The 60,948-nt window shown below is 28.7% G+C and overlaps 5 protein-coding genes and 1 long non-coding RNA gene across 6 annotated transcripts in view; 2 read left to right on the top strand and 4 right to left on the bottom strand.

The window, feature by feature from the left end:
* Positions 1-649: 649 nt before the first annotated feature.
* Positions 650-1,374, bottom strand: LOC129912970 (acanthoscurrin-1-like). Its single transcript, XM_055991257.1, has 3 exons — positions 1,280-1,374; positions 875-1,177; positions 650-803 (listed from the first exon to the last, which is right to left on the bottom strand). Exons 1-3 carry the CDS (start codon positions 1,323-1,325, stop codon positions 706-708), a joined length of 447 nt encoding a protein of 148 aa, XP_055847232.1. The 5' UTR covers positions 1,326-1,374; the 3' UTR covers positions 650-705.
* Positions 1,375-5,570: 4,196 nt separating this feature from the next.
* LOC129915198 (chaperone protein DnaJ-like) lies at positions 5,571-6,082 on the bottom strand. The gene is made up of 3 exons (XM_055994675.1): positions 5,999-6,082; positions 5,742-5,921; positions 5,571-5,668 (listed from the first exon to the last, which is right to left on the bottom strand). Exons 1-3 carry the CDS (start codon positions 6,042-6,044, stop codon positions 5,571-5,573), a joined length of 324 nt encoding a protein of 107 aa, XP_055850650.1. The 5' UTR covers positions 6,045-6,082.
* A 3,988-nt stretch (positions 6,083-10,070) lies between these two features.
* LOC129913488 (uncharacterized) lies at positions 10,071-10,725 on the bottom strand. The gene is made up of 3 exons (XM_055992196.1): positions 10,557-10,725; positions 10,282-10,455; positions 10,071-10,220 (listed from the first exon to the last, which is right to left on the bottom strand). The coding sequence occupies exons 1-3, from the start codon at positions 10,600-10,602 to the stop codon at positions 10,123-10,125; spliced, it is 318 nt and encodes a 105-aa protein (XP_055848171.1). The 5' UTR covers positions 10,603-10,725; the 3' UTR covers positions 10,071-10,122.
* Positions 10,726-12,667: 1,942 nt separating this feature from the next.
* On the bottom strand, positions 12,668-13,504 carry LOC129916398 (uncharacterized). Its single transcript, XM_055996303.1, has 3 exons — positions 13,146-13,504; positions 12,854-13,045; positions 12,668-12,788 (listed from the first exon to the last, which is right to left on the bottom strand). The coding sequence occupies exons 1-3, from the start codon at positions 13,189-13,191 to the stop codon at positions 12,691-12,693; spliced, it is 336 nt and encodes a 111-aa protein (XP_055852278.1). The 5' UTR covers positions 13,192-13,504; the 3' UTR covers positions 12,668-12,690.
* Positions 13,505-22,376: 8,872 nt separating this feature from the next.
* Positions 22,377-22,924, top strand: LOC129913285 (uncharacterized). The gene is made up of 2 exons (XR_008772028.1): positions 22,377-22,490; positions 22,622-22,924. It is a non-coding gene; the product is annotated as an uncharacterized LOC129913285 (long non-coding RNA).
* Positions 22,925-48,360: 25,436 nt separating this feature from the next.
* LOC129913916 (inositol-trisphosphate 3-kinase homolog) overlaps positions 48,361-60,948 on the top strand; it is a 19,534-nt gene continuing 6,946 nt past the window's right edge. The window contains exon 1 of the mRNA XM_055992893.1: positions 48,361-49,115. Coding sequence (XP_055848868.1) covers positions 48,903-49,115 — 213 coding nt within the window. The 5' untranslated portion in view covers positions 48,361-48,902. The remainder of the gene's footprint in view (positions 49,116-60,948) is intronic.

Genomic DNA, 60,948 nt, shown 5'->3' with positions numbered 1-60,948 from the left:
TATAGAGAATCAATTATGAAATTGATTTAGAATATTCCGAGGAATTCGAATATTGTATTCACAATTCCGAAAAAAAATATTTTCACCCTTATAAAGAGCCTTTTTTTACCACTTTTTTGAAAAATCGTAATTTTTTTATTTTTGTCCTGCGAAATTCGCACCCGTGTGCCGACAGAGGGTTAATTATCTGATGCTGATGTGCCTCAGGGCTCTGTTTTTTCTCCGACTCTATTCTAAGTATTCATTAATGACGTCTTGCCTGAAACTTCTTATCTATTAAATGGTTTTGCTTTTATTTCTAGATTTATAAATACTTCTTCAGCGGAAGCATAATGGTAAACTTATCAAAAGCAAAAACAGCTATACGTGTGGAAGGTATGAACAACTTTTTTGAAAACTATTTTAAAATTCAGGACGATGATAAACATTTGAATGAATTCATTCCTACACCGATAGCTCAGAAACCGCAGATGTAATTTATTAAGAACAAAAAATTCTGAAGATCAACCTTCTTAAAGCTTTTTTCAAGTTGTAACGTCTTTAAAAATCATCAACTTTATATTAGTTTAAAGAGATTAATGACTATCCCCAAAAGTAACCTTTTGTTTTAAGGTCAAGAAGTAATAGTCTTAATATATTTAATGCAGGATTCTTTATTTCAAAATAGTTTGTATTTTGTTATTAACATGTTTGTATTGAAAATATCTACAATAAACCGTTTGATAATACGTTTGCATTTCCTTTAGCATCAACTAATGATGAATATGAGTTTCCAACACCTTCAATGGCAATATTGTCGGTATCTAAGAAAAAATAAAATTAATTTCATTATTTATATTTTTAATCTATTTATGATTGAAGCATTGAAAATTACTTGATTGAGTAGTTCCTGATGATCCCAGAAGATCTGCCCCTGGAAGTCCACCAAGAAGACCACCTAGTCCACCTCCACCTCCACCTAGAAGACCACCTACTACTGGAAGTCCACCTCCACCTCCACCTAGAAGACCACCTACTACTGGAAGTCCACCTCCACCTCCACCAAGAAGTCCACCTACTACTGGAAGTCCACCTCCACCTCCACCAAGAAGTCCACCTACTAGTGGAACGCCTCCTAAAAGCCCACCCGTGCCCCCATATGTAGGTTTAGCAGAAGTGAATCCTATTTGCGAAAAACCTAGGAGTAGAATAGGTATGTAAGAAATAAGAAATATTTGAATTAGAAAAATATTAGTATTGAAAAATAAATTAAAAAATTAAATTCTTTTGAAGAACTCACAGCAAAAGATTGCAAAGAAAGCAGCAGTTGAAATGATAAGCTTCATTTTTCAGGTTTTAAGATAGTTCTGTTGGATACTTTCTGATGTTTTTTACAAAGCTCTTACGAGCTTATATACCAGCAAATATTAATTAAAAAAGTAAGTTAATTGTTATTTTTATGGTTGTAGAAAATCGTGAGTTTTTGTTTTGCTTTTTTTAATTAAAAAAAAAAAAGTTTATGGTTTAACTTATTATTTAATTTTAATTTTTAACACTAGGAAATAAAAATCACTCAGTAATTGTTTTGTAACTCTTCGTTTAATAAATTTCAAATTACAGAATTTTTGAAACATATAACTCCAGCTATTCAGAATTATGACCTAACCTTAACAGTATTGTCTACATATCAATCATGTCTCCAGCGTTAGTTTCAAAAGGACCGGTGCATTAGTTTTAAGGTCAAAAAGGCCACCGACATTGAAAACAAGAGTTGTGGGGAAAACGCTTTAAATTTTTGAAAGATGTTATAAAACGTTCACAAGTGGAATTTTTTTTTAACTTCATCATTATCAATCATTATAAACGGTACCTGTCAAAGAACAATATTTTTATTTTTGGCTTTCTCCAGATCATGTTCTAATAGTATGTTGGCTCAAAAATTAATATACATACGTGGACTGATTTGAATGGAAATATAAAAAAGTTTTATTTTATTGAAACATAAGATTGAAAAAAATATTCTATTTAATAGACCGGAGCTTCAGAACAAAAATAGAACAAATTCGTTCAAGAAATTTACTATAATTACAAATTAGAAGAAAAACTGAACAATAAATTAGTTTTTAATAAAAAAAAAAAAAAAACAGGAATGTTTTTGTTCTAAAATATGTTTGAAAGCATAAAAATAATGAGGCTAAAAATTGGCTCTTACGATTTTAAAATTGCATCTTAAAAAAATAAATTGCATACATGTTGTATGCATGTTGCTGTTAAGATGCTTTTTTGTACTTTAAAAAACAACGAGCTTTATGTTTTTTTTTTTTCTAATACATTAATTTACTAAATTTGTACATAAAAGTTTAAAAAATGTAGACATCATTTCGTGCATTTAATTTCATATTCAATCGAATAAAAACACAAAAGCTGCGTCGGCTGCATCAAATTGAAAAGTTTACAAACATTTTACTTCTTATTTCAAATGTGTGCAAGTAATGCGAAAAGATTATTTTTTTTTAAATAATGGCTAATAATTGTATGAGAAGTTTGAAAAATTAGATATTGAAATGGAGTTTACAAGTTATTGGGTATGAGAGAGAAGAAAAAGAACCTATGGACTGCGCGATTTTAGTTTTTCGTAGTGTTTTAAGATCTTAGAATTGCTTTTTTTTATCTATCCTATAGTAGAATACTGGTCCGAGTTAGCGAAAACAGCATTTTTCCAGCCGTTCCACAGTGTGTCGTCCCCTTATGATAAATCACTTTTTTTTTGTTAAAAATTAATATTTTTGCTATTAAAATATAATTTAGAAGTGTCAACTCATATGAAAACATATTTATCTTAGAAAATAACCCAGGTTATGTATTCAAAATAAGCTCCGAAACATGAGTACCTCGGAAATCGAAAATATTTTTAGGAATTTATGGGAGTGTATATTTCACGTTTGGTAATTGTTTGAAAAATTTTGTTAATGTTATTTTGTTCATTTGAGTGTTGTTGTAAAACGTATAACAAAAAAAAATTAAATTTATAAAATTATATATGAGTTATTAAAATTTCTTTGATAAATGGCAAAAAAAAAAAAAATTTAATTTTTAAACTTAATTTAAAAAAAAACATATAAAATCATATCGTAAATTTTTTTATATTATTTTGCCTTAGGCCTATACTTAATATTGGCAAAGTTTCGTCTGCTTCTGTTTGCGATTACCAGAGATATTCACATTTATGTGCTACGAGTCAAGTACTCAAAATAATTCATTTTTTGAGAAACATCTTCAAGGGGATCACAAAAATGAAAAAAATCGATGTTTTTAATAATTTTTAGCCATACACAAGTAACAAAAAGCTGTTTATGTAATTAAAAATATTTTAAATATTGTCTTCAACAAGAAAAAAATTATATTTTTCTGCATACTAAATTTTTAATATAATTACTTGACCCGGCCACGCTCTACTGTGTATTATAGCGTATTTACCAACCTCGCCTATATAAGAATTTACGAAAATGCAAATAAAACGTTATTTCAAAATTTGAAAGCGATTGACAAAAAACTATTCGAGATTTGCTATGAACATACGATTTTTTTGTATAGAGAAGATAAACAAAACAAGTTGACTTCAACTTAAGATTTCTCAAAGTAGAAAAAAGATATTGAAAAGATTTAAACGGGCTTTAAAAGAAAACATTTAGTTCTTTTAGAAACTGTCACAAATTTATTTAAAATAAATCACCACGTTCAAGAACATAACCTCAAAAACTGTTAAAAAACGACATTTCAGATTTTCTAACGGGAATATTTCAAAAACGTGATATGATAGAATTTTTCTGACTTCGGATTCGAGTTCAGCACACCAAAAACCTTACAAAAAGTATATTTTTGTTTATATATATAAAAAAAAATTAATTTTGCTCACAAGTGGCTTCTTCAATAAATGTTAATTTCATAAATTATACTAAAAAAAAAGTAATAGGTTGTTTAATTTGTTAATTTGTAATTTTTTTTTCTATTCCTGCCATAAAAACACAAAAAAAGATACTAAAACTCCAAAAACTTAGCTGCAAGTATTTATGATAAACTTTTGTATGGGCTCGACACACTGTAGGTACGTTCCCTTAAAAAAACGAACTCTCTTCACCTTCTTCCTACCGTCCGATTGCTCTCATTTCCCAAAATATATTCCGGCTAAAAGCTCCGTTTCGTCTCCAACTCTCTTTTTGTTTACCATTAATGAACTCTTGTCTATAAAATTTCTAATCTATTAAGGGCCATTTTATTCACTATTACTCAACTTTGAGAAAAATCTGAAGTTGTCAAGCTTGAGAGTCAACTCCAGCTCGAGGTTTTAATCAAAAGTTGAAAATTTGTTTTATTCAATAATTTTTATCTTAGCTTCCTAGTTCCAAACTCAAAGTTGCCCAACTTGTCGTTTTAAAAATATCCCTAGGTTATTTGTGAGGTGACAGTTAATAAAACAAACTGTCAATTTGCAATATTATTTTGAATAGTGTCATTTAAATTGAAGTTTCATATGTTTTTTTTTATTAATGGTTCCATATGTTTATTGGTTTATTCAAACAAATAAGATTTTGGAGGAAATCAGACCCAATTTACAATGAAAAAGTAGATTTTCCAAGATTCCTAAACAAAAATGATGTTTTTGCAGAAAAAAAAAAACAAACAAGAAATAAAGTCAATTTTTATCACACAAATCACTTTTGCATTTATTTTAAATAAAAAAAATATAAACTAAATATAATGCACAAAAATGCGATTGACATGGCTAGTAAAAAGTTTTTCTCTATGACATTTAAACAAACTTTTGAAACAGAAATAATAAAAAACGACATTTTTAAAGTAAAAACTCAAGTTTGCTCGAAAACTTTTGATAATTCCTAAAGTTGAAAAAAATTACAGTTGTTAAACTCTAGATTTGAAATTTGAAAGTTAAAAACGTCAACTTTCAGTGAAAGAAATCAATTTTTCAAGTTGAGAATAAAAATCCTCGAGTTGGGTTCAACTTCGAGTGAATAAAACCACCCTAAATTGTTTTTCTTATCAAATATTCGTTTCAAGATTTATTTATTCATACCCCTGTATTCATTCTGATCTGGACAGCATTTTCCAATGTGGAAAATTCTGTTTTTCTATATCAGTGTAGTAAAAACAGCTTTTTATCACCAATGCCATTCCAAAATTTTTAAGTCACCATCACTTAGCAAATTTTAAGTAAAAGTCTCAATGTGAGTATTTTAAAAAGAATGTTTGAATAAATTCTGAAGGGTCCAGAAACCGGAGGTGCAATCAATTAAGAACAAATTCTGGGGACTAACCTTCATAAAAGAAAGTTTTGAAATTTCTATTTTTGACAACAGTTTGACTCAAGCACCATTCGCCAAAGTTTTAACGTCTACAATTCTACATACTCATACATACATTGCTAACTTTATATCAGTTCATATGTCTATGCCCAAAGTTACCTTGCTTTTTAAGGTTAAGTGATAGTCTCAACATATTTTAATGAACGATTATTTATTTAAAAATTGTTTTTATAATATTATAAAAATATGTTTGGTTTGTATAGAAAATATCTACAGTAAACCGTTTGGTAATACGTTTAAATTTCCTTTAAGCTCAACTCCTTTGAAAACTGAGTTTGCATTACCTTTAATAGAAACATCATCTTCATCTAAGAAAGAATAAAATTAATTTTAGTACACATTTTTAAAAATTCTATTTATGGTTTAAAGAATGAAAATTACTTGTTTGAGAAGTCCCTTGCTCTGCTCCTAGAAGACCACCAGCTAATGGTAGTCCACCGCCACCACCTCCTAGTCCACCTAGAAGACCACCGAGTCCGCCACCAGTAACACCTCCAAGAAGTCCTCCGACAAGCCCATCCAATGTGGGTTCAGCTGAAGTGAATTCTATTTGCGAAAAACCTAGCAGTCCAATAAATATGTAAATAAATTGAAATTTTAGTTTTGGAAAAGAAAAAATACAGTATTCACAAACTCACAGCAAAAGATTGCAAGGAAAGCGGAAAATACTATGATTAGCTTCATTTTTCAGGTTTCAAGACTTGGATACTTTCTGATGTTTTTTAACCAAACTCTTACGTACTTATATACCAAGTAAACATTCATTAAAAAACTAAGTGGTTTTTATGGTTGTAGAAAATCGTGATTTTTTTTCTTAAAATTCTAAAAAAAAAAGTAAATGATTTGAGTTTGTATTTTCTTTTTATTTAGAGAAGTTTTTAAGTAATTATTATTTTGTAACACTTCGTTTAATAGTTTATTAATAAAAATGAAGCGAATAGAGTTTTTATGACTAGTTCTTATCTGTATCTTTTGCAGAAGTACTTTGAGTTAGAGCACAAATATATATGGACTCGATTTGAGTCTTGTGAAAACCAAGAATGCCAACAAATTTTAGGTTTAAATCAAAACCAACATAACGATGATGGAGAAGTCCGAAAAAGTGGGTTTCGTAATTCCGTACGTGCCTCTGTACGTCTGTGCTTTTGTGTGTCAATCTGTACACATTTGCACAGCTTAAACGGGTGAACGGATTTTTTCCAAATTTGGTACAGATTTTTATAGATTTTTATTTACTAACAATACAATTTTTTCAAGTTATAGCTAATTACTTGAAAACGGCTCTGATAATTTTGATTGAACTTTGCAGACGTAATATTCAAAGCAATTTCCATTAAACTGCAATTTTAGTTTTTCTCAAAAAAGTCAAATAACAAAAAAAAAGTTTTCATTGAACAAAATTTTGCCCTAAATGTCGGCTCTTCCACATCATCAACGAAATTTCTTCAAGATTTATTTAGAGCCAGCTTTTGAAAACTACAAGTAAACTTACTAAAAACTGTTTTGAACTGCAAGAGCATGTACGTGTGACCTAGTTGTGTAGGGGAGAGTGGGGCACATTTGAACACTTTTTGCTTTCGCAGCTACTTGAACGAAATACATATGTTCGTTTTCTTGATCTGTAAAGTTTACGAACATTGAACAGTAACATTGAACTACGATTTCAAATAACATTTGGTTAGTTAGACCAAATATTTATATATTCAATTTTGATGTTTAACCAACATAGGCTCTTATGTTCAAAAGTGCCCCATGTATGGGGCAGCTTTGAACATGGAAGGGGCACTTTTGAACAGTAGTATTAGTTTCGTTGTAATGAATAAATAACACTCAACTTAACTTTTTATTAGTTTTTTAATAAGAACATACACAAACTTCAAAATTGATTATTATTATATCATATTCAAGTAACCAAAAAATAATAAAAACTCAGAAAAAATAACCTTAAAATTTAAACTATAGTTATCACATTTATTAGTTCAAAAGAAAAACTAAAAACAAGAAAAATTAATTTAAAACATATCACTTAGAAAAATGGAATTCATACCATTTATGCTTCTCAGAGTAAAATAGATTTTTTTTGTGATCAACCTATATTTCAAGACATTGAATGCAAATGTTAACAAAGTGGATGTTCTTCATGTACCAGGAGCGTTTATTGGTGTAAGCAGCTTGACTTTAATTTCTATACTGCTTAAGCGTTATATAATCGAGTTCTCATCGAGATAATACCTTCTCGTAGAACTTGAAGAATTCAGTCATTTTTTTTTTTTTGTCAATCTTCAATAATAGCCGTGTTTTATTGGTAATCAGTATTTTACTGAGTAAACATTTTATGCTAGAAACATCAAAAACGGATTACTTTTATTAATTCTTTATAATCCTATGTTGTTTAAGGGTTAAAAATGTATAAGTCTATACAAAATATTTCTCTGTAAACCATAAAATAAAAAACTTTTGTTTATCCTAAGCAATCATTTGTTGTTGTTTACCGTGTAAAATTTTACTGAGCTAAGTACTGAGTTACCAATAAAACACGCATAATGTTGCACATATTTCCATTTTTTTTCTTTAATTTTGCCCACATTTTCCTTAAAATGTCTGATACAAACTGCTCGTTGCGGTTTTAAACATGTTCTAAAGTGCCCCAACACACTTGTTCAAAACTGCCCCAAACTGTGTCAACGGCATAAAATGTTGAATAAATATTTAACATTAGGTACCTAATATATTAATTCAAAAATTCACAGTGATTTATTTTAAAATTTATTAAACATTAACAAAAATTGTATTGCGTTTTGAAATCACGCACCAAATTTGTTTTAAACTCTTACAACTAAAAAACTGAAATAATGCAAAACCACTATAAAAATCACCTACCACCTATAAATCTGAAAGCCAGCTGAGATAACCAAGGAAATTCATTGACGTTTATGGATATGGTGTTGGCGGGTTCAAATATCGAATAACTTCTAAAAAAGATTGATAAAATTAAATGTTATATGCAGTGTTCAAATGTGCCCCACTCTCCCCTATTTTATTTTAATTTAATAGTTGAAAATTTTGGGATTCAATTTTTCTAATATCATAAATTATTTTTTTGCTCTAAAATCTAAATTTTGCATTAGTTTTTTTTTGGATTTTCGGTGTGGTGGGGTTATTTTTTTGTAATTTTTTGGGCTTGAAATATCTTTGAAACAGATTATATTATAATACATTAACGATAATCAGATGATCAATCTGTCTTAGATTTTGGAATTTAAAATTTTCAAACTGTGAAAAAGTGGGGTAAGAGTTTACTAAAATCGTTGTTTATTTTTTGGAAAAGTTTTTTTTTTTAGTTTTTTGAAAAAAATTTCGAAAGCTTACAAATTTTTGGAAAAATGTTAAGAACACTTTTTAAATGTTGAAAAAAAAAAATAAAAAAAAAAAAAACTTAAAAAATTGAAATATTAAACTTGGAGGTCCAAAACAACTTTTAAAAATCGGGCTAGGTCAAAAACTATTTTTTGGCTAAAACCACCATTTTTAACCCCTTGTAGCCCCATGTGACATTTCTGTAACAAACCGAAAAAGATCGCCCAAAAGCTGTAAAAAACATATTTTTATTCTTTTAAAGCTTCTTATACAATCTTTAAGAATTGCTTTATCGAAATAATGCGCCATATTTCTAATAAATAGCACCAATAGTTTTTAATTGGCAATTAATGTTGAAAGTTCGGCTTTTTTGGAAAACAAGCAAATTTATATAAAAACTACGAAATTCAGAAAAAATATTTTTCGTGCATAAACTAACAGGGTTTTATTTTAGGATTTTAGGAATGCGCTTAAAAATAAATATTAGATAGCTTTTTGTTTGAATTTTTGCATTTATATACAAAAATAAATTATTTAAACTATTTTTTTTACTGCGCAAATTTCGAAATAACTAAGCAAATAATGAATTTATTGAATTTTTAAAAAATACGTGTTTTATTATAGCTAAAGCCCTTTCGATTGACATTATTAATTTTAAAATTTACGATGTTGGGTTACAAGGGGTTAAAAAATGTTCAACAAAAAAACATTTCGGAACAAATCGGCAACAACCTGGAACAACTTTCAAAAATAATAACGATTTAAAAAAAAGGGCTTCACACAATCATGTTGACATAGTGCTCGCAGATCAATCACCTGGCATTATAATCCACCATTTGCTTCATATTTTAGTGGCCTACACAGAGAAAAATACCCCACTTTGAATCTAGATAATGCTCCTTTTCAAAATGTATCTTCTTAAATTAATAAGATTTTTTTTTAAAATAAATGAAAAATATGTTTAAACTCTGTTTCTAAAAAAATTTAAGTGTATCTGGTAAGAATGAAATGATTTCTTATTAATTTTATGTGCATTCCTATTGAAATAATAAGTAAGCTTTGTGAAGCTGTTGATGTACGCATCATCTTTTTTGTAAACGATCTGAAATACATTAGCTTTTGTTTTTAAGTTACCTCATAACTTTAGACTGGGTGAACCAATTTTGATAATTCTTTTTGTATTTGAAAGCTGTGCTTGCATTGCGTTCCCATTATACTATAAAACAGTTTTAATGATGAGAAAACTAAAAATTCAAGTTTCGATCCATAGATGTTGCTTTTGTTTTTTTTTTGATAAAAAATGATTATTAGGTCAAGTGATAGTCTCAACATATTTAATGCATAATTCTTTATTTCAAAATTGTATTTATCATATTATAAATATGTATATTTGTATAGAAAATATCTACAATAAACCGCCTGATAATGCGTTAAGATTTCCAGTAAGATCAATTCCTTTTGATATTGAGTTAAAAGCACCTTCAACGGCAATGTTTTCGGTATCTAGATATGCAAGAATAAAATTAATATTTTTTTTTGCTCCTATGTTGATTTAAATATTTACTTGATTGATACGATGGTCCTGAAGTTCCTCCTAGAAGACCACCTAAACCGCCACCTCCACTTAGAAGAGGAAGAAGACTTGCAATTGGAAGTCCTTGAAGAGCACTTACTGGTAGTCCTCCGAGTCCATATCCATATGTAGGTTTAGCTAAAGTGAATTCTATTTGCGAAAAACCTAGCAGTAAAATAAAATTGAGACAAAAGTAATATTAAAATTAGAAAAAAATATTAGTTTTGAAAAATATATTAAAAACAAAATAGTATTCAAGAACTTACAGCAAAAGAATGCAAGGAAAGCGGAAGTTACAATAATAAGCTTCATTTTTCAGGTTTCAAGACAGTTCTCTTGGATACTTTCTGATGTTTTTTAAAAAGTTCATACGTGCTTGCTTATATACTAATAAAAATTCATTAAAATCAATTTTTTTTTAATGGCTGTAGAAAATCGTGATTCTTTTTCCTTTTGAAATTAAAAATAAAAAGTTTATGTTTTCAGTTATAGTTTTTTCTTTTTAATTTAGTTGAAAATAATCAGTAAGTAATTACTTGCATTTAATAGTTTCACAAAAAAAATATTTTATGTTATCCTTTAGAGCAAAAGCCAATCCTTCAGTAAAAAAAATCGTGGTTTTTAAATAAAAAGTTGTAAGTAGTGAAAAGATGCCTATACAATAAAACTTTTATTACTCAAATTATTTTTTTTATACTAACTCACAAATATTGAGAAAAATGCCAAAATGCTGTTTTTTTTTTTTTTTTTGTTTTTTTTTTTTTAACAAAAAATGTCGGATTCTATATCAAGATTTGCTTAAACCTTACTTTTTATGGTTGTTAAACCTATTTTTATTTATTGTTTGCAACGAAATATAAATTTTTGGGCTTAATTTGAAAAAATAGCCGAAAAAAAATTTTGCCAATTTTAATTTTCTCCTGGACTTTGACCGTCTGAATTCGAATCTAGTATCAGAATTGTATTGAATTTTGAACTTAAAAAAAAACTTTTTTGTGATGTGTTTTAAATTAAAGAAAGATATCAATTTCAGAAAATTGCCCATGTTCTTCCAGGGGCGTAAAAGCCATTCGAACAAACTTCATGATGCTTCAATACGTTAATGTTTTGACTATTGCTGTCTCTATTTAATCAATAGAAAAAGATAGGGACATAAAGCGACAATACGTTAACGATGCAATAATGCGGCCCCTGTTTATATAAATAATGTAAATAAATAAAAGATTTCAAATAAACTCTTGGTTTTTAGTTATGAACAAGGTCAATTTAAGACCTTTCGATGGATTCTGAGGAAATTTGTAAAACGTATTGTTTTTTTTTGGCAAGGGTACACCTACCCCTTGCATTTTTTCAAAAATCCAAAAAAAAAATAGGTTTGTAATTTTTTATCTGAGTGTACAATGTACACTCAGATAAAAAATTACAAACCTATTTTTTTACACTGTACATTCGAGACTTTAATCAAAATAAATATCGGCTTCGGAATTTTAAGGTTTTTTCGGTCGTAAGATTGCAACTGTTATAATAATATGGGTTGACAGATGAAAACAGGTATAACGTCAGAGACGTCAGATTGCCTCCATTTTAGATTTTTTGGAATCAGCATTAAAAAATAGCTTAAAACCATGTATCATAATGTATATAATTATAATACCATCGTCTGTTATTGCTAATTTTGAAAATCTCCATTTCGCGCTTTAACCTTCAAAATCGCGACTTGCGGACATGAGACTTTCTAGACTTTTGAAGTATATTATAGAATGCCAAAACGAAGGTATTGAGCAAAAAAAATTTCTATTAGCATTCATTCCGAGGTTAAACCCTTATTTGACTGGATTAATATGTAAATGCTTTGTTTACAAAAAATTTCGTTGAAATCGAATTAGTAGTTTCGACGAAAATCAGATTAAAAAAAGAAACGATTCGATAGCAGGTACTGTTAATATAATGATTTTCAAAATGTTTGTTTTTTATTAATAGATAGACCTTTTTTAAGTCTTGCATTCGAATGTTTTAACAAAATTGTTGGAGCCGTTTACGAACAATTTCAACTTGACTAAAATCGGTATATGACAAGTACTGTTATTAATTTGTTGTCCAAAAAAAATTAATTCCAAAAAATCCTCGCAAAATAACGCTACATATCAAGTTTGACATTAATCGGTCCATCCGTTTAGACCGTAGCTTAGTATACAGAAAGACAGATAACTCATTGACAACCGTATGACGCAGACAGCCTTTGTCAAACTATTACTCTACGTCATACATCATAGAAGTGATCCCTTACCTATCACCAAGTGATAGTCATAAAATATTTAATACAACAATCTTTATTTGCAAAATTGTTTTTATTTATAAACAATACAAGTATTATACATTCATTATGTATATAGAAAATATCTACAATACACCGCCTGATAATGCGTTAAGATTTCCAGTAAGATCAATTAATGATGAATATTGGTTTCCTAACCCACTAATGGCAACGTTCTCGGTATCTAGGTATACAAGAATAAAATTAATATTTTTTTTTTTTGCTCCTATGTATGATTTAAACATTTACTTGATTGAGAAGTTGGTCCTGAAGCTCCTAGGAGACCACCACCTAGAAGACCACCTAAACCTAGTGGACCACTAGCACCTCCCCCTAGAAGAGCAAGAAGAGTTGCAGCATCAAGTCCTTGAAGAGCACTTCCTACTGGAAGTCCATATCCATATGTAGGTTTTGCTGAAGTGAATTCTATTTGCGAAAAACCTAGCAGGAGAATTAAATTGAAGCAAAAGAATTATTAAAATTAGAAATAAATATAAGCTTTGAAAAATTAATTAAAATAAAATAGTATTCAAGAACTCACAGCAAAAGATTGCAAGGAAAGCGGAGGTTACAATAATAAGCTTCATTTTTCCAGGTTTCAAGACAGTTCTCTTGGATACTTTCTGATGTTTTTTACAAAGTTAATACGGGCTTATATACCAGCAAACATTCATTTAATAATTAAGTTTTTTTAATGGTTGTAGAAAATCGTGAGTTTTTATTTTCTTCTTGAAATTAAAAAATAAAAATTAAATTTTATAGTTTGACTTAGTACTTTCTTTTAAATTAGTTGAAAATAAAATTAGTAAGTTATTATTTTATAAACTTCGTTTAACAGTTTCACAATAAATACAATTTGTTATAGAGAATGGAAAAGCGTGTTACCACACGTAAACTTCGACGAAAAAATAATAATTTTCAAAAGAAGAAAATAACTTATTTATTATTTATTTATATAATCACAGTTTTTGTTTTGAAAGTTTTTGATTTTTGAAAAGTTTGAAATGCCATGTTTTAGATTAAAATCTTTTTATTTCAGAACATATCGGGACATTTTTTTATCTAAATGCATAGGCCTGTTGATTGTGAATTCATATCTTTAATTAACTCCCAACTTCCAAATTTAAGAAAAAACATGTTTGGTTGGAAATATCTCAAGAACCAAACCTCCATGAATGTTTTGGTTTGCAGTTATGAATAGAACTTTAAGAAACCTTGGATGTCACAAAAATTCGTGAATATACATACAAATTTGCACATCCGTCGAACTTAAAGGACTACTGTTACTGTAACATACAATACAATTATTGCAAGAAACAAGCGATTTGGAGCACGACGAAACAACAACAAATAAATAAAATATTGAAAATAAAGATTTCAATCAATTTGAGGACTTTAAAAATTCTTGATTTCATAACAAAAAAAAAAAAAATAAAAAACTATCCCATAAAAAATAAAATGCATGACTTGCATAAGTAATGCAAAAATAATACTACCTATTTAATTTTATAATTGATTAAACATTTGATAAAGTGTGTTATTTGAATTTTTGTTTAAAAAGTATTTTTTTAGAAAAAAAAAAATTGAAAATCCCTTAGAGCCGTTTTTTCAAAACATAATTTTTTATGTATACAAATTTTCTAACTTTTTTTAATGCAATTTTTAAGAAAATATTTTTCAACACAAAAAAATATTTTGATAAGCCAGGGGTCGAATCATGGCAAACGATTACGATCATACGTTAACGTTTTGGCTATTGGCGTCTCTATTTAATCAGCAGAAAAAGAAAGTGACAGATAGCGTCCATACGTTAACGAACGTATGACGTGATTCGATTCTAGTTTTAAAAAAATTAATTTTTCAAACAAAATTTTTTTTTAATCCAAAAGTGTGTTTTGAAATTTTCGTATAACAATTGTTTTATTGTTTAACGATTTACTTTTACGAAAACTTCATTTTATAGTTTGACAATAAAAATGATTTCTTATTGCGGATGGAGAGCGTTTATAAATATTTTACACGCTTCTGGATTTATCCTTGTCCTAAATTGAAAATAAAAAAAATTTTAATTTTGACTTAATATTTATACATGCAATGAGTTACTAACACAAAATTTGGCGCATCAAAAATTTTGCAATAATTTTGAGTAATATAAGAAAAAATAGGATTTTAATTTATACCAGAAAATAATAAAATACACGAACTAATAAAGTAGCTCTTATGTTAAAGGTTTTTAGATTATCTTAATATAGTTAGATTATTTAAAAAGTTTATTAAGAAATTGAACAAAAATTGAGCCTTTATTTTTTAAATAATTTTTTGTATATAAAAAATTCTAAAATTAAAAAAAATTCAATATTGAATTTCCGTTTTCAAAAAATAATTTTAAAATTTTTTATCCAAAAATGTTTTTTTTTTTTCTAAAGTAGGTACTTATTTTTGAATTTACGACTTCTTAAACGCCTTCGCATGAAAATTTTCGTTGAAATCGATTGAATAGTTTACGAATAATTTGGAAATTAAGAAAATATGGTAAATAACTGATAGGCTAAATATTAATTATACAGATCTTTGTCCAAAAATACATGGTTGAAATTAAATCTTATAAATCAGTAAATTTTTGTAACATAAGTAAAAAATTTTTAAATTCATTCTCGCAAGTTAAAAACAGTGCAAAGGTCCCGCAGTGGCTCGTTCGTTTTTGTTTGTATGGAATTTTGTTCTATTTGATTTATTTAATTCAATATTTTTGTTTAAACAATGACTGCTCCCTGGATTTAATTTTTGTTTATAAACAGAACAACATTATTTTTGTTTAAGTTACCATTTTTTTCTTAAATGATTCTTTATTTATTTTGGCAAAATGTTTTCATGCATCTTCTCTTTGGCAATGATTCGCGCTATTAAACGAGCAATATGTATATATAGCAAATGGGGGAAAAGAAAAATAACATTTTAATTAATGATCTCTGAGATCTGATAGATAAACAAATTTTCCCTGCTGAAGTATATTTATGTAGCAATTTGGCTTTTGTTAACAAAAACAGAAAACAGAAATCATATATGTACTACATGCATGTAGGGGAAAGTGGCCTAAAATGGCACCCCAAGGTAAAATGGCCCCCTTGCTAGAAATCGTAGAACAGAACATAATTAGAAGAATTCTTAAGTTTATCTGGAAAAACCGACATATACGAAATTTTAGCATCTTCAAGCCATTATTTGAAATTTGACAGGCCAAACTCTTTCTAGCCACCTCAAAAAGTACACTCTTTAAAATTTTGTGAAATTTTTTTTGCAAAAAAAGTATAAAAAACATTGTACTTTGGAAAAAGAAGTATTATGTATGTATGCGTAAAATATTTCTTATTAAATTACTGAAATAAGTTGGCTTTGCGCTATAAAACTTAAATTCAAAAAACCCAAAATGGGCAAAATGGCCTACTTATTACTTGGGTAAAATAGCATACTTACTTTCACATGCCATTTTAAACTTACTTTCACATTTTCATTTTTATATAGTGAAAATGGTTGCTAAATATAAATAATCTACAGAGAGGAAGTCCTGTACTTAGATACTCAAGTAGCACACTGGTGTATAAATTGGTGTAAATTCATTAATTTTGGTGTAAAATTGAGGAAATTGAAAAAATATGGTGTATTTCTCAAAATTAGTGGTATAAAAATTATACCACTGTCTTTTCTGTGAAAAATTTCAACATTTTTTTAAGATTCTGTGCAAAAAATACACCGATATTCAGTTGTTTTTATAATATACCATTAATGGTGCATAAAATTATTCGATTCTGAAATCAACCAAAACGGTATATTTTGTACACTCTCTTTGGTGTAGGAAGCACACCCTGTGGACATAAAATTCACCAGAATGCATAAATGGGAGACGCCATATTTTTCAATGGCCGCCATTTAAAAAAAGAAGACAGCAATTAATTTTTTTTACTATAATAGTATATTTATTGACCTAATTATCCCGTATTCTTGTTTTTTCCATTCGGTATATTATATTATAAAAGAACTCTTCTAAAAAAATGTAAAAACAACAACAAAATTATAATTTTTGAAAAAACTGATTTTTAAAATCGAACAAAAAAATCATTAATTCAGTGACATTTTTGAGGCGCTTGATTTTTAGAGGGGGTAGTATCTAAAATTAGTAGACAGAATGTGTTTCGTTTTTAAATTAGGCAAACAAATTCATATTTAACCATTAGTTTCTTATGGCAATATTATGAAAGTGAATAAAAGTTCATTTTCATTTATTTCATAAGAAATGGTGTGAATTAGAATTCATCAAACTGTTTGAGGTAAAAAATAAACTTTGGTTCAAATTTAAAATTAGAATAATTTAAATTGTGTATTTTATCCATAGATTTATTGTGTATTTTTCAATTTCAAAGGGATAATTTTCACCAAAAACGAGATCATTTAATATACCACTAGCGCCTTTTATACACCAAAATCGGTATATTTTTTAACCACCGGAGTTTATTATATACGAGAAAATGGTGTATTTTTTATATTCAAAATGCATATCACGAAAGTGCAAAAAATACACCAAATATTTTGGTGTATTTTAGACTTTTGTGCTACTTGAGAAGCCCTTGATTCCGCCCAAAATCTGGAAAAAAGCATCCAAAACATTCGAAGTTGCAAAAACTACAGTAAGGAGACGAGCAACCAACAACGTGAACAGGGTTTTGAATGACTAGTAGAAAGATCTGGGGGGACTAAGCGCCACTTGTTCCAAGAAAATGGAAAAGGACCCTTTTGGCTCAATTTTGCATTTTAAATCGCGTATGTTTGGACAGGGTGCCATTTTACCCGGGTAAATTTGATCAGTGAAATTTGTAGACGTCTGGAAAATTAAAAAAATTAAATACTTTTTGGAATTTTTTTAACTTGCAAAACAAAAAAATTTGTGGGTGTAATACATTAAACTTTTAAAAGTATATAGCATTTAAGTTTGAATGCTACTTATTTTCCAGATATGGGACATTTTCCTTAGGGGCGCCATTTTAGGCCACCTTCCCCTATGTCTGTGTTTGGAGGATAGGGTTTTTCAAGATTTCAACAACGATAATATTTACTGTGTGATTTTTTTTTTTTTTTCATATATTTAATTTTTATGACGTCGTTAAAATCTGATTTATCGTTATCTTTGAATTGCGTTGGAAAATCAAACAAAAATAATAAAGTAAAGTATTTAGCTGAGTCAGGGGTTTATTTGGGAGGGTATTTTATTTGAAGAAAATGTTTCTTTTGGTATGGACACAGTAAAAACTTGAAAGGAAATCTGATGTTTACGTGGTGTTTTTTTTTTTTTCTTTCAACATTTATGTGTGGATAGTCGTAAAAATGTTATTGTTTTTATATGTTATTTGAATGAACAAAACATAAAACGCATATTTAGCACATCACATGCTAAAAAAAAAATAAAAAAGTACCTGTCTATAAATCAATTTACCATTTTATACCAATCCAATATTATTCAATTTTCTATTCGCAGCCTTTTGAAGTTACATTTATTTATTACTTCGATAAAATTTACTGTAACTATTTATGTCTTAGAGTCAAATACATACCTAACTTAGTACAGTGCATTTATGATGGGTATGGGTACGGTGACCATATTTCTAGGAGCAAAACCCGGGACAAATAGAAAATTTGTTGGATCGTTTTCAACACATTGTTAAAAAAAAACTATAATGAAATGTGTTTTCATGAATCAGAAATCAAGAAAACTGTTTTATAATAGGTACTGTTAATAACTTCTAAAAAATATTTTTTAATCAAAATTGTGAGAACTGTTTTTTTAGCATTTTAATTTTATTTTTCAATTTTTAATATGTCCTTAAAAGTTTTGAAATTTAGCTGGGTTCTTTCCTCGAAAAAAAAAACTTTTTCTGGTGTTGCATTTCAACCTGACAAAAACAAGCCGGAACTAAATAATTGAAGAAATTTTTTAAAAACTAATGCTTTTATTCGAAAAATTAGAAAAAAATTATTTTCCAACCACTGTTTTCCCGTACAATGTATTTAAAATTTTGAATACAAAACCAGTGAATGTGGAAATACGGGACAATCACGGGACAAATTACAAAATACGGGACACTTATACCTACGTCCCGGGTTTCTTGAATAAAAACCCGGGACAAGCTATAGAAATACGGGACAGTCCCGGGTAAACCGGGACGGATGGTCACCGTAGGTATGGGTGACCTAGGAGTTTGTACCACCACCAAATTTTTTTTGCTCATTCGATAGAAAATAATTGGCTGAATACACTGTTTTCGAAAATGGAACTTTTTTTCCGACAGAGGGCTCTCATGTCTACTAAATATAATTCGAGTATGCTGAACTCTATGGCGTACTCAGTTTTTCTGGATTAGGTCAAATAAGAAAGATTTTTGCGTTTGAAATTTTGTTTGCACGTGCCAAAAATGAGGGTATAAAACACCATATATTTTCCAATTTTTAATTTTTTATCAATGTAAAATGACGGAAAATCTATTTTTTGAGAAGTATTATTCGTAAAAGAAGTTATCGAAAAAAAAATCTGTCAAATGACATTTTAAATCATTATTTTATGGCAAAAAAACGTCGATTTTTCTTCAATTTTTCTTGTATTTTTCGTTTTACTTAAATTAAAATGCAGCACTCGGTGGCAACGATTTGATCTTGTGTTTCGGGATAGAATATGGCTTTGTTTACAAATACGAATAGGTAGAACCTACCTACCTACAATATTGGTTATGCTTAAGAGTAAAAAAGTAGCAGTAAAACCATATTTTTTTCTCAAATTTTTAGTTTATAAAATAAAAAAATTACAAAATGCTTTAACGCAATACATATGTAGGGGAAGTGGGGGGCAAAATCGTTTTCTTACTATGTTGTATGACAAAAAATAAAACTGGCAAAACTTGCAATATGAAAAAAGGGGCTTTTGGTACGATCGGCCATGTCTGAAAGTATGAGCAAGTTTTTTTGAAACTCCGAAAAAGTTACGGCAACTTTTGTGATTTTCAACAAATCATTACAGTTTATGTTAAAAGTAAGTTGCACTTTAAACAGTGAGATAGTTAAAGTTTTTAACTTATTCTTTTTTATAATGAAAGTTGGATATTCAAGAGTATTTTTTTGTGAAAGAGTGAATCCCAAAGGATTGAACCTTAAGAAAAAAAAATTGTTTTTGAACTTAAAAAAAATTTAAATAAAAATATTGATACCATGCCTGATTTTGTAATTAAATATCTACATCTACATATGTATAATATTCCAGAGTACTAACATAATAAATAAAAGGTGTGTACAAAAATTTTTTGAATTTTCGTATAAATTTGTACCTTTATAGTTAAAAAATTTAGTAAAAGGGAAAAAAAAAGTCGACGTTTTTTTTTCAAATAACTTGTTTTACGTATTATCCTTCCAAAAAATAGATTTTCCATCATTTTACATCGATACAAAATCAAGAATTGGAAAATATATGGTGTTTTATACCTTCATTTTTGGCATGTGCAAACAAAATTTCAAACGCAAAAATCTTTCTTATTAGACCTAATCCAGAAAAACTGAGAACGCCATCGTATTCAGCATACTCGAATTATCTTTAGTAGACATGAGAGCCCTCTGTCGGTTTTTTGAACTATCACAGTGATATCATTCATAACCCTTAATTTTTCACTCTCGTGAAATTCACCTTTTGGTCGCCATATTGAATTTAAGTTTTTATTAAATATCTCGATTTCTGTTTCATTTTACGTAAAAGAAAAAACGTAGACAGTTGAATTTTGCTTTATATTGAGAAGACTTTTTCCATATTCTGAATATTAAAAAAGTTACAAGCCAAAAAAAGTAAAAAAAAAACGAAAATTTTTAAGTTTAGAGAACTTTTTATCAAAATTTTGAAAAAAAAACTTCCGAAAAAGATTGTTCACCTTAAAATGTTCTACAACTCTGTTATACAACTTTGTTTTGACTCGCTACAAACAGAAAAGTTATTGATAATTTTTTGTTAAAAAATACCCCTTTTGTTCAAAATGTAGAGACAGAAAAATAATAAAATGCACGTCTTGAATTTTTTCTCGTAAACAATGCAAGATTTGGTTGAAACAAATTTAAGAAAAAAGGACGAAAGATAAAAAACACAGAAAAAAAGAGTATATTTTATTTTGCGATGTATACATTAGGGTGGTCGTTATTTTTTTTTCTTTTCGTTATGGAATTTCTTTGCTTCCAAGCGCTTATTTTGTTGGAAATAAATAAAAAAAATATTTCCCAAGTTTCAGGTCCCTGAAATAATTCTAACCCGTGCCGGTTGAAGATTCTTATGGAAATAACATGGGGTTTTGGACCTTGTACGATAAATTTTAAATTCCAGCCAAACTATTTGCTTCAAAGATTTGAAACCTTACAGACTCATACCTTATAGCTGTAGCTATCAACTAGATTTTTTTTTTCAGATTTGTAACTGTTATAATTTTTGGGATTCAGTTTGGTAAAGAAAACCATTTTTTTCATACTTTTTCAAAAATTCGTTTTACAGATTTTTTTTCGACACGAAGCCAATAATTGCCCTGTAGAGCAAGTAATACGTTGAATCAAAATCTTTCTAATGTCATTAACAATTTAGTCGTTAACGATTTAGTTGTGCTGATTTTGTATGACATAAAAGCATAAAAATTACTACCATAACATTTCGTTTTAATTTTTGGTTAATTATTTCTCAAACATCAAATGTGACGGTTTTGTCTTTTAAGCGTTCATATCTTGGGTTGTAGATTATTTATATTTTTGATTGACATATACATATTTACAATGAATTTATTATTATTGTAGACTTAAAGCCAAGAATACAAATGTATTTACTATAGAAAAGTTCATATAAATAAGTATAAAAGTAACGTATTTACAATATCTGTCGACTCCAATACAAACTTTTTATTAAAAGGAGAAAAAAAGGACACCTTAAAACAAAATGATAACCACCTTACATCCCACCCTCTTATAATAGAAGGATCTAATATTAAAAGAATCCGCTTAAATTCTGTTAAATTTAAGGTGATCTTCATTTCATTTTAATATGAATTTTAAACTTAACCCAACACTTGTAGGATCGATCTCTAGTGGCTGCCAGTACTTTTTTTTAATTAAAATGTCTCCACATAAAAGTAAGAAAGTTTTCCGCTTAAATTAAGTGGATTTCTTTAATATTCGCATATTCACGAAATTAAGAAGATTTGTCCGCTTAATTTAAGACGGAAGTCAGCTTGGATAAAAACATGCAAAAATCTGATTTATTTAATCCGAAATCCGCTTGATTTTCGGTGGTCCTTTTTCTCCTTGAAGGAAAATAGCTTTTTGACATTTTTCTAAATTCATCATTGTTAACAAAAAGGTATCAACTCAAGACATAACATTTTTTTACACTTTGAAGACATGCCATTTTAGCAAGGTCACGTAATCGAAAAGAAAAAAACTGAAAAAAATAATTTTTAAACGTGGCAACACTAAGCCGACAGGCTATCGCTAGGCAACCCAAAAGCAAACTGTTTCTATAGACACTACCTTTAATAAAAATGTACTTAACTCTCAACTGGTAGGTCGTTCTATGACGAGATCTTCTACTATGAGTACTCACTTGTATATACAAAGTTAAAACAATTTCTTAATCCCATTTTTTTTTTAGAATTTTGCATTTATTTTTTTAAACGAACCCATCGTATTAACGCCCCCTCATAAAATCATCCAGGGAGCAGCCACTTGCATATACAAATTAAAAATAAAATAAATCAAGTAAAAAGATTCAAACAAACAAACAAACGCCCCCAGAAAAATTGTCGACACGTTAATAAATTATTTGGTTTATGTAAGTATAAATGGTTGCACTGAACTCAACGAAGATGGACGGACCATGAAGATAAAATAGATTCTCGTGCAAAAATTCCAAGAAATTAAAACTATAAACAAAAAAATAAATATTTTTGCATTCATCTACAGCTACACACATAATAGAAGGGCGGTGGCGATCTTGAGGCACAGCGGGAATGACCTAGAGGAGACACTACACAGAGATTCTGAGTGAGTCTAATGCCATTTAATTGGAACTAAATGATGTCTCATGTCTGTGGGACAGGAAGCCTTTAGATGTTACGTTTCGTTTAATAAAATAATTATTAAACAGTGAACAGAGAGTGCCCGATGATATCAAATATAATGTGTGTTCAAATTCAAATGCTTGACAGTTCTGTAATTGAGACTCAAACGATCTGCTACGCGCATCCATTAAAGATAATAAAAACATTTTTAGCTTTTTTTGTTTGTTATTTTTTTATTTAAATTTTTGTTTTCATGAATTGTTTTTTTTTTTTTTTTTTTTTTGTCTTTTCATTGTTGTCAAACTGGCGCCAATGGGGCTCCGTGTCATGATTAAGATGGTAACGATATTCAAATAGAGACTGTACTGAAATGGCGCCCAAAATCTTTCATGATTTGATTGGATGCATAAAATGACGACGACCGACACGAGAATAATGCTTGAGGCTTGAGAGTTTAATTGGGATTGATAAGGCTTTAATTGCTTGCGCGGTTTTTTGCGCTTGATACTTTGTAGCTTAAAATATAAATTTAAATGCACGTTCTCATCAAATGCAAGCCAATATTTTCTCCTATTTTTAGATTTCAGAAGGTTTCGTGGGGGGAATAAACACGTTTCATTCAAAAGTTAATTAATTTATTGCTGAAGCTTATCTTGTTGGGATTTATTTAGAGCATACGAATGTCAAATTTAACATAAATTTTAGTCTCTGGGGTTTTCATTGCGAGATTGGATTAGTTGGAGAGCTTGAGATTTGTTCTATGAATTATGAAACAAATTTTTATTTTGAAATTTCGAACAATAATTTTTTTTTTCTAATTGATTTAATAACAGCACATTAGGTCATTTGCGTATGCTGTTATATTTTTTAATTTAAAATCTGTTGAAGCTAATTTGATTTGATTTGAGTTCAAACTGGTTTGCAACCAATTTGAAACTTACTTGTATAGATGCGAAACTTATTGGTACACGGTTAAGAATTCTGTCGTAATTTTTAATAGGTACCTACAGGTACAACCTTTAGAATTAAGCCTTTTTCAATACAAAAAAAAATTAGTTTTGATACTTGCGATTTTTTTTATATATTTTTTATTACTTTCAATTACTAGCTCAGGGAAATTAGTCAAAATATGGGCATGAAATCGCATTTTTCGCGGGACAAATTTTTTTTCATGGAATATGTTCGGGTGGTTGTCCTTATCATAAAAGTCAATTTGTTGGGATAATTGGAGGTTGGGAACAGCCGCCATCTTGGAAAAGAGATTGGTATCGTTTTTATTGAATAGCTCCATTGTTATTCATTTTAACAAAAAAAAACATAGGTAAGACTTATTAACAATAAAGTTATCTAAAAAATGATATACAAAACAATTCCGTGAGTTGATTAAATAAAATTTTATAGTTGGTCAAAGTGCAGGTTTGTATCGCAAGGTTGGGGCAAAATGACATTTTTTCATATATCTGACGAACTTTTGATTTGTTTGGTTAATTCTTCAAAAATGAATTATAGTATTTATAATTATCTATAAAATGACCCCACAATCGTTATTGTAACCATCATATTGTAGAAGTTATCCAACTCCGAAAGTCTCCATGTACTAGTAAAAAGTGAGAAAAAAGCTAGTTTTTTGCTATAAGGCCGAGCAAATTTTGGGAGTAGAGTTATAACCAAAATATAAGTACGCAGTTTTGCAGCCATACGCGTCTTAATATCGATTTCAAATGGCTGACAACTCTAATTTTGTGCTTTATACAGTTTTCGGGGGGTTAAATAACGTAAGTTTTCCACTTAATGTGAATGGGCTAAATGTATACTATTTGAAATTATAAATATAAAAACTGATGCTCTATCATTTTTGCTAAATCTAGACACCACAATCTTGAGAATGTGACCAATAGAACTCAAGATATAAGACGTTTATGCGATTATGTTTTAGAGACTTTTTTGTTTAGATTTTTGTTTGTTTATTTGAATTGAAAAGCCTGATATGGTTAGTTAAAAAAGCTTATATCGTGAGTTCTATTAACCCGATCGCCGAGATTGAAGTGTCCAGATTTAGGAAAAATAATAAAGCATCAGCTTGTATATTTATAATTACAATTAGTATAAATTTAGCCCATTCACATTAACTGGAAAACTTAGGTACGTTATTTAACCCCCCAAAAACCGTATAAAGCACAAAATTAGAGTTGTCAGACCTTTGAAATCGACACTTACACGCGTATGGCTGCAAAACTACGTACTTATATTTTGGTTATACCTCTACTCCCAAAATTTTCTCGGCCTACTAGCAAAAAACTAGCTTTTTTCTCACTTTTGACTAATACATGGAGAGTTTCGGAGTTAGATTACTTCTACAATACGATGGTTAGAATAACGATTGTGGGCTCATTTTATAGGTAATTATAAGTACTATAATTCATTCTTGAAGAATTATCCAGATAAATCAAAAGTTCGTCAGATATATGAGCAAATGTCATTTTGTCCCAACCTTGCGATACAAACCCGCACTTTGACAAACTATAAAATTTTATTTAATCAACTCACGGAATTGTTTTTTATATCATTTTTTAGATAATTTTATTGTTAATAAGTCTTACCTTTGTCATTTTTTGTTAAAATGAATAACAATGGAGCTATTCAATAAAAACGATACCAATCTCTTTTCCAAGATGGCGGCTGTTCCCAACCTCCAATTATCCCAACAAATTGACTTTTATGATAAGGACAACCACCCGAACCCATTCCATGAAAAAAATTTTGTCCCGCGAAAAATGCGATTTAATTTACTAATTTCCCTGGGCTATACAAAATGTAGTCAAAAAAACTAATATATAAAAAAAATTTAATTTAAAATTAATTTCTTTGCACTTAAATTAAAATTTTAAGAAGAAAATTATATTTTAATCACTCGTATTAAAAGCATAAACGAAAATGGAAGCAATTTTAAAAAAGAAAGAAATTATTTTGTGTCTTGATTAAGGGTCATCGTTACCTGGAAAAGAACCTTTATAAAACGATTTTGGTTCAGAAAAATGGTAACCTTTTTTCTGAAAAAAAAAAAAAAATAAATAAATAAAACTGAATTTGCACTAATTTAAATACGCTTTGTGTTTTTTTCAAAGTGCAATGTATGAATTACCTACAAAATTTTATCGGCAATAAGATTTTACTTCACATAGTTTGTGAAAAAAAAAATATAAGAGGTAATAATATCACCATTATTATATTTATGTTGAATAATCGCTTTCAAAAATGTTTTGTTTCATTTTAAAGAAGAAAGAAAGAAAATAAAAATAATAAAGAAGAAAAAGAAAAAGAAAGAATAATCATTATAACCTGAAACTTTAAACTAAGGAAAACGTCCTTGATTTTTAATATAAAAAAATAAACTTCAATACATTTTGTATTAATCTTAAAAGTAATACATTACAAGTATTAAATTTAAATAAAATTTGGTGCTGCCTCATATGTAACCCAAATTTTAGAATCTACACAAAAATTTTTAACCGTGTATAACTTACAGTCTAGAAAAAAATTTTATACAGGTGACAGACACAATCCTGATATTCGAAATTCCCGAAAACACAGAATCCCGAAAATCACAAAAATTCTGAATCCATTAACCCTAGAATTGCGAAAAACCAAAACATCGAAAACTTAGGTACCTACAATTTAAAAACCCAAAATCCGGAAAATCCAAACTTCTTTAAAATTGTCTGTTCACTGAAAATTTAGTTTAACAAATAGTCATATGCATAAGGAACTATACAGTAATACTGTTTTGTATGCCTTGACTTCTTAACCCTTTCGAACCCAGCGTTACTCTCATGTAACATAATATTTAATAATTCGTAAAAATATATTCCATTAAATAATTTTTTAGGTTCGATGGCTTAATTGAAAGGTAATAATTTCTAGTTACTGGATTTCTACAAAAAGTTAGTCAAATATCATATTTTTAATTCTTTTTTATCACAAAAGGGACTGAAATTCACAATTTTTTTTATATGGTCATAATTTTGAAAATAATGTATTTATAAAGTTTATAAAAAATGTAAATCCAGAAAGTGTTTTGTTTTTTAGTTTAGAAGAAGTAGTATAGGTACATTATTATTATATAAAAAAATATTTTCTCAGTTGTCCGGCTGTTTTTAGTGGTCACAGACCGCGGTAACACAGAGTAACACATTAGTTTTGCTATTTACTATTTTGGAAAATAACTTTTTGCTATTCATATTTCTTAGTTTTAATGTTCTTGACACGATAAAATACTAAAGAAAAATTTTTAATATTGATATTCATAGTTTGGGTTCGAAAGGGTTAACTTTACACTTAGAATTATTTTTTCGAAAACGAAATACCTATACAATTTTTCGGGATTTCGGGATAACATTCAGGATTTTAGGTTTTCGGGATTCTGGATTTTCGGGATTTTGGGTTTTCAGAATTTTGGATCTTTAACATTCTGGACTTTCTGAGTTTTGAATTTTCTGGATTTTTGATTTACTGGATTTTCGGGATTTTAGGTTTTGGGGATTTTGGTTTTCAGGATTTTCATCTCAACTAATTCTAAACTAATGTTGAATAGATTTAAAATAAATTTGAAATTAATTTTGTAATGATTTGAAACTTATTTGCAACTTTTAAGATTAAGACCTTGAAAACACAGACGGTTTCAAATGTTTTTCGAATTTAATAAAAAAAAAAGTCCATGAGACGGACACTTGAATTTTTAATATTTGAATTTCTCTGTCATAAAATAGGACAGTTCATCTTAGATACCTTGAACTCTTCGGAAGTCTGTACAGAAAACAAACTTAAAAATCAGAACAAAATTTAATAATTCCCCCAAAAATTCCATTTGAATTATTCAATACAAAATTCAATTGTTTTTTGTTAGATTTGCACAAAAATGTTTTTTTCATCAATTTCTTTGTGGAATTGGGTAATTCCTTCATAAATTTTAATTTAATGGCATGGAGAAGGAAAGTTTATTGCCATCACCCGCGTTATTGAAGTTTGTATATGAAATGACGATACCAATCGATCACAAGAAATCCAAGGGACAATGACTTCAAATACCGAATCAGGGATCGCAGTACGTAAAAGTGAAAGATTGAATTTTTATTGGAAGCAGAGAAATAAGATACATATCACACGATTTTGTAACTGAGGCCAGAAAGTTTTTACTGGAAGTTATATACATAAATTACGTCATGGAATGATTTGGTTTTTAAGTTTGGTTATTTTTAAAATTTTGATCCTTTGAATCATAGTCTTGACCAAAGAAGAAATTGTTTTCTATATAAGTTCTTGGCAATATTCATCAAGTTGTTATTTCGTTATCTTTCGTTCGAAACTTTTCGATCTACTTCATTTGAGATTCTGGTGTTCGCCATTCTCTTATTTCCCATTTGTAATTATTTTTATCATTCAATGAATCAGTGTTTAAGATATAGTTTTGAGGATGTGACGGCAACAAAAATTCTAGTTAAAATCAATTACTAGCTCATTTTTATATGTTTAACCTCAGGAAATGAACTTTCTTAGCGGCAGCATTACTTTTCTCAGTTTTCAATAAATTCTCAGAAAAGAAATCTTCAAAGTATAAAAATATTTACCAAACTACGAGTGAAGCAAAAAAAGTGTGAACAAAAAAACTAAAAACAAAATATTTGCTTTTTAAGTTGTAAATTTTCTAAGTAGGTAATTTAATTTATGAATCACAAGCGATAGTAAGATAGTAAAAAAGATATTTTTTTTATCTCATGGGTTTTGCCAGGAATTTTTGTTCTCATGTTGATATTTGATGTTTTTTTAATCATGATCAAGCTGAAAAATAAAATTGGAAAAAAAATCAACATACGGAGAAAACATACGGAGAAAAATCGAACTAGGTTCTTACCAAATTTCTTCAGCGTGTGAGTGTTAGATTTTTCAAAGTATAATGACAAATAAGTATACAAATTTTGATGTTTGATAGGAAATCAGTAAACAATCAATATTGATGGGTTAAAAATATATTGCACATATACGCCACAATGAACTTTAAAGTTTAAACTTTGAAAATTGATTCAAAACATATTGCCGCATTATGGGACCACACAACATATCAAATTGTTTTAAGCAAAATATAAAAGTTTAAATAAATTTTAAGGAATGATTAATCCTTTTAATAAAAAAGTTCTTAATAGTTTTATCGGATTCTACGTTGAATTTCCTTTCGCAAAAAAAATTTAAAGATGGACAAATGAGTATTTATTTTTTTACCAACTTCAATTCAGTTTTTTTTCCACACACCATGAAGATCGTTGAGCGAGTCTTGGGTAGCCGACTGCGAAAAATAATAAGGCTATCTGATGACCAGTGCGGGTTTGTTGCGGGTAAATCAACCACAGATGCAATCCAGAGTATAAGAATCATTATGGAAAAACATCGAGATTCCTTGGAGGATTTGCATGTGGTATTGGTTGATTTTGAAAAAGCATTCGATCGACAACCACGAGATCTGATATGGGTGGCCCTCAGACAACGAGGAGTTCCGGAAACCTATGTGCGGATAATTATGGACATGTATGATGGAGCAGTAACTAAAGTAAGATGTGCAGCTGGAGTCACCGAAGAATTCGAAATCACAGTAGGTGTACACCAGGGAAGCGTCTTGAGTCCTCTGCTCTTTATTACCGTTCTTGATTACCTGCTCGAAGGCAAAGTGACGGACCCAAAAGTGCATCAGTTATTCTTTGCTGACGATGGAGCCATCATAAGTGAAGACCCGATATCCCTGCAACGAGCACTTGATGTATGGGTGGATGTTCTAGAAGGTAGTGGGTACCGCATAAGCGCGAAAAAGACAGAATACCTATGCTGCCCATTTTCTGATCCACACAGGCCTATTCCTGACATTTATTTGAATGGTGTAGTGCTTCCCAAGTGTGAAAAGTTTAAATATCTGGGGTCTATGATAAATAACGAAGGTACTTGTGATGACGATATCAATCATCGCGTAAGCGTAGGGTGGATGAAGTGGCGGGAAAATTCTGCTATCTTCTGTGATCGAAAAATGCCCCCTAAGCTGAAAGGAAGGCTCTACACCGCAGTTGTGCGTCCAGCACTCACATACGGTCCACAATGTTGGACAATGTACAAAAAGTATGAGAGTAAGTTAACGGCAGCTGAGATGAAGATGCTTCGCATGACAGCAGGAGTAACAAAGCTTGATAGAATTAGAAGTACAAAGATCCGAGGAAGCCTTCATGTTAAAAATACCATCTCCCAAAAAATTGAACACGACCGACTCAGTTGGTATTGCCATGTTCAAAGGAGAGATCCTGAGAACCCCGTCAAAAAAGCAATATCATACAATGTTCCAACACGAAATAGAACGAAAGGTAGGCCTAAAAACTCCTGGTACAAGCAAATGCAAAACCACCAGCATTCAGTTGGCCTTAGAAATGGAACAATACAAAACCGGGAGGCTTGCCGCCGATTTCTGAGGTCAACCCGGCGAACCCGACAGGCGGATCACTAGTGTGAAGCAGTTACGTGGGATAGTTCTTATGATCCCCTCGACATCGAGATCATAACAGCGCCGAGAAAAAGGAAGAAGAAGAATTCAGTTTTTTTTTTAATGTTTTTTTTTTTAACAAGTGTTGTAAATTAAAAATGAAATTAAGATCCAAAAAAGTATTTAGTTTATTTCTTTTAAAAAAAGAATAAATAGTTTTTTTTTTAAGAGAAAGCCGAAGTTTAAAAAAATTCAATTTTTTCGAAAAAAAATGTAATTTTTGAAAATTTTGATTTAAGCAAAAAATTTGTTGAAATTGAACCAGTAACATGGGAGATATGTAGTTAGAAATTAAAAAAAAAAAAACCGTTCTATGGAAGGTACCGTTTATAACGATTTTTAAAAAGAAACTTTTTACTTCATAAAAAGATAAACCTAGTCTAAAAACTTTTACTCGAATATTTTCAATCAAAATCGTTGGAGTCGTTTTTGAGAAAATTTAACTTTTCCAAAATTGGTATACGATAGGTACCTACAGTTATTTTTTGTCCAAGACATCCTGACAGAATGATTGACTGAAAGAGACAGACTGGGACTGAATTTTTTCGCAATAGCAAAATTCTTACGAAAATACATATCCTTTCTAAAATTAAAAAATGTAACAATGTCTAATATTCCAATAAAAGTATTTAATTAATTTTTAACAAAATAATTTGCGGTCAATAAAATGAAATTTTATCCAAAAGTACAAAACATTTCAATACCTCCACGAGCGAATCAATCAGAATTCAATATAATGCAACTGTGAACTAACCACAAAACCTCGTATCTCTTTATTTATTAAGGTTGTGACATTTCGTCTAGATTTCGCCTGGCACTAATAGACTTGAGGCAAAATTGTGGCAATTTCCATTTATGCAACAATGCATTTTCAATATTCGATTTGCTCCATACACAAAGTTATATATCTCTGATTGCAATAATAACTTCTGGTCATGCAACCACAAGACATGGCAGTACTCATTTGAAGGGGTTGAGGGGGTGGATGCAAAATGGGCTCTTCAAAATAAATGAAGGATGCATTCCGTCTCGTTTATTAATAATAATTTTTTTTTTTTAGTTAAAAAAAAGGTAGTAGAAGATTTTGTTGATTGTACGATGTTTTTTAAATATCTTACAAAATTTTTTTGAAAAGACCTACTCGAGAAAGTTAGGCAGGCTTAAAGCTCTAATTTTTTGAAAATTATTTTCCTACTACCTACGGCCTTGACCGTAAAATATGCAGTATTGTGGTCATTGACTTGGCTTCCCATAGGACATTCAAAATCATTTTCGAAACAAGGCCGCCATCCCATAGAGACTGTATTCTAATTATTTGTATTGCAAAATGAAATGCATCCAAAACATCTCGTCCGACAACAAGAATCTATTTTGCATTCTCGAATTTCAATGAAAAGAAGGAGCGCGATTGTCAACCCTTGCTTTTTTTTTTTTATATGTTGCTAACCAGCCATTTGTCCGTCGTCGTTGGTAGTCGTTGCGTTGTTGGTGGCGGGTGGCTGGAATAAGGCATCATGTCGCCTTGAAGAGAGCTCTTTGGAGGGTATCTTTATAGACTGCATTGTAGACATGAGTTCAATTCGTGTATATTGACGTCAATTCGATTCGATAGTCAGCAATCGAGAAGAAGGAATATTTATTCAATTTGTTGTGGTTTTTTGTTCGAAAGAAAGGTCTGGAGCGAGTTCATTGGGTCTCTTTGATTGGAAGCTCACATATAAATACATAGCGGTCTGTGATTGTGTCATTTTATATGTTTTAAGAAGAGCGAAGGGGTACTTATCATCGCAATATTATTTACTGTCAATTCAATGAATTATTTTGTTGTTAAATGTCTCAGTTTATTGGGGCTATATATCAATTAGGGTTATAAACCCGCAGAAGGTAGACACAAAAATACAAGAAATATTTCGATCGAACTTGTGAATTATTCAATAGAAATACAATTAAGCCGTTAGATGGAAGAAAGAAATTTTGTTATTATTTTTTTTTTTTTTGTGGCATTGGGTAAGTCCTTCATGCATTTTAAATTGTTTGGCGCAAAGAGGAGAGTTTATTGACACCCGAAACATCGAAAACGCTGATGAATTGATCAGAAGAATTCTTCGAAAAAGCGAGAAGGACAATGACTTCTCAAAATCAGCATCAGATACGAAGAAGAGTGATATTGAAAGTCTGATTTTGAAAAGTTCCAATGTGTTGCGTTAGAAAATTTGATTCTAAGAATTGTTTGTAATGCTTTATAGGTCATTCAATTTTATAACATAGGGGAAAATTTTATCATACTTTGTCGAACTATCGAATTTAAATCATTATCATTAAATTAAAAAGAATACATGCAATATGGCGAATAAGGTCGTACTTTTGAAATAAAAACATTTTTTTTTTGGACCGTAATGCTGTTAGGTACTTGCTTTTTTGAATTAGAACTTTCTCAATGAAAATTTTTATACTGAAACGTTGTAGTAGCTTTAATTTAAAAATTAAGAAAAAAAAATCGTTTTTAGATTTAAGAAAAAGTTCAATTTTTGTTTATTTTGAAACGAGCCCGATTGAACATAAACATTAATAGTTGAAATAATTGGTCAAATTATAATTAAATCAGTTCAATTTTTGATTTCTTTTTTTTTGAAAAAATCTATTTTTTGAAAATTAACAAAATAATTTTATTGAAACTTTATTTTTATGTGTCGGTTTAAATTTCGTTTTTTATAACATATCAAATTATTTTTTAATTCTATTAAAAATTAACAAAAAAAAAAAATAGGGTCTAACGACTTTCAAAATTTTGTCTCTAAAAAATTCGTTGTTATACAAGAAATCTAATGGCATAATGGCATGGTTTTAAAGAAAAACCATTTAAAGAGATGTTTTTTTGTAACTTTTTAACCAAATTTTATATTATTTTTTAAAACATTTCTTGAAAAAATTTATGAATTTGTGAAATTTTCGATTTGTCATTTTTTAAAGAAAGATAGATATACTTATACTTACTAACAATTTATCACTTTTGAGGCATAAGGAAAAGATGCATACATTAGAATTAATATTGCCAAAAACTACAAATATAATTTTTTTAAAACTTAACATTTTTAAAGTAAGAGAATAATGAACTCATTACATTTAAAAAAAAAAATTCAATTATAATTGTTTTTAATATTTTTTAATGTATGTAGAACTCCTATTTATATAGAATTTTATTGCAAAAATAGTCACGACTTATTTTAGAAACAAATAAAAAAAATAATAAAGTTAGTTTTAATGATTTCTTGTTGCTATATAAACAATTCTGAATTTCATAGAAACCATACCAGATACATAGTAACCAAATACGAGTTACTTTTAAAAGTTTAAAAAATGAAATTTATCATTGTAGCCTCTGCTTGCCTAGCAATCTTTTGCTGTAAGTTAATGCACATTTGTAATTGATTTCAAAAACTTTTTTTTTTTTTGTTTATTTTTGTTTATTTTTGTTTGAGTCAAATTTTCTCAAGTGGGCCACCTAAAACCGATTTCTCGAATTTGATACTTTTTTTTGTATATATTGGAAGATTTTTATGTTAAAAATAATATTCCAAAGTATTTTTGAAAAAATTTCAATTTTGTTAAAAGTTATAAACAAATGAAATTTTTCAGGTCTTTTTGTTAAAATGGCTATATCTCAGTAATGAAATGATAAAAATAAATAAAACTTGGTACACATATTACCAATTGTACACACAACAATTTACTTAAAAAAAAAAATTAAAAAAAAAATTATTTATAAATAATTGATTTTGTTATAAACAATTGCATTTTTTACTAACTTTTGGAGTATGTAGGAAAACCATTTTTCTTATATTCGATTTAAAATTTTATAATCTTTCATTATCTGAAAGAAAATTTTAGTTCAATTCATAAGAAAAAAAGTTATGCATGTTTAAACTTTGCCGAATATTTATTTTTAATAGCACTTTTCAACAAAATTTAACTTTTTTTTGCCACAAGAACCAAAATATACTTTTCTAGAGGTTTTTGGGGTGCTGAACACGAATCCAAAGTCAGAAAAATTTGATTGGCCTCCGTTTTTGAAATATTACCGTTATAAAAAGCAAAATAGCTTAATTTTGGCTGTTTTCGAGGTTATGTTTTTATGTGGGATAATTCATTATAAACAAATTTGTAACGGTGTCTATGAGAACATATTTTATTCTTTCAAAAGCTGTTTAAATCTTTTCGATATCTCTTTTATTGGCCGAGATATCTTAAGTTTCAGTCAATAAGCCAAAGACATACTTGAAAAAGGAGCAATCGAGGAAATAGAGAGATGCAATAGCAGGAATGAGGTTCGGAAAGCGAAAAAATAAATATCGTAGAAGAGTTAAAAGGGATACTGAGAATTTTGAAAAAGCATTTCTGCATAGCGATGGGCAAATACCCGGTATATACCATTTGTGGGTTTATACCCTGGGTATATACCGGGTATTTACCAAAACGAGGGTAAATACGGGTATTTACTTATAATCGCTACAAATTCGATTGTTTGTCATCACGGCCCTGTTTGAGAGCTACTAAATCAACTACATCAGCTAAATTAACTACATCAGCGACCTCAAAAGCCAATAGTTGAGTCCGATTGAAATTCTGGAAATATTTCTTATGGTTTAAATAGTGCAAATGTTCAAAAAAAATGCTTCCGGAAGTCCAACAGGGCGCCGCAATTAATGTTTAAAGTCATTGAGTTTCAGAGTTATGAGCAAGAAAAAATATTTTAAGTAATTTAAGCAAAATCCGGGCACTGACACGCCCACTTTTATTATTGTTTGGTTTCTTGAAAAGGCTCTATGTATATATAGAAAAAGTTTTATTTAATTAAAGACACTAGCGGAAAGAATTAACGGATCAAAAGAAAAATTCCAAAATTGTTGAGGTTTTTTTTAGTGGCAGTAATATTTCCCTTAAAAATGGTCGTTTTAAAATTTAAAAAAGATATGGCTCAAACTTTCTAGTTTTAAGAAATCATAGTGAATTTTTGTTCAAGCTACATGTTCGGCTCAATCGTATTGAATCAAAAAAAAATCGAAATTTTTCCGTTTTTTTTTTCTTTTGTCTAAAAACTTGGAAAAAATCTTTCCAAACCACAGTATGGATCGGATAACTTGTTTATTCAGCTTAAATTTTGTTTTTTAAAGTTTGATTTCGACGCTGAAATATCGAATTTTGAACGTGCAAGGATCTTTTTGTCTTTACCCATCAATAAATCAGCATCCGCTGATTGCACAAGAAAATTAAGGAGTGTTTTGAAATCTTCAATAAATTTCAAACAAAAATCTAGTGGGTTTTTGAAAAAAAATATTTTTTTTTACAGTCAAGAAAAAACGTACTTTTTGTTACTATTGGGATAATCAGGATCTAACTTATCTCAAATGGTTAGATCAAAAAGCATAAAGCGCATTTTGGTTGTGTGTAGTTTTATTAATAAGTATGAACAAAGCGCTTTCTGTTTTGTTAAAACTAACTATTTGACATAAATTAACAAAATAATTTTATAGTTTTTATAAAGAGTGATAAAAGCGTTGTTTTTAAAACTTATAATTTAACTTTTTATCCTTATCATTATTGAAAGTAAGCAAAATTCGACTTCGGTTGTATATGTATAAGCCTCCAAGATTTTTGTCCATTAAATTGATTTGGAATGTTTCAATGTTTCTAAGCTTCAGTTTGTTACAATAAGTTGCAGGTAAAAATTGATTTGGGGTGTTTCGACTCACCAACGCCCCTCCCCTGACCACCAAAATATTGTGTTGACGTCTGAACTACATTTATATGTGTACAAAGTTTCAGCTTGATATCTGATATGATAATCGGAAGTCGGTCAAAATTAACTTCTTCGATTTTATTACGTTGCTAGTTAGTTTGTTTGTTACAAGTGAAGCTAATAAGAGCTTATTAAAAATACAAATATTGATTGAAAACGTTCTAAAGGGCATGTCATGTTTCATATTCGCCTGTAAATCGTAAATACCCTCATTTTGGGTATATACCCACGATTTAGGTAGTTACCCGGTATAAACCCGGTAAATACCGATATATAAATACCCACCCGATTGGTATATACCCGAGGCACATCTCTATTTCTGCAATGTCTTTAAAATGGCGCCCAAGGGCAGACTGCAACATTCAGTATCGACGTTTTAGCTTCAATTTCTACTTTATGTCTAAGAACGATATACTCAACGAATAAATTTCATTTAATGTCATTAATTTACCATTGGACTAATTAATGTAAAATTCTTATTGTAGGTTTCAAACATAACAACAAATAATGATGAATATCATATCTAACCCTGGCCTACATTATTTTTATAGTCCACAAAATTGTTTCATTAAAAACCTTATAACCTACCTACAATACTATTCTACCCCGCAGATTAATAACAACAACAAAAATAACGATCAATGAAAAATTTGTCATCATCATAATCGCACGCGACTGTCATCAATAGTAGTATTTCCATTACAGGCCCCAGCTGGCACACAATTTTAACTCGTTTATTGTTGTTGGGTTGGTGTATTAATTTTTTGAGGTCAGTTGTCTGTCAATAAATTTATAACTTAGTAAAATTTCAATGAACAAAAATATTATTATCTGTCAGACAGACCAATAGACATGTATATAGACAAAAATACACCCTCTCACATGAGACATACAAAAAAAAATTACAATGTGGGACTAGTACTGATAACACTACAGACTTGGTTTCGCTTAGTGGAATAATTTTCAAGTTCAAGCTGTATAGAAAGATCAACCAACCTACTTTACTTAGTTAATTGATGTTGATCATCATTGTTTGCATGCTATTTTAGGCTAAGCTGAAAAGAAAGGCGTCTTCGATCTTGTTTTTTTTTTTGTTTCTTTGAAGGAAATAATTAAAGTGAATTGTTATCGGTGATTAGAGACTTGAAATTTTCAGAGGCGCATGTTTTTTACCCGTGGAGGGACCTAGTGACACTTTAATATCTTTCTCAAAAGTGTGCATGTAACTTGGGACAAAAAATCATGCATGGACACTTTTTTTTTAAATCCTTGCACTTTGTGAATCCTTGCATTATAGAAGACAAGTCAAGCGGATTTTTGAATCAGGGATGGGCCTTATACACAAAGAATTTCGGCGATTACATTTCTAGGGGTGTCCTAAAGAGCAGTGAGCAGCATACAAAAAGAGCAGCTATTAATAGCAGCTATCGGAATAGCAGCCCCAGCTCTATAACATATCTCAAGAAGTCGTTGTAAGTGTCCTTGTGCTATGCACCGATTGCTCAAAACGAATTTCTAAAAAGTTTAAGTTCCGATTTTTGTTTAAGCATTTGCAATTTGTTACTCACTTGTTTTTGTTTATTTTTCAAAATAAACTTTTTGTTATTAAAAAAATATGTCCCAAATTTCCCCAAAAATAGAAAAACCAGATAAATGTACTTAAATTAGGCTAAAGGCACATTAATCTTTTGATAAAATGTCAAAAACACGATTTTGAAAAGCAAACATTTTGGTCCTAATTCAGAAATATCGATATTGACGTCAATCAGTTAACACACACAAAAATTTAAGCGTAGTGAAGGACGTGTGAACTTATATCCCACAAGCAAAGCATCAATTTATCAAAAAAAAAAAAAAGTGTTATTTTTCTCTGCTTCCAAATAAAGAACAAAACAAAAAATTAGCACCATTTGGAATATTAATTAAGTTTTTTTTTTTTTTTATTTTGTAAATAACCAAATGTCTGTCATAAGACTTGCCAAAAAATAAGGAAAACAAAATTCCTACACACAAGCCTCCCTGATTCACAGAATCACACTTGGAATGCCTTAAGTTAACACAACTAATTAAACACATTTTGGTTTTCTATAAATATAAACAGACAAAATCTATATTTAAAAAAAAAAATTCTATCCAATATATGGGACCGATTTTAAACGGTTGATTGAATTTAATTTTAAATTTGTTAATTTTTTTTCTTGTTGTTGGTATTTCATTTTTAATGGTGTATGAAAGTTAAATGTTATTCACACCATAAAAGATATTTTTTTTAACACTTCGGGAGATACAACAACAAAAAATTAAATTAATCGAATTAAATATTCGAGGCCATACCCATCTAAATTTATCTAGATAAAAAAGTTTGAACCAGTTTTTTTTTTTTTCTTAATAAATTTTTCAAATTAAATGTTATAGATGAATTCTATTTTGGGACGATTTTTTAGTAGACATATTGGCGGCTGGCTAAGGAATATGTAATTTGTTCAAGTCTAAATTAAAATTTTTGAACTAAATCAATAAATTTTCTGTGTGTTTAAGATATTTATCGACTTGTACCTTTTTAAAAATAAAATATCTTTATTCATGAAGGGTTTCTTGATCCATTTACATAACTGAAGTAGTTGCTTAGGGATACAAATTCGAATCTATTTTTTGAACAAAATTTATTAAACAAACTATCTGTAAAAAAATATTAATAAAACAAACCTAATACCAGAAAAAAAAAATCATAGCTTTTTTTTGTTTTAGACAGTTTTAGTTGAGAGCCAGTAACCGTTTTGTACTGAATTGATTTTTTATTAGAAAGTTATTTGTTAATTTTTCTTTGGTCTGTAGCCTTAAGCAGACAAATGTGTTGATTTTTTATCTATTTGTTGAAAAATTGGGTATGAAATATCATCTAACCAAAAATTATATGAATAATTTAAAAAAAAAAAAAATATTACGTATACGTCACAGTGAACTTTTTTTTTGCAAATTTCTATGCTATTGGGATTAATAGATGTTCATACAAACATGACTTTGGCAATATAATGCGGGAAACTGAAGCGATTTAGTTTATACTTGCAAGCAATGTGTTTTAAAAATTACCTTTAAAGGGAAAATTGAAATTTTCTTAGAAACTGTATACTTGGCAAACAAAAAAAAAAGAAAAGTCGTTTTCTCAAAAACAACTCTAACGATTTTGATTTAATAAAATACATGCAAGATGCAAATATGGCAAAAAAGGTCCTACTTTTGATATAAAAAAAATTTTTTGTACCGTTATTAATGGTACTTATTACAGAATATTTTTGTTAATTTCTGACTTTCTTCTAAATTACTTAACCGATTAAGATGAAAATTCGAAATTTTGTATGCAATAACATCTAAAATGTTTTCTTTTTTTGAAATTTTGTTTCTATGTGTCAAATAATAATTTGTTAATAACAGCATTTTTTTTTTTGAAAAAAAAAACAAAAAATTCTAAAACTTCAATTTATTCCACAACAAAGATTTTTTAGAAAAAAAAAATATTTAAAAGTTGTTGGAGTCGTTTAAAAAAATAAATAAATCAAATATGACTTTATTTTGGTGTTCATGGACCAAACTGTATAAAAAATGCACATTTTATCCAGGTCCAAAATACCCTGACCAAAAGTAAGTTTTTATATACCTTTTTGATGATAGGGGTAGGTATTTACGTAAACGCGGAAAACCCATAGAAACTGTAGAAACCGTAGAATTTTCTTCTTCTTCTTCTTCCTTTTTCTCGGCGCTGTTATGATCTCGATGTCGAGGGGATCATAACTATCCCACGTAACTGCTTCACACTAGTGATCCGCCTGTGGGGTTCGCCGGGTTGACCTCAGAAATCGGCGGCAAGCCTCCCGGTTTTGTATTGTTCCATTTCTAAGGCCAACTGAATGCTGGTGGTTTTGCATTTGCTTGTAATAGGAGTTTTTAGGCCTACCTTTCTTTCTATTTCGTGTTGGAACGTTGTATGATATTGCTTCTTTGACGGGGTTCTCAGGATCTCTCCTTTGAACATGGCAATACCAACTGAGTCGGTCGTGTTCAATTTTTTGGGAGATGGTGTTTTTAACATGAAGGCTTCCTCGGATCTTCGTACTTCTAATTCTATCAAGCTTTGTTACTCCTGCTGTCATACGAAGCATCTTCATCTCAGCTGCCGTTAACTTACTCTCATAATTTTTGTACATTGTCCAACATTGTGAACCGTATGTGAGTGCTGGACGCACAACTGCGGTGTAGAGTCTTCCTTTCAGCTTAGGGGGCATTTTTCGATCACAGAAGATGGCAGAATTTTCCCGCCACTTCATCCACCCTACGCTTACGCGATGATTGATATCGTCATCACAAGTACCTTCGTTATTTATCATAGACCCCAGATATTTAAACTTTTCACACTTGGGAAGCACTACACCATTCAAATAAATGTCAGGAATAGGCCTGTGTAGATCAGAAAATGGGCAGCATAGGTATTCTGTCAAGAACGGTAGAACCGTAGAATTTTCTATCGGTAGAAATGAGCTGTCAAAATTTGTATGGGAAAAATATTCTGCAAATCATAGAATTTTATCTCACAAATTTGAAGCAGAAACCGTAGAAAAAAATCTGATAAACTTTGGGTGTGTTCAATCACCTATCGGATAGGCTATCTGGGTTACCCGTATCTGGAATAATCTTTTTGAACGCGATTTATGTCTTATTATTCAGATAACCACAAATAAACTATGTTAATACTGAAAAAAAGAATATTATTTTATCTGAGCAAATTACATTTTTTTTTATTGTTGCATAGTATTTGCAAAATTAGCTTGAATTTATTCTTTTAATTGAACAAATTTTATAAGTTCAATTTGAAATTTAACAAACAGCTGTTTGTTTCCCTTGTTTACGCAATTATTTTCAGCTGGGGTGTTCATTTAAACCTTTTGCGGATTTTTCTATTTTTCTGCAAAGTAGAAAATTATCTCGTTACGTGAATACCCTTAATATTTTGATAAAAATTCATATTCCAGCCATACTTGGATAGAAAAAAAAACAGACAGAATTATGTCGGTAAAACTACATTATTTATTCAGATTCCTTATGCGTTTCCGGAAGTGACGCTTTGACCACAATTGTTTTTATGTATTTTTTATATGAGAGTGTAAAAGCAAAATATTCTTGAAATTATATTGTAGTAACCTCGATTTTTGATCATAAAAAATATATAATCTAAATTCATACTACAAAAAGCGTTCCCGGTTAATTAATTTAAATGAAACTGAAACTCACATAAATTTAATATTTCTATCCATAAAAATAGGTGTGCAATAATAAATCTATAAAATATTAAATTGTAAAAACTTAATGGTTAAAATGTTGACACTTAACGAAATTTTGGTACAATGCGTCAAATATCTAACTTGGCAGTTCGGGACAACTTTTATTAATACATGAATAATAAATAGTCTGTAAAAAATAATATTTTTTAGAGAGGAACACCTAACAAAATTGATTTTAAAGTGTTTCAAGCCATAATTATATTTCAGTTTTATAGTTATGGAAATCTTCCGGGAACGCATTTTTAGGTATATTAGATAGAATAAAATGGCAATTGAACTCAAACTTGCCACTTCCAACATTTTTACAAAAAATTAAATTTTTTTTGTGAAAATCTTCCCCTGCGTTCCCAAAATTATCTGTTAATTATAACTGTGCAGTGTTATGCGTGTCATTTGTGTGGTCAATAACACATTATCCCACCTTCACTGCAATTATTATGAATACCAGATTTTTCCAATTCCATTTTCTGTACAAGTAACAATTGAAGAAACTATGCAAGGGCGTATTTCATTACGTCTGCAAGTAGCAATTTTGAAAATTGCAGGCTGTTAAATTTAACAGCAGTTTAATAAATTTTCGCATGTGAATCGGTGAGCCAGCAATAAAAAGATTTTTTTAAAAGAAAGAAGGTTACAAAATACTAAAGATGTTTTTTCGCTATTAATTTTATTTTTTTTCTTGTCCTAAGCTTATTTTATTTCAATAAACAAATTTTTAATAACATAAGTTATTCGTTATTATTATTTCCTTTAAGTACTCGTAAGTCAAGTCAAAACTACTTTTACACAAAGTGCAACTTATCAAACTTAAAAATCAACAAACTACGACTGAACTATTTTAGCATCGATCTCAAAAAAAAAAAAAAAACAAAAATTGATTTCGAGATATTAAATGCATCCATTCTACTTGCATAAACATCCGATTTGCATCTAAACAAAAATATCAATCAAATTTGTATTCAAACTGTGCAATAACGCAATCAGAACGTATATTTCATTCTATCGTCTATATAAATAATTTTTTTTTTATTATTATCGACGGATGTGGATTGCAAATCTAATTATTATTTTTTAATTATACCTTATCTTTACTATTTCGGGGTAATTAATCTTATTTTGAAATAAAAATGGTAAAGAAAAATCGTAAGATTTTCGCGGGCACAAGTGTATACAATGATGATGATGATGTTGATTAGGATTTCGATTGAGAGAGGCAACGATCGGAAACGTCATTCTCGAGCAGATAATTATGATAATGTAATTATAATTGTAAGTTCATTGCAATTTTAATTATTATTTTGTTAGTATCGATAAATTGATTAATATGAGGTTAAAAGAACGATTTGAAAAATGCTAAGGTAGTTCTAGCTACTCCCCTTTTTCTAATTCATGCCGATAGGTGGAGCGTATAGGGTGTTTTTTTTTCTGAACGTTAATGTAGATACAATATTGTTCTCTTATACATTATTATCTTATTATATTATTCTCTAACAATAATGAATTGTTAAGCTCCTAAAAAAACACCCTGTATTGTTTAGAATTATTTTTTTTTTTTCATATTCTTCTCAAAATTAAATTAAACTGCGGCGTTCAAAAGTTACGTAAGTGATAATTTCTTTTGAATTGAACATTTATTTTTGCAAGTAGCTGCTAATAGTGCCTTGAACTGACAATAAAATGTAGGTACCTACAACAGAATTGATTGGGATCATACTAGATTGCACATACATGCATTCAAGTTTATGACTTAAATTTATTAAGTAAGTAGGTAAATACTTTATAAAACGCACGTGTTAAAAAACTTGCTTAAATTGTAAATAAACAATTATTTCGTTTCACCTGAAATACCTTAACGGTAATTTGGAACAATTTTGATTTCGCTTCAATTGAGGGACATATTGTCTTAAAGCGATATTATTCATGCTTTCACTTTTTGCATTCTTAAATTGACCCTGAACGTATTCAATGACAATCGCACATAGTAATGCATTGATAAACTTGTTCAAAACACTAGTTTTGCAGGATTGATGTGCTTAATCAAGTGTTCGTTCAAGTTCAAGGATTTATCTTGTGGGAAGTTATTCGAAATTGGTTGATGGGCTGTAAAATATCGTTCCTGTGGTTAAAATTATTGATTTCTAAACCCTGTTTATTGATTTTATCCGAACTTATGCAACTCATGAAATTAATATTTTTGTACCAATTTTAAAGAACGATAAAAGTGTTACATTCATTTTTAAAACCTTGTTTTTTTTTAAGTTGTTTGGATATACTGGTGCTTAGTTAATTTTAAACATTTAGATAACTTTGAGATTTGACATTACGATGATGGAAAATGCGAAAAAGCGGCTCCAGCAATTTTTTCTACCTAAAAAAAATTGGAACTGTTATCATTAACGGTACCTGCCATAGAACCGTTTGCTTGGTTTCTGACTTTTTCGTAAATAATTTAACCGTATTTCGAAAAATTTTGAAAAATCAATATTTTCAAAGCATGTCTATGAATACTACTTTTGGAGGTTAAAATAATTTAAAATGGTGTTTTTTTTATACTTAAATTAAATTAAAATTATTCTAATGTTACCTATGTATGTACAAAAAATCTTGTTAACAAAATAAATAAAAATTAAATAATAAACAAAAAGCATTTCAATTTCTCCATCATCGTATTGTTGCTTATTTTTAAAAATAAAACATTATTGTGAATCGACAAAAATAAACTGGGGTAAATTCAATTTCTAAGGCATTTAAGACAACAGTAATAATTGTGAATCAGCTTTCGCAAAGAACAAACATAAAAAATAAATGAATAATTTTAATTGTTTGAAAGGTGAGTCTACATAACTTAACACAAAGTTGCAATTCGAATTACCGGTGACGTGTGTTGGCAGGCAGTTTTAAGAAATGAATAATTAAACAGAACAGGTTAAGATCCCATATGAGTAATGGTCCAGTAACATTCTACTTCAGACCATATTTTAAGTTCAGTACCTGTAATTTTGTAATGAGTAATTATTATGGTTTTAATATTGGCAAAATGAAAACCTAATTTTTCAATCTATATTCCAGGATTTAGAGCTAGAAAACCCCTTTTTGATAGATAGGTAAAATTTTACGTGCGTTTTAGTAGCGCCTTCTACTTACCATGTAAATTTCATCAAACGAAATTTAACCCAAATCTAACCTCCTTTTTTTGATGATTTTATTGGATTTTTTTTTACAAATATGAAAATTTTTGGCCAAAAAAAAAATGATCTCACCCAGATTTCTTCATCAACAGCTATAATCATTGAAGCAATTTGCTTCAAACTTGGTTAGTTCAGTGTTTTGAGTGATTCCCTAGAGATGAAATTTAAATATTTGTTAGGACCAAAATTAACGGTAGGTACTTACCATATGACCAAACTGAAAAATGTTAGCTATCTTAAAAACGGCTCAAACGATTTCGATTTAAAAAAAAGTACGGAAAATAAGTTCTTATATTTGAAATAACAAAGAAATATTTTGTATAAAAAATTTAACGGTTGTTACCTGTCGTTTTCTACCGGTTTCTAGATTTCTGATTTTCTCGTAAACGTTTCAACTAATTTTAACAAAAAAAAAAATTAGTACAAAAGCGTTCTAGTAACTTTAATTTAAAAAAATGGCATAGCCATTTTTTTTTTTTGAAAATTTTTTGAAAATTTTAACTACAAAAATTTATTCTTTTTTAAATCGTAAGCGCACATTTTGTAACTATTTTAATTTTTACAAAAAAAAACACCCTAATGTTATATTCCTCAATCTATGCCATACAAGTTTTTTGTTCGTTATTAGGTAGCAAACCATTTTTCACGCAAAACAAAACAGGTGAGATTTTTTCGAAAAAAATGAATAAATAAGTAACTTTGTTATATTTTATTAATAACATGTTCGATATTCATAGATTTAAAAGTCAAATTTAAGAACTGGATTTAAATCATTGACAAAACTAAGTTGAACTAAGTTTTTAGCAGGTATATCCCGCCTATTTAGTAGGAAAAATCACTTGGGTAAAACTATTACTTAATAGTTTAATCCTCTAATTAGTTAAACACCTTGTTTTAGAAACAACTATTAATTCTGAGACACTTAAAATAAATAAAACTAACTACCTACGCTTTTATTATCTGTATGTACGTCTTTAATTTTCAAGCATGTCATTCTCATCTCCAAAACATTGACATTTCTTATTCTTATCACAAACAAAAACAACTAAACTAATTGTTGTCAACTGCTTTATTAATGTTCAATATAATTAAATTTTTTGCTTGTTGTCACACTAATTTGCTTCAGCAAATATACACTCCTACTAACAATAATCAAGATAGTCATCCTCTTTGAATATCTATAAGAGCAAATAACTACAACTTCCATAAGGTTTATTTCTACTATGTAACATGTAACTAAAATATTCAATATTCAAAAATAAATTTCTTCCAATTCAAATAGATTTCATCTAAACTTATGTAAAGAAAAAAAAATTATGTTTAAATCATCCTCGAGTCAAATTAAGTTAGATCTTATGTGAATATGAAATAACAAAACATATCTATCGAGCCCCCCATATTATGTCTCGCTCAAGTCAAGTCTCTAAGTTAAAGCAGCTTCAAGAGTGTTGCTATAAAGTTCCTATAAAAAATATTAAGTTTTTTCTCACACTCATCGGTTTTTTTTTTTTTGTATCGGCTGAAGTGTATAAGTGTAGAAGTGGATGCGAAAATTGTATTCCATTCGGCCATAAATTATGCCAAATAACTTTATAAAGAGTTTACAGTAAGAAATATGAACACAATACATTAACATTTCCAATTGTGATAGTATTTTGTACATGATTGCCACTGTGGTTAAAATTATGCAACTGTTCAATATTTAGATTATGTACTTTAATTGCATTCATGTTCACGACAGTAGCCATTTTAAGCATTATTGACGAGTAAGATGTTTTGAAATCCAGAATTCTATCAGTCAAAATAAAAAAATTCTCCAAATCAGTAGCATAATTTGGAGCAGGATGAAGCTACGATCGCATAAATTAGCAAAACCGAACTAAAAACTGTGTTAAAAAATTTGTGGTTTATCGCCACTTTTTTAATAGCTCTATGGGTTATTTATTCTAACATTTAAAAAAAACTGCACTATCAACAGCTTTGCGCACCGGGGTATTCAGTAACAGAAAATATGACAAAAATGAGTCTCACTCCGTCTTTGAACCAAAACATACTTTTTCAAAGGATTTTTGTTTGCTGATGTGATTACAAATCCAAAGTCCAAATTCCTCTCGCAAGTGAAATTTCACAATAAACAGGTAAAACGTGTTTTTTGAATTCTTTTGCCGAGTTGGCTACAATTGCAATCTTAAATAGCATTATTTTAGTTTCTGAAACATATTTTTCCTTTGCAAAATTAATTAGGTTCTCAAAAGACATTATTAATTTAACATTATGATATTTTATAATGGCATTCAGCAATTAACAGAAATAGATGCAACTGTGAGTTTTCGGAATGGGATTCAAAAATACAAATACCTACAAATACGTTGAAACGTTTTATTACAAATATAAAGAAAAAATTGATATCAAATAACAGGCAATACATCATCAAACAAGTTTTCCAAATTGGAGACAGATCTAGCCCTTCAATTTTATTTTTGTATACTACTTTTAACGAATCTTTAAGATATCTAGAAACTATTCATATTTTCTAAATAGATTTAAAAAAAATGTAGGTAAAATCTTCCATAAATTCAAGAAATATTTCATGTATTGAAGGTATAAATAAACGATGTTATTATGTAAATAAATAAATTTACCTAAAGATTTAAAAAATAAAAATGACTTGCAACCGTCTTGTAGTATTGGTGAGACATGTTAACTTTAATTCAAAATACAATCTATACATCTATACTATATCCTTTTCGTTTTACCTTCAAAACATGATATCTGCAAGATTCAAAAATTCTTGGAAATTATTTTCATATCCCAAACCTAACAGCCCTATTCTGCTATTCGATTCACGTGAATCCAAAGATTTCATTCCTTTATAACGCCATACTGGCTTTGAAAAACCTCTAACTTTCAAAAGCAAATCGTTGTATTCCCCTGTTTTAGAAATTCTAAGGCAACAAAATTTGCTTAAATTGAATTTTAACACCCATTTAAACGCTTCTTATTTTAGACTTTCACGTGAATCAAATAGCAGAATAGGGCCGTAATATCCCAATCAAAGCAAGAATTTGAGTTGAAAATAAGGAAATGTACACTAATTTAGTTTTATTTCTGTGGCAAACGAGGTTAACAAGTTACATCCAAAAAGCACAGTATTTGAAGAATAAATTTCTTGCAATCCTCATTCCACGAAATCTCACTGCGAATGACTACACTTCAAATATAAGCATAATTTTTGTTTGCATACCTCAATCTAAAAATTTCAATTATTGATTTTTTTTTTATATTGTATTAATACGTTTTTTCATACAATGTCACACCCGTTACAAAAATATACCACCGCATTTCATTTTTGAACGTCGCACCCGTTACTCCTAATCTCAAGAGATTGTGAGGTTGACAAAATGTTATTTTTAAAATATATTCACAACTAAATACCAATAAAAAAAAATGAAGTAACTGTGTCACACCCGTTACAATGGAAATACTCCTATGCTATGCATTTTTTTTTTTTGGCTATTTTAAAATTATTGTAAAGATATTGATTATAACAACAAAAACGATGAAAACTTCAAAATAATAAAATAAAAATATTTTAAATTTAACAAATAATTTTCTTAAAGTGGTAACCATACCATTTGTGTATATGAACAATTAAACACACACTCTCTAATTTATTCTCCTTTTCAAGTGTATTTGTGTTTACACATTTTCGAGAAACAAAATCGAAATGAAAACTTGATGCAATAACTTGATTTGAGTCAGTCTTCGGCCGCCATTCATTCAAGCAAGCGAGCAAACAAAGTTGAGCAATAAACGGAGAATAAGATATTAATTCCCTCTGCTCTTTTTATAGTTCACAAAGATTTTTAATGCCAATAATAAAAGTACTATAATAACCGGATTTAATTTTTTTTTATTAAGTGTTACCAATAAAAGAGAAGAAAAAAAAAATAACTAAGGGATACCCTTAAAGAAGAAAAAAAAAAAGATAAAGATTCTTTTAACAAAAGTGAATCAACACAAAAGAGCATTATACACGCCAGTGAAGTTCCCCATTTTTGTATCTGAAAACAAAAAAAAAAAAACGTGTTTTATTGAGGTTTTATAGTGAGAAAGAAAATGAATTTAAGAAAAAATAATTATTAATGATTAAATACAAAGGATATACAAAAAATCATTAATAAAATTTAAAATTAAAAGCAAAAAAGGATTAAATATAAAAATAATCCAAAATATATAAAAAAAAAAGTCTAAAAAATAAAGTGATTTTATTCTTTTGTTATAATAAAATTATTATGACTTCAACAATTCTGCAAGCGTCAGCACAAGCAGCATCAACAATGGCATGGTCAAATGAAAAACTACGTTTATCTTGTGTCGACAACATTGGATTAAGACAGTTGTGGAAGTTAATTGTATTAAATAGTAGCAACAACAACTCCAATAGTACTAACAATAATAGTACTAACAACATTATCAACAATAACAACAACCAGAACAGTAAAAATGTAAGTTATTTTTACATATCAATGCTAACATACAGAGTTTAATTATAATTATACATGTATAATAATAAGTTTATTAATAAATCATTGAATAGTAAACAAATTTATGTATAATTAAGTAGTAGATTATTTTTTATAGGGCTATCATTATGGATATTATGGATATCCGTTATATGCGTTTATTATAAATTATAGAAAATTAGTTTATTTTTTTTATATATATTGTTTCGATTCTGTTTGTTAACATGCTTTTGCTATGACACGCGACCGACTACTCTGAGTCTGACGGTGAAATTTAATAATTCAAATTTAGTTTATGTAAAGGTAATTCAAACCGGATATCCGGATTGTAAGAAAAAGAAAGTTTTATGTTACTTCTGACGTTGATTTTTTCTGTTTTGCCTTTTTTTAATATTTCGATGTCGTATTGGAAATAAAATCATAGAAGATGAACTGTTTGTTATTCAACAATAAAAACCATTAAACGTGCCTTGGACGTTATAATGTTTTGTTGGAAAATTACAAAAAAAAAAGCATTCAAAATGGAACGTGACAGATCATTCATCATGCAGTTATTTGTCAAATTAGTAAATTTCTTTCATAAGTGTGTTGTATGAGGTGGGTTGAATTTGGCTTGAAAATGTACTTTTAAGATTGAATTTGACAATTAGCAGTATCACTAACTTTTTCCACTCCGAATTTACTACGATGGATTTTGAGATAGTTTTATCGGGAAACGTAGGATGTTTTCACCTACGATGAATTTGTGATAAGGCTGAATGTTTTTTTGTTTAAATAAGCGTTGAATGTAGCCCGTTTGAAGATGAAAAGGAACAGATCTTAGAAATATGGTTCAAACCTTGACAAACAGTACTGTACAATTATGACTAGTAAATCCCTTTGACATTATTTGTCAAAAAGATAATCTTCACTCTTTTGAGATTTGACATGTTTCGGTGAAAAAATGCGTAAAAATAATAAATAAACAGCCTAAAGGTAAATTAAAATAAACAAGTTGTAGACAAATTAATATGCGTAGATATGTATTTAAATTCAAAATACTCGAAAATAAAAATAAAAACATACAAGAAACGGACATTTTAATTTATTTTGACATTTATATGTCATAAAAATATGAAAAAAAGAAACATATAAACCATTTGAAAACATAATAAAACTAAAATTTACATATATTATAAACCAAAAAGTTTATTTGAACATACAATTTGGTAAGCATTCTGCTAATTAAGTCTTTATAATATGGATTTAAAACAAAATTAATTACTAAACGTGTCTGTTGTATCGATGGTGAAAGTTTTAATTTTTATAGCAATCGATTTTTCAGGTTTCGTTAAATGAAACGGAAATGTACATAAGTTGATACAGAGTAGGTATAGGCTATTTAAAAAATAATTATTATTGTTTTGAGTTTGTTGATCCTTAGTTAATTTCTCAACACATATTTTGTGGTGAATATAAAATTAAGAACTGTCAAAAATTGATTTTTTTTAACTTCATAATTGGGATTTTTTTGACAGCTCCGATACTAAAAAACGAACAACTGTATTTAAAAACTGGCGTGGAATTGCCAACGCTATAGTTGATAATTAAAAGTCAATGAACGACAAGTTATGGAGTAAAATTGTCATTTTTAGACTATCAATTTATCGACTTCGCATTAGCCGATTCCATCTCTGAGTATAAGCAAATCAGCTTTTCAACATAAAATTCCCCATAAATTTTATTTATTCAACTCAAATAATTTGTCTTCTTTTAATCCACATCTACAATAATTATATTATTCACATTGACTTGACACATATCCAAGTTATTTTTCTTTGATAAAATTGACATTTCCGTCACAAGTTCCGCTCTCTACAATCAAAGTTATGTAATTCTATGCCAAGTTTGAAAGTGGAGATTTCCAATTTAAATCACATTCTTTTCCCACCTTATGTATACCTTGCCTACCCCCACAGGCGGACATAACATTAGAAAAGAATTAAAAATCTTAATGAGGTTGGAAAAAATTAGTATATGAAATATCACCTCACTTATTATACTTACCACCATATCTGTCATTTATGTTTTGCATTACAGCGGATGTTTTTTTCTTTTTATGGTAAAACGATTAGTTAAATATATAACTTCTATCCACGATCATGTTCTTTTGAAAATAATATTACTCGCTATTCATATTAATTTAAAAAAAAAATAAAAAACTGCACTGCGAAGTTGGTACCTATCTACAACTCATATTTATCATAGAAATTTACTATCAATTGACACTTATAAAGTGAACACAACGAAACTGTCAAACAATTTGTTTGCATCAAGTGATTTGGTTCTGCTGTAACAAATACAAATCAATTGAGGTCAAATTGAAAAATTAGTAAGATATTTAAATTAAAATGTGTGATGCCTAGTGTCTATGATGATGATGATGGAGAACAAAATGCAAAACAAAAAAACATCAAACAAATTGTCATTTACATAAGAAAAACAATAAAATAATAAAATGATTGAACACTGAACACGACTCGAAGAGACTAGCGACATGTGAATTGGCGGTGTTCAGCTAATTGTATTCATTTTCTTATTTGGTTTAATTTTTTTTTTTCACGCTGCATTTTTATTTTTTGTTTTTTGTTCTTTATGGGTTTTGACACTTTTATAAATGATGTTTAAGTGATACAAAATTTATTTAAAAAAAGGGTAGAGGTGGGTTATTATGTTTATCTTTCCTAATGATAAGATAATAAAATAATTTAAAATTATTGTGGAATCTTATTGTGTGTTATCGGAATGAAATTCGTTAATTCAATATTTACTTGGATCGGGGTGAAAACAGAGAGCATATTTTATTTATGTTTGAAGTTTGATTGTGCGATATCGCACGGGCGAATTGTAAGATAAAGGTAAATCTAAGCAAATATTGTGTTCATTTGTATGTTTTTTTTTCTTTTGATTTTTTTTTTTTTTGACATTTATGTGTAGTATTTGTTTTATTTAAGAATGGAATATCTAACTGTTAAAGAGTGTATTTGTTTCTGTATTAGTTAGGGATTATTAGACGTAGACGAATTGAAGGCATGTGTCTTGGATTAAGACTAGAATTTGCGACCTCAATTTGAGGTTATAAGGATCGGATTTAGTCTTGAAGGCGCCCGTATATATTTATTTTGATGCCATTTATCGATGAAGTTTAACTTTCCAAATATTTTATCACAGTTTTTGACGCTTCAGCTTACCATAATCGTGGTGAATTATATTAATAACCCTTTTTTTTGACAGAAATGTCAGAATAACTCTGCAAACAAATTTGATTATAATTGCCATTCCAAAATAATTTTTGATAGGTAATTTCTAAGACAGTGAAGTCACCACTATTTTCTAAATATTTTGTAACTATGGTGAATTTGTTTGTTTTCAAAAGAAATGTCAAAACAAACTTGAACATTTTAAAACAAAGTTTCATTTTAAATATACAGTTGACATTAATGTGCACTGTGAAATTTGTACTTTCATATACTTTGAAACAACAACAAACACAGTTTATCAGAGGTGAAGTCTAAATTTTTGCAAATGCGACTTATTTTTTTAACAAATTTTGTGTTGTCCTTGTTTCCTATCATACTGTTTTGGTGACTTTTTTCACCCTATCACTATCCCGACTGAACTTGGGTCATCTGGATGGGTTATCTAAATAATGAAAACAAAAGAATTGTTATTGTCAAATGGAGTGCAACATACTATTCGCAACAATGTTGAACATCTCCATTGACGTCAGCGATCAGAAATAAATCAAAGGTCGACCTCATTTACTACTGGCGTCTTCTTATCTTGAATCAGAAACAGAAAAAAGTCAAATGGTTTTTCATAAGATTTCAAAGACCAAATCAAAGGTTATAAACTTAACTGGGTGCGTTCTTATCTTTTATTTTATTTTTGTTATATAAATGTCAGTTGAAGTTAAATGATATTTTGAGATTTCAAAGGCTTCAATTTGCTCACGCAGTAGCTAAAAAAGAAGAAATTAAAAATCCACTGCGTAGTAATAACTCACTTTAAGTTAAAGTCAGCTATGGAAATGTATTTATCACTAACTTTATGATCTTCTGACATTTTAATATAAAAAAAAAAAAAAAATCCATCACAATTGCCATAAGGTGAAATGAGTAGGTATTTTGATACTAACGAAAGGTCAAAAAACAGATTTTTTATCTTTGGAAAATCCATTTATAATCATCTTTAATTGCTTATTCATCAGAAATAAAGTACCTACATACTAGTATTCCCCTGTGTTATGACCTTAATTAAAGCTGTCAAAAATCATGACAGTTGTTGTTTTTTTTTTGTTCCGAAAGTTGTTGGATTATGTCATTCCTCATTAGTTTGGTTTTATAACAGATTCATATTTGCAATATTTTTTACCGGTAACTAGGTACCAATTCCAGTTATGAACACATTTAATAATTTATTTTATTTAAGCAATTATTATTAAAATTTAAGTGTCAAAATTTGATTTATTACATTTCACTTAATTTTTTTTATATTTAAATATCTTCTACTGCCGTTTTATAAAAAATTAAATCGTGAGTAAGTCTTAAATGGTTACAATTTGGAAATTAACTTGATATCTAGTTTTCTATTAAAAAATTCAGCATGTTCAGTTTAGTAACACCCTAACCACAATTTTACTGAAAAAAAAAAATATTTAATTCGCCTACTCACTTTTTACCACAAAGAATATTCTTAACTGATTTAACAATTGTCAATGTCATTGAAGACATAACAATAACAGAAGCCTCATACTCATGTGTCAACTTCTATACTAAACCCACTCAATAAGATAAATAAATTGACAGTAAATTTAATTTTGCGAGTCATCAGTTTTTACTGCTAACAATAATTTCAACAGACTTTAAGTCTCTTCAATTCAAATGAAATTCCCATGAACTTCTGACATATTACGTCAAATCAATTAATGCAAACTTCTTTTTTTTTAACAAAAAAGCAAAAAAAAAAACCGACAGCCATATAAAATATGCGAGGCAATTTCCGCAACAAAAAAAAAAAAATGTCTTACTCATATAGTCACTACCTCAATTCGAGTGACCATTAATGTCAGAGTATTTAAGCAGACGTCATAAGGCCTTTCTTACCTCATCCATTAAATAGATTTTTTTTTTATATAAAATAAAAATCTGACACAGATTTTTCCTTGAATAAAGATGAATGACTCTTTGGGTTGTCAGTGTGTCTTCACTTAAATTCACATAACGGTAATTTTCTGTGAATTTGATTTCAAGGTGAGTCAGAGTTGAAATTAAACGAAGTCAGAGGTGAATATAAATATTTCAAAGAATTTTCCATGGTAAATAAGTCATCACACCATTAAAAAAAATTGTAATGAGCATGGAACACACCTGTTGAAAAGGCGTGTCACACAAATATTATTCTTGTTTTGTTAAACAAGCAACACCACCTTGTCATCACTCTTGAACTGTTTAATAAAATAAGAAGTATAAGTACATTTTTACAGTGCATTCCAAGAGAGGTAACTAACCTTACATGTACACAAAACAAAATATTCAAACAACACTTTAATCGTTTTGTTTGTTATTGGGTATTTTTGTGTTTGTTGTCTTCTCTTGGAGGTAAATGAAATTCTATATGAACACAACCCTTTCTCAACACTTATACTACTTCAACAAAAAATATATATTTTTTTTTTTTTGTTAAGTGCAACTGACGTCAATGCAAAAAACCAGAAAATCAAATACATATACTTCAAAGTTAAATTTGAAATTACTTGATTATATCTATCGGAGGGGTAGGTAGACGCGGACGTGATGGTAGCGTGTTATTTGATATGAAAAAGAGCATTTTTTTTGTTGTCTGTGTTGATCGCTATAAAATTATGCCATTGTTTATTAGATAATGAAAATGATAATATTTTATCAATCAATATTATTTAACAAAAGAAACATTTGTGAAATTTACGAGTGCTCATTTATATTCATCTCACTTATGTCAAAAAGTCATACCTTACACTTTTTTCATTAAAAATGAAAAGAATACTATTTTTGACAGTGACATATAACATCTGTCAAAATTTAAATATCAAACATTTTCAATTCAAATTTTTTGATTCACCACAGTTTAGATTTCAAACACAAAAAACGTTTAAGCCAGCTTGATTTTTTTTTTAGAGTTTTTTTTTTGGGATATATTGACGTCAATTGGATGTTGTTTTCCTTTTTAAATTATTCAAACGAAATAGTAAACATGCATAATTTGTTTGTTTCAAAGAAATTGCAAAAAAAAAACAGTGAGAAAAGATCTGTTTGTTTGTTTATTCTGAATTTTAAGAGGTTTTCTTTGGAGTTCAAAATTCTCAACTGAATTTCTTTAAAGTGATCGCATTTTTGAGTGTGAAATCCGCAAAGAATCAAATTAATTCTTTGATAAATTAATGTGACATCAAATTTGTAACAGTGTGACATTTAAATGTCATTATTTTCATTTGACAGTTCTTACTTGGTGAAAGTGTAAGCAAATGGTATTTTTCATACTGTTTAGATAAATATATCTTGATATTTTTCTTCAAAAACTACAATTATTTTGAAAATTATTCAATCAAAATAAAAAAAATTACTTATAAGTTCTTGTACATATTTGCAGTACAGAACATAATTTTTACAATATTCTTTTGCTATTAACTACAGTGATTTGCACATTTTAAGATATAGAACAATTTTGACAGCAAAAAGTCTACCTATCATATCAAAACTACTCATATCTCATCAAAATTTATGAAAACAACTAATGAGACAAATAGCTTAATTTCCGCAATAAACTATATAGAAAAAAAAACCTCATAACAGTAAGTAATAAACTTAATGCGCTTCTAAACTCGCTACTAAACTGACATATTCAAGTATATTACACGGAAAATATTAAAAGTCAAGGAACTCAGTTTATCATATTGACACTGTGGTGTGGCAACAGTTTACTTATGGTCTATAACTTATTTTTTGTATATTTGTGTGTAAATATATAACAACTCTACACTTCTACAACTTATAACTTAACTACAAATATCCAGAAACAAGTTGAGTTCATTAAAAAACCACTACACCAATACTAGCATAAAAATCTGATTGTTGAACGCATTTAAATCAATAAATCACTCAAAAAATAAAAATAAAATTAATGTTTTGTAACTCCCTCTAGCAGCAGTAAATGTACGCACTTTTTTGTCTACACTACACAAACTAAGTGTACATAGAAACTTGTGTTTTTTTTGTAACTACCTACTTATAAATTCTCATTTTATGTCAACACTTAAACATGGTTAAATACTAGAGAATAATTATTTAAGTTGTTTAAGCATTTATATTGCATTTTAAAATAAGAGAAAACAATTAAAAAAAATTAACTTCTACTACAACTATTCGTACTAGAACATTGTATGAGATTGTTCTGAGTTCAATGAAGTTTCATTTAATTTTTTTTGCTTTCTGATTTTGATTTAAAATTTATTCTGACGTCAAATTTTACCTTGAATTTAAAACTCACGTCATTTTTTTTTTCTATTTTATGTTTCGTTATGAGTTTTTTTTATTGTTTTATTTGGCATATACAAAGTTCGAGGTTTTGTGTGAACATAATTTTATTTGCAATACAAAAATATGATAATTTGACAGGTGGTCATAGAAAATTATTATTTTTGGAGACATCCAGTTTTATTTATTTTTATACTGACAGCTGGGTGGTTTTAATTTTTTTAAATATAATTTGTATAAATTTGTGTATACATACGTATTTCTCGCAGCAAAAAAAGTGTTATTTTTAATTTTATATTTAAGTATCGATCAAGGTTTAAAGAAACTTAAGGCATTTTGAGATTTTTTTGGCAGTACACCTTATAAACAAAAAAATGGTTGACATTTTTGACTTTGACCGATTCTGAAAATAGCTTAACGCATTTAACGGTTCCATTCAGATTAGTTTTAAAAGCGTTCAGGTGATAATAAAAGACCTAATGTCAAAAAAACAGATCTCAGAATGTGTCAAGACTGGTAAAAATGTCAATGACTTATTTTAACAAGTTCATTAAACTTCTACTTCCTATTTCAATTTAATCTTAAACCCCTACACTATTTTGGTGAATTCATAAAATCTCCTTGAGAACACAAATTACAATGGAAAAATGTTTCAAAGCTTGACCTACAGCACAATATTTAAACAAATTGACTCATTTCTATATTTTTGTTGTTGTCTCACCTAAAATAATTGCTCACGAAAAATCAATTACTTTGAATGAGCTAAATTATCAATTTATTATTTCTCAAGCCACTTGACAACAACTCAAGTAAAATAGTGACGCGGACCACCCGCCATGTTTTGTTTTTTTTTTTTTTTTTTTTTTTTTTTGTGGGTCAGCAAACTTCAAAATACCGAGGTTGTCAATCGTCACGTTATAACAAGGCGCCATATTTTAAACCTGTCATTCATCAGTGGTGTAGAAATTAAAATTCACCTCTGGATGCTATGTGTGGGGTGTAATCAAGTACGAGTGTAAGCATATATAAAACCTAATTACACATTAATAATAGAAAATAATACTCTCTCGTTATCTCTTAATCGGAGGGCGTGTATTTTAATTAATTTAATTCTTATCTGATTAGATTGTTTATGGAATCTACTGTTTATTTGTAACTTAGAATTCACCTCTGTACACTTTGGTATACTCCCAGCGATTATTAAGTCCAATAAAACTGTTTGCCTTTCTCCCAATGTCACCGTTTCTATACTCGATTAAGTGTTTTTATCAAAACAGCACACAGCTACGCTATCTACCGGGACCACCAGCATTTTGTCTTGAAAACATTTTTGCATACAAATCGATTTATTAAGTAAAATCACAATTTTTTATATCATGAGACGTGCTGTTTTCTAAAAAGTCAAAATTGCAGAATCATGGCTTCTTGTGGGGCCTCCAAAACCACATTTGAGGGCGTGAAGGAATCTCTAAATGGCAGATAAACATTAATGTCAAAATTGATGAATTTAGGCCCTTGATTAAAAGTCAAAATATAAAAATAGACTGAGGACAACGGTGCCAACACTGTCAGATTCATTGGGGAGATTTTTAATTGATTCTGAACCCCTCCCCAATAATAGCAATAGTTCTGGCAAAAGAGAATATTGTTATATAAACTATTAAAATTGTTCAGAAGGAATGGTTAAAAAACAATATTGTCACGTTTTTTGTTTTTCAAATGAATTTTATGTTCAGAATATTGATTTGAATGGAATAATTTAAATTTAATTTCACAATATTGCATATTTTATATTTTCTGTTATTTTTGGATCTACCTAAACTTTACGATTTTTTTGTATGCATAAAATGATTCAGAATTGATTGATGATATTTGTTTGTTTGTGTCAGTAATACAAATATAGATAATTGAAGTTGTTTTTCTTTATATTATTAAGTTCAAATCATAAAAATAAAGTCGTAACTTTTTATAACTTTTTGCGAAAAACGTGTTGTGAGAGTTAATAATATTGGAATTGCGTTTATATTTTTCTCTTACATTTTACACGAAGAAAATAATAATGCAGAACGAAAGATTTTCATTATTAAAAAAAAAAAGAAAAATGTTATGCATATTAATCATAAATCAATCAATTTATCAATAATTTTGTTAATTTGACATATTGTGAAGATCTGTCAAATCCTTATTTGGTTGATTTTTATGACATTGAGGTTGTCTGTGAATTTCTAGCAGTTAAGTTTAATTCAGCAAATTTCCACCATTTTGACACATCGCAAAAACTCTTAGTACTGTTTTTGACAATTGACTCATAACAAGAAATTTGACTTTAGAGGTGCAAAACTGCCTGTATTTATTGTATGAAATTGAAAAAAATACACCCGTGTTAAAGAATTTCGTTAAGTTTTCGTTCAATTTTAATTTTCAGTCTAAAAACTATCCCTAATTGCTTAGACTCATCCTCCATTTGACACACCGAAATGTCACTACGTTTCCTAAATTAATGACATTTGATCCTATACTAAACTTTTTTTATTTAACTTCTTTCAAAATTTTGTTTTGTTATTTGAATTTGTCTTTGAACTTCTATTCTATCTTTTTTTTCTATTTTTATTTGTTTTGGGGACAAAATATAAACTTATTCAAAAAAAAACGTCATTATTTATTCTCATAAATGTTTAACAATTTTCGCCATTTTAATAAATCACACGTCTGTGATTGAAAACAAAAGTGATTGCATAATTCAAATGAACAATTATGTTTTTGTTTTGTTTTTTCTTTTTTTTTACTTTGAAAATAAAAGTAAACATTTTAAAAATGCATATAAACCTAAAGTTTATCTGTCTTCGTTTAAAATGTCAATGTCGTGCTGATTTACACGACAACACATTATCCTAGCTGTCAAAATTATTTTGTTATGCACTTTTGCTTTGGAATTTAAACGAAATGTATTAGGTACTTTAATTTTGTTGTGTTTTGTAAATAAAAAAATAACGAATAAAATTTAAATAGTATTTAAGACAATCTTTACTTTGTTTTTTGTCTCATTATGTTATATCATTTTTTTTTTCTATGCATAAAAGTATGATTGAGAAGATAGAAAACAACTTTTGATAGATGTCCATAAAATTTGACTTGAGATTTTTTTTAATACCATTTATAATTTATAATTGTTATAAATTCAATATGGCAGAGTAGACAGAGAGGTTTACTGATTTGCCGGTTTGTACTCATTTTTAATGGGCTGTTAATATAATAAGTGCTAATTGAAAAAAAAGCTCCATTCTTTTTTTTTTCAACAAAAAGGAATGGAATTTTTTCTTCTTTATTTATGATGTTTAGGAGGTTTGTGCAAAATTTCGAACAAAGCTGACAATTGTTTGTTGTTTTCTTTTCTTTATACTTTAAATGAATTGTTCACGATAATTTTGACAGACAATGAAGTAACTATAACAAACAGAAGTCTTTTGATTCTTTGTATTCATTCTATATTGTTTTTGTATTTTTAAATCACATCTAAATCGTCTATTCAAATCACAGCAGCTGTCAATTAAATAGGTGCATTGAAATGACATCTGTCATAATTATGATATGTTTTTTTTAAGAATTCCTCTCTTGTATATGCGATTTCATCAAATGTCATTTATATGATATATCATATAAATGTGACATTCCGAGCAAATGCTTCAAAAACAATAACAAAATTTAAATAAGTTGCTCGCGAAGATTGACAGCAAAACAAAATTTATGAATGGATGTCTATCCAATTTGCATGGAATCGGAATGGCGTAGGATCATAGTGAGAAAAACAATCACTAAACTATTCAGAAGATTTTTTTTACACAAATAACAGAGATACGTATCAGTATAACTTGTTGTTACCTTAAATGTCAATATCCCCCTTTTTATATCAACTTTGTTTCTTTCTTTCTCTTACAAACAGAAAAAAGCTTAATTGAATGCACAAGTAAATGTGGATTTCTGTTGACAACTTTGATTTACAAAAAAAAAAAAATAATAACTTACATGATCAACACAATGAGGTCAATGTAAATCTGTCAAAGAATATTAGAATTGTCTCTCTCACGTTTTGTTAACGCATGTGAACACCCATTGACAAGTGCATCACGAAAAACACCCTCTATTCATAAATGGAAATTGATTTATTATTTAATTATAAGATAATAGTAGAAGGAGTTAGTTAATATGCAATGTATTTTTTTTTTTTTATTTCCAATGAAAAATCTAACTTTATTGAATTAAAAGTA

Source organism: Episyrphus balteatus, chromosome 3, assembly GCF_945859705.1.
Source record: "Episyrphus balteatus chromosome 3, idEpiBalt1.1, whole genome shotgun sequence".
NCBI lineage: Eukaryota > Metazoa > Arthropoda > Insecta > Diptera > Syrphidae > Episyrphus > Episyrphus balteatus.
This window is presented reverse-complemented; position numbering and strand designations above follow the sequence as displayed.

Coding starts and splice junctions, on each gene's coding strand:
- LOC129912970 (XM_055991257.1), bottom strand. CDS start 1,325: ATGAAGCTTATCATTTCAACTGCTGCTTTCTTTGCAATCTTTTGCT. Junction 1,178..1,279: donor TTTCTTTGCAATCTTTTGCT/GTGAGTTCTTCA, acceptor TTCTACTCCTAG/GTTTTTCGCAAATAGGATTC. Junction 804..874: donor ATCAGGAACTACTCAATCAA/GTAATTTTCAAT, acceptor ATTTTTTCTTAG/ATACCGACAATATTGCCATT.
- LOC129915198 (XM_055994675.1), bottom strand. CDS start 6,044: ATGAAGCTAATCATAGTATTTTCCGCTTTCCTTGCAATCTTTTGCT. Junction 5,922..5,998: donor TTTCCTTGCAATCTTTTGCT/GTGAGTTTGTGA, acceptor TTGGACTGCTAG/GTTTTTCGCAAATAGAATTC. Junction 5,669..5,741: donor GCAAGGGACTTCTCAAACAA/GTAATTTTCATT, acceptor ATTCTTTCTTAG/ATGAAGATGATGTTTCTATT.
- LOC129916398 (XM_055996303.1), bottom strand. CDS start 13,191: ATGAAGCTTATTATTGTAACCTCCGCTTTCCTTGCAATCTTTTGCT. Junction 13,046..13,145: donor TTTCCTTGCAATCTTTTGCT/GTGAGTTCTTGA, acceptor TTCTCCTGCTAG/GTTTTTCGCAAATAGAATTC. Junction 12,789..12,853: donor AGGACCAACTTCTCAATCAA/GTAAATGTTTAA, acceptor TTGTATACCTAG/ATACCGAGAACGTTGCCATT.
- LOC129913488 (XM_055992196.1), bottom strand. CDS start 10,602: ATGAAGCTTATTATTGTAACTTCCGCTTTCCTTGCATTCTTTTGCT. Junction 10,456..10,556: donor TTTCCTTGCATTCTTTTGCT/GTAAGTTCTTGA, acceptor TTTTACTGCTAG/GTTTTTCGCAAATAGAATTC. Junction 10,221..10,281: donor AGGACCATCGTATCAATCAA/GTAAATATTTAA, acceptor TTGCATATCTAG/ATACCGAAAACATTGCCGTT.